This window comes from Lolium perenne, chromosome 4 (assembly GCF_019359855.2).
Source record: "Lolium perenne isolate Kyuss_39 chromosome 4, Kyuss_2.0, whole genome shotgun sequence".
Lineage (NCBI taxonomy): Eukaryota > Viridiplantae > Streptophyta > Magnoliopsida > Poales > Poaceae > Lolium > Lolium perenne.
This window is the reverse complement of record NC_067247.2, coordinates 54,328,166-54,400,254: the sequence shown is the minus strand read 5'-3', so window position 1 is coordinate 54,400,254 and position 72,089 is coordinate 54,328,166. Positions and strand designations below refer to the sequence as shown.

General features: G+C 45.6%; 2 protein-coding genes, 2 long non-coding RNA genes and 1 pseudogene across 4 annotated transcripts; 2 read left to right on the top strand and 3 right to left on the bottom strand.

Moving 5' to 3' along the window:
- The first annotated feature begins 32,242 nt into the window (after positions 1 to 32,242).
- On the top strand, positions 32,243 to 32,871 carry LOC139830844 (uncharacterized). Its single transcript, XR_011744334.1, has 3 exons — positions 32,243 to 32,337; positions 32,411 to 32,509; positions 32,631 to 32,871. It is a non-coding gene; the product is annotated as an uncharacterized lncRNA (long non-coding RNA).
- Positions 32,872 to 34,377: 1,506 nt separating this feature from the next.
- On the bottom strand, positions 34,378 to 35,930 carry LOC139830843 (uncharacterized). The gene is made up of 4 exons (XR_011744333.1): positions 35,670 to 35,930; positions 34,858 to 35,574; positions 34,683 to 34,758; positions 34,378 to 34,611 (listed from the first exon to the last, which is right to left on the bottom strand). It is a non-coding gene; the product is annotated as an uncharacterized lncRNA (long non-coding RNA).
- Positions 35,931 to 36,940: 1,010 nt separating this feature from the next.
- On the bottom strand, positions 36,941 to 38,831 carry LOC127348374 (uncharacterized). The gene is made up of 4 exons (XM_071828966.1): positions 38,661 to 38,831; positions 38,356 to 38,555; positions 38,164 to 38,174; positions 36,941 to 37,853 (listed from the first exon to the last, which is right to left on the bottom strand). The coding sequence occupies exons 1-4, from the start codon at positions 38,829 to 38,831 to the stop codon at positions 37,192 to 37,194; spliced, it is 1,044 nt and encodes a 347-aa protein (XP_071685067.1). The 3' UTR covers positions 36,941 to 37,191.
- A 1,648-nt stretch (positions 38,832 to 40,479) lies between these two features.
- On the top strand, positions 40,480 to 41,085 carry LOC139838950 (uncharacterized). The gene has a single exon (XM_071828965.1). The coding sequence runs from the start codon at positions 40,480 to 40,482 to the stop codon at positions 41,083 to 41,085; it is 606 nt and encodes a 201-aa protein (XP_071685066.1).
- Positions 41,086 to 48,065: 6,980 nt separating this feature from the next.
- On the bottom strand, positions 48,066 to 62,467 carry LOC139838949 (protein ALP1-like; annotated as a pseudogene).
- Between the last annotated feature and the right edge of the window lie 9,622 nt (positions 62,468 to 72,089).

Genomic DNA, 72,089 nt, shown 5'->3' with positions numbered 1-72,089 from the left:
TTATTTCGCTAACGAGTAGCTCGGAATGAGTGGCCTCAGAAAAATATCTACCATGACATGGTTAATCGGCACCACAAAGTTGTGTTACTTCACTCTAGAGTGCCTCTTTTGGGATGAAGAGAAGTTTTTCTCTTCAACCTTTCTCCTCTATTGTGGCCTTTTTCTTACCGCGGAAGGGTTGTGCGTCCAATGTTCTATGCGTGATGCACTGCATCCTTTGGATCCATCTCACGGATGGTAGGCTTGCATCGTCGCACAGGTGCGTGCAGGGTGAAACTGTCGTACATGTAGCAGCTCTTGACTCCTATCTGGCAGGGGGTCCCACCACTTGACGTATCTCTATCTCTACTACTATTAAAAGAGCGAGAGCGGCAGATCCAAACGATCTTGACCATCTAATCACTAAAACCAGCGGCTCAGATTAACGCTAAAACAGTGTTAGACGCTATAATCGCACGTCTAAGAGCATGTCTAATGGAACCCTTAAACCCTTATAGCTATAAGGGTCAAGAATTGGCAAAATTGGAGGGGTTGGAGGTGTGAAAAACATGAGGCATTTAGTGGAACCCTTAAACCCTTAAATTTTGAGGGTTGAGGCAAATAGTGGAACCCTCAAACCCTCAAACTCTCATCACAATATCATTGCACATAAACACAAATATCATCACAATTCATCACAATTGTCTTCCAAACAAACTAGGAAATGAAGATTATAGATGCATGGTTTAATAGTTTACATCACAAAATCATCATCTCCCCCCTCTCATCGGCACCATCACCAAAAAAATGCAACACGGCGCCATCTCCTCCTCTTCCACCATGGCGCCATCAAGCACCTTCATAGGCGCCGGTGGTGGAGACCTCCACACCGGCCGCCATCACCACAACCACTCATCGGAGTGTCACCTCGAAGAGAAGAGGAGGCAATACGGAACATCCTCTTCCTCGCCGCGATGTCCTCCTTGTAGTCCTTCCACCACCTCAATTGGTCTTCATCCATGTCCTTTTTGGACATCATCATGTGCTCCTTCTCTTCCAACATGAGTTCTTTCCATGCCTTTGCTTCTTTCATTGCAAGCATCCTCTCCTCCAAGTCGGCCTTGCGAGCCCTTTCTTCGGCCTTGCGCTTGGCTTCTTCACACCTTGCTTCAACTTGTGCAAGCTTCACCTCTTTCTTCTTGTCGGTGATAAGAAGCTTTGTCTCCAATGTCTTCAATGTCAATGTCTCCCTTGTCTTCATCATAGTCTCCATCTTGTCCCTAATGCTTGACACATCTCCTTCCATCTTCTTCCTAAGCTTTGCCTTCTTGGTTCCCTCGGGCTTGTCGGCGTTCCTTTCTTCCTCAGCACTATCATCCATACTCTCCATTGCCGCCTTTTTGGGTGCGGTCTCTTGATCCCTCAACTTCCACTTATCAAAATCCTTAAGATGCTTCCAAACATGCTTCCAAGGAAATTGCTTGCCCTTGGAACCGGCCATTTGCATGTACCTCTTCTCGGCAATGTCCTCCTACAAAGACACAAATGGCATAATAAACACACATATAGCATTGTAGGTGCATGGCAAAGTAGATGTAAAAACATGCATATATACTCACATAGTCACTCTCCACGGTACCACTAGGGGGTGCATCAATCACATTTGACATTGCCGCACTCCAACGAGCACATGAGGGCTTCATCAACTCCCACCGGCCTTGAAGCGACCGGAATGTACGAGGAGCGAACCCACCGGTCTTCGGCTTCATCTTGCAATAGGCGTCCTCTATACGTTGCCAATACCTTTTGCCGGTTTGGTCGGTACCGGTGCAAGCATCCATCCCCACCGAGGCCCAAGCCCGAACCAAGATGATATCCTCGGCCTCAGTATAGTTTGATGCCTTGCGACAGCCGCCGGCGGCGAAGGCCTCCACACCAATCTCGGTCAACTCGTCCTCCTCTTCTTCTCCTTCTCCCACCTCCTCCTCCTCACCATGCAAGTCATCACCAAACTCAAAGGGGTCGAGAGGAGGAGCCCCAATGTCTACCTCGGCATCTTGGAGAAGATCCATGTATAACGTCCCTTCGGGGATTTTCTCAAACACGTCGTGCACGACGGGCTCGGAGATTGGAGGCGTCGGCGCGGCCTTCTTCCGGGAGACCACCTTCTTCCCGGACGTGGGTGGAGCCAACGCGCGCTTCGCGGCCGCGGCGTTCTTCGGCCCGCCCACCGGCTTCTTAGAGCGACCACGGGGCGCCGCGACGGGGGCCGGGCCAGGTGCGGCGACGGGCGCGGGTGAGGGAGCGACGACGGCGGGGGTGGGAGCGACGAGGTGCTGCCCCGCGCGCTTCCGCTTCACGCCGACGTGGGTGGCCGCCACCTGCGCCGTGCTCGGGATGGCCGCGGGAGCGAGGCGGGGGAGCTCGAGGTGGAGCGGGCGGAGGAGGGGGCAGGCGCGGAGGTGGGCGCGCTTGACGTGGCGGCGAGGAGCCGCCGAACGCCGCGGAGGTGGGGGCCGACGCGGGGCGGGCTCCATGGCAGCGGAGGTGGGGCGGGGGCGGGGAGGTCGAGGGGGTGGCCGCGGGGGTGGGGGCGGGGGCGGGGAGCTCGAGGAGGCCGCGACGGCGCGCCGGCGGCGAGGGAGGGCGCGGGCGGCGCGGGTCGCGCGGGTGGGGAGGGCGCGGGCCGGAGGAGGAGGTGGGAGATGGGGAAGATTTTTCGCGCGCTCGCGCGGAACGTGTACAGGTTGTGGTAGGGGTTGGCCCCTCCAACCCTTACCTGTACAGGTCGGAGCACGGGTTGGGGCCTCGACCTCTAATTTTTTTTACAGATTTAGGAGTTTAGGGGTTCCACTAAATGGCATTTGAACCCTTAAATCCGTAAAAAAACGGTTGTATACAGATTTAAGGGTTCCATTAGACATGCTCTAAGGGTCGAGGATTTAAGGGTTCCACTAAATGCCTCCTGTTTTTCACACCTCCAACCCCTCCAATTTTACCAATTCTCGACCCTTATAGCTATAAGGGTTTAAGGGTTCCATTAGACATGCTCTAATAAAATTAAACCGCTTTTTCGCTGATCAAACCTCCCGTCGCCCTGGTTCCTTTTCCGCGAACCAACACCACCACGCCCACGTCGTATTCCCCCTGTCACACCACCACGATGCCCGCTGCCGCCGCCGCCCTGCAAGCGAGGCGAGGCCTGCTCGCAGCCGCCCTACCCGCCGCTACGGCCCTGCACGCGAGGCGAGGTTTGCCCGGAGCCGCCCTGCACGGGAGCACATCTGGGGAGCCGCGACATCGACGAATCTCCATCGAGCACTGCAGGCCCTCCGCACACGGCGACGCAGCGCAGCCGCGCCAACCTGCACATGCTGCCCCAACGCCTACCGCGCACGCCGCGTTGCACCGCCCCCCACAATCTCCCTATCGGACGTGATTTAGTGAGATTTTGATTAAATCTGCAGTGTATGGTAGTGTCGGCTTATCTTTCTGTTTCTTCATGATTTACTTGCTCGGTCATACTGCTCAGACATAAGAGACACATTGCCAATAGTCGGCTGTATATGAATGAACAATGGCCCGAGCCTACAATCTGCAAGCTTATGGTTTGCATTTCCCTTATGTATTTGCTTAATTTATTTGAATCACTGCAAGCTCATACATTTGTTTACTTCATTGCTCAAGACTGCATCTGATACCTCGCCTGATGACCACCACCGATGTTGACTGTTGTTGCTCAGGGACTCTGCTTAGTACCCCAGACCACCACGCTGAAGGTTTCAATATTACTTTCTGATCTACCATGCTACTGTTTTATGCAATGCATAATTAAGTTGAATCATCTCATTACAAATTGATTTACCGTTCTTATTTTGTTAATATACTGAGAGTTCTTCCAAAATTAATTTTAATATGGTGTAAAACTTCCAGGTAAAAATTCCATTCTTATTTTATTAATAAACTTGTAACATGGCTGAAGTAGATTTTTCTTTACATAAATTTATTTTGAACATGGCGTTAAACATTGCATTTGATGTTAGGTACGATCATTTTTGGGTAAAAATAATTGTCTGGGGATAAACAAAAGATATCGTAAATTCAAGAGTTTTTAGTGTTGTAGTCGTACTTGAATAAAAATACCAAAATAACTAGCCTTCTTTCCTTACTATTTCTAGCAGTCAAGATTATTTGGAGTTAGTTATATACCACTCTTTCTAAATGTGTTTGTTGGTCCTAGATTAGTTTTTTAGTTGAATCAATTGAAAGAAAATATAGAAATGTGTTTGGGAGCTTGAACTTATAGACAATTAGACATATATGAACTCTAAAGAAGGTGCATGTATCAACGTGCGTGGAGACCATGGGACGTCAGTACGGCATACTACACCTATCTCCAGTAGCGTCAGGGGAGACATGGGAGAGTTTAACACTTGGCACTTAACATATCTTTCTTTTATCTTTCAGACATATATCTATATGATGATGCAATTAGAAGCTGAGATCTCAATAAGGATATTGTTGCTCTGCTGCAGTTTTTTAGTCACCTATTTCCGTGTAATTATGTATAGAAGATGTTATTTCCATTTACTCATGTTGCTCAGTTTGGTTATTTTCTTGCAATATTATGTGGTGCTAATGCTTCAAGACTACTTCATGTTTACTCGCAATGCAGAGATGTAAGGAGCCATTTTGCTTCTAGAGGGATTAGCAGCAGTACTGCATTTCATTGGTACAAAAAATAAACTTACTAGCATGGATAGTGTAAGCTGTAACTGCTTACACATCTGCATATATACGTGCATAAATGACCTATTGGGCCTTTGCTTGCACATCTCAGTTGCTATCTATATTCGAACGAGCTAACTTGATATACACCAATGGATTTCCTTTCTATTGTACAATCAATTTGTTGAATGTAGGGTAAAATTTTCTGGTACATGATGGCTTTAACTCTTTGGATGAGGAGACAATAGAGTGTCCTTTTTTTTTAAAGAGACAAGCTTTGCCAGTTTCATCGGTATTGTGAGATTTTGATTTGGTGCTTGATCAGTTTAGTTATCTGGTTGATAAATTGTTTGCTCGGTGCTTTAAAAGTGTCAATTTCTATAAGACTACTGCATGATTCCTAAGCTGTCATGATTTGAAATTTAGTGTACTTTGATTTTACTTAAATTGCTACAGCCGTGTCTGGTAATTGAAGAGAGATAGCACGAACCTGTTTTTATATCTTGATATAGCATCCTCTGTTGGAAGATAGACAAACTGTAACATCCCAAAAATTCAAAACAAAACAAATGAATTTCCCTAGTTCCAAATTTTGGAACCAACAAAAACTTTTATTAAATTAAGTATGATACATAGTGATCTTGCTTAATTCTTGTGCTATTTGCCATGTTTGCTTGTAATAGTAGTTTTGAAATGATCTTAAACCCTAAACCTCACCCCTCTTTTCACCACCCAAGTTAAAATAAAATAAAAGGAAATTAAATAAGAAAAAAGAGCATATGTGCCTATGGCTATTTTTGTAAATCTTTACCCTAGGCCTTTCTACTTTGTTTAGAGGTTTGGAAAACCTTCATAGACCTTACCTAGTACTTAGCAAAACAAATCCAAGTTGAATCCAAAGAAAATAACAAGAAACTAAAAATGCCATAGAGGCATATGAGAGTAAAATGCAAATTTATGAATTTAAGAATTTTGACCCTAAGACTTGTTGTGAATGGTGGGATCACTCCTATATACAATTTCAACACTCAACAACACCATTTGGGTCAAGCCAAGTCAAATTCAAACTCAAATGCAACATATGCATAGAGGCATATGTGACACATAGCCATTTCACCAAATTTTGCCCTATAACTTTAAACCTTGACCAAATGATGGGAAACCATCTCCAAACCTAATATAACACTAAATTGACCCTAACCCATGCCCAAGTAAGGCAAGGGGAACAATTTACAAAAATAATGAATTTTGACACATCACCTCTTATGTGTTATGGCCATTTTTGCAAATCTTTGAGCTAGACCTTTTGGAATGGTTTCAATGGTTTGGAAATGTTCCTAAACTAATAAGAATCACTTTTGAGTCAAGAAAAGTCAAATCAAATAGAGAGAAATCAAATGGTGAGAAAATTCCATTTTTGCCTCACATACACTTTGGCCAATTTTGCAAATCTTCACCAAAGGCCACCATTGCTTGATCTATTGCTTGTAGAATACTTATATATGATAAACAAACACAATTTCATCAAAGAAACAAGAATCAAATCGAAGCAAATCTCAAAACCAACATACATGTGATAATGGTCAAAATTGAGTTTTATAAAATGTTCCTCACTTTACCCCCTGGTTTTGACTTTTCTTCAAACCAAACTTGACCAACTATTGCCACGTCATCCAAGACCTTGTCAAGGTGAACAACTTTCATGTTGACCACACATGCTAACTTTGACCAGGTTGACCAGTAGGGATTTGGCAAGTGGAGACTTTGAAATTATGAGAAGATCATACCAAATTTGAAACTTTGCAACTCAACTCCAAAATGAACACCACCACCACCAATGTTTCACTTTAATTATATGATTGAGCTCCACCAAAAAGAATTGCAAGATTCAAACATTTTCTTCATGCGGCCATTTCATCAAACATGTTGTGTGCATCAATCTGAGTTTGCAACACACCCTATTATCCTCTGGTTCTTAGCCTAAACCCCTTTCCAATAGTGATCATCAACCTACTGGTACCCTCTCTGCACCAAAGCAGGCCTTGCACTGATGATTAAAGGGGAGACATGATCACAAGAACACCCATGCCGGCCATGAGAGACATCACCATGCCACCCTACCTCAACACCTCTCTCTGGTCCATCCAACCTTGTCAAATAGACTCACCAGGAGGTACTGAGCATGCTAGACACGATGCCCAAACAAACCATGCACGACAAAGCTCTAGACCCAGCGTGATCACCACGCCCAGGCCACGTCAGTGCGTGCACCGGCACCATTCTGGACGCCGCAGTACACTGCCTCGACCGCACGCCCTCGTCCTTCCCTTCCCATCCACTTGCGCGTGCACACTCCACACCCTTCCAGTACCTCGCCAGACACCGCCATTGGCCGTCGCCTGCGCCGTAGACGAAGACATGATCAAAGTTCTGCCGCGCCCGTACTGAGAGCACTCGAGCGTTGCCAGCACGCTCCCGTCCTCCCTCTGTTGTCCCTTCCAGCGCGTTAGCTCCGCCTAGCCGTCTCCTACCTCGCGCGCCCCCTAGCTTGCCCCTTCGATCGCTGGAGACGCCGCGCCATGCCTGCCCCTTCGCAGCACCCACGGCACCCTCGCCCTCCTATAAAAGGAGCACTCCCTCGACCCCATCTCTCACACCACCTTGCTCCCCTCTCACCACTGAGTCTTCCCACACCACTAGCTCATCCAATTAACGCCGGAGCCGCCCCAATTTCAAGATCGGAGCCGCCAGTACCCGGAGCTCGCCGTCGACGATTGCCGCCACCCCACGCCTCGCCGACGGTACCAGGAGCTTCCTCGTCCTCGACAACGACGCGCAGCACCCAGCAGAGCCCCGCGGGAACCTCGGTACGCCCTCCGACCCCCTAGTCACGCCGCGAGCTCGTCGGAATCCCGCCGGAGACGACGACCTCTATGAGCCGTTGATCTCCCCTCTGATCTAACGGATCACAGCGCCCATACCGTTTCGCCCTTTTAATGGTCACTGACGGGTGGAGCCCGCACCGTCAGGCGGCCCGCGTGTGCGAGTCACACTGCTGGGCCGGCCCAGTTTGTTTAAATCTGTTTAGCCCGTTTAGTTTTCCCGCGCGGCCCAAAATTTCAAATATGGTTTAATCCTTTTAGTTCCAAATTTCAATACTGTTGCCAACTTAAAATTTAAATAGTTTAAAATCTACTGAACCAAATTTAGCCAATTTTATATATTCGGAAAGCTCAAGAAATTATCTAAACAATGCCACTGGCCTCATGTCCAAATTAGTAATTAAATTCAAATGATAAAAATAACAAGGCAGGGCCTTTTCTAACTTCAAATAAATATTAAAAATTATCTATAAATGATTTTGAGTTGATTCCAACTCTAATAAATCACATTTGACATAATCTAATTGTTTATGCACAAATATAGCATAGTTGTTTTGCATGATCATGGACTAGGTCCAAATAATGGCTATGGAGCCATTTCTAGTCCATTTAACACATACACATAAACTTAATTAAATAGTATGAGAGCTCCTCTCTCATTTAAATTGTGATCCTAAGTAATTCAAATAGAGGTACTGACCTTGGTCTAATAAGCCTCATGCTTGGTTACTTAGAGACATTAAATTATTTCCATACTAGTATTAAGATGCATGAGGTGTAGCACCTCATTTAAATTATTACTCCCTCATAATAGATATGAAAGGTTGACCTTGGTCAACTTATATTTCATACCTTATTATTATTTGTGGAGATTAAATCTTGATAGGATTTAATGAGAGGAAATTATTTTCTCCAAAGACTTAAATAGCAAATCAAATAAATGCTTATAATGAGAGGAAATTATTTTTCTCTTAAATAAGAACAAACCAAGTAATTCACCATACCATGCTTGAAGTGATGTTAGAATAAGTTGTGTAAACCCTTTGGTGTGTCTTAGTCGAGCATGTAAGTATTTTTTGGTGATTGTGTACCTCGTATTCATTTATAGATGCTAGTACCGGAGACTATCAAGAGGAAGAGGTCTTCTACCAAGAGGAAGAGCAAGAGAACTTTGATCACATCACCAATCAAGGCAAGCTAGACTAATGCAAGCTATTTTGTTTGCAAGCTAATATTCTTGCAAAGTGCAAAGCTCTACAAGAGCAAGGCATCCCCACCTTTTATTTTTGCTCATATCCCCAGTTTTTACTTTACAAGCTTTACTAAATTTTGTTTATCAAAGTACTTTTTGATTCATGATTCACTTAGTTTAGTTATGGAGTAGTGCAAGAGTATCAAACTTAGCCTAGAGCAATCCAAGTTACTTAGCACCCCTTATGCCTAGTTGCTAGTGCTAAACTAAAATTGACTAGTATAGATGGGAACTTGTGAAAACCAATGACTTTGAAAACCTTGGAATGATGAGTCATTCTATTGAAAGATTTTGAAGGTGAATATGGCTTGTGAATGACTTGGTGAATTTTACCAAAACTGATGGTTGGGTTCGGATGCGATACCATTCCAATTTTACAAGTACCCCCACAATACCTGAATCTGGGTAAGGCTTAGCTGGAAATTTATGTGTCTTAGTATGGGTTCCCTCTAAAACAAGCGTCATTGGGGTTATGCCGGAGGCTGCCTCTACAACAAAGGAGGTAATGTGATATGACGCGAAATGAGGTGAATGTCAGGCCCAAGCCCTGTGCAGTTCCCAGGCTGACCGTTTGTCTTCACTGGGAGGCCAAGCTCATGGGGAGAGGTGCCTATACTAGGGCGTGTAAATGAAAGGTTAGGATTGGTAGTTCGCGTACTGCGTACGATAAATCAGGGCCAGTTACCCCTGACGAACTATTGCAATTGTTGTGGCACAAGTGTACAACCTCTGCAGAGTGTAAACCTATTCGAATAGCCGCGTCCGCGGTCATGGACAGTTGGAAAGGCCATACTGTTCCGTCATCAGAACTTTTCTAAAAATATGAATGGTGACTTGTGAATTGAATTGAAAGGTGACTTTGATTTTGAATCACAACTGCGTTGTGGGAATGACACTAATGTTCCCACTTGAGTTGAGTTAGGCAAATGAGGAGTTTTGTTTATTAAAGTGCTTATGAAATAAAACTGGCTTTCTGCAAATGAAACTAGAGCTTAGAACCCCTTCACTATAGTTGATAGTATTTACATTAGTATTAGTTTGCGAGTACTTTAAAGTACTCATGGCTGTGTCCCTGGCTATTCAAATGGCCAGACTATGAAGACGAGTACCATAACCCGGAAGAAGGACAGCAGGACGTCTACGACAACTAGGATCACTCCTGACGTCAACAGTTGCCTGTGGAATAGATGGACTACTACTACGCTATTTCGCTTCCGCTATGTGTTATGTAATGGATCAATAGAACTTCTATTATTGTAATGAGACTGGATCATGTGACCCTTTATTTGTAAGACGATTATGTGTTGTAATGAATGATGTGTTGTGATATCAATCTATTATGTCTCGCAAAAACAATATTCCTGGGATTGCGAGGAATGGCATAATAGGCATCTGGACTTAAAAATCCGGGTGTTGACAAGTTGGTATCAGAGCCATTGTTTGACCTTAGGAGACCCTAGTTAGAATAGACGTCTGAAAAACTTAGTTTCAAAAACCAATGAAGTGAATATTTGTGAAAACTTGTTCTTACTCTTATCCTTGAGATCTTTTTCAAAAATGAGAAATCTATACTCTACTTTCGTTGCAAGCCTACCTAAAATTTTGCACACTTGACTATTTCTTTAACTTACTTATCCTAATTGCTCACAGATGGAGTACCAATGGGAGTTCTATCAGCTTGGTCCCGGAGGCGACCTAAGGTTCGAAAAAGATTTGAAGCAACTAGTGGAATATCTAGGACACCCGTATCCCGAGTTCTTCGGAATACCCCTCAACAACCACTCCGGAGAACCACCGCGGTGGGAAGTTTCTACTGATCTATGAAGAAAGCTTGGAGCCCCGGTATGGGAAACCATCTGGTTTTCTGTAACGGGCAACACCTGGAAGGAAGGTGTTGGGGGGATAACCCCCGGTATGCCAAAGGCATGCCAAACCGGATGGTTTAAGCCATCAAGATACCGGTTTAATGTTCTTACCGGAAGCCTAGTAGGAATCCGGGAGAGCAAGGCTAAGCCGGTATCCCCAAAGGGGTATGCCGGAACCCGGTATAGAAGATACCGGAAAGGAGAGCCTGTCGGCAGGACTGGTCAAAGATTCTCTTCAGAGCAAGAAGACAAGGATGAGCTAAGCAAAGTAACTTTATTCAGAGCCCTGGCGCCAAAGAGAGAGGTGACGTCCAAAGAAGCCGGAGGACATCAGCAGCCCTGATTAAAGAGGACTCCGGCGTCACTCATGATTAAAGTAGCTTTGTACAGTAACTCTGTAAAGTAGTTTGTCCAGTCAAAGATGCCATTAGGGTTTCTTGCAATGTAAGCCACCCTCTCCCCTATATAAGGAGAGGGGGCAGCCCATCTTCACGGGCAAGTATGTACGCGTGTATGTAGGAAGGCAGAGCACAGAACTTGTGTGAATCTATGAACATGGTGATCTAGAGGGAGTTCTTCCTTGTGTCTTTCTTCTTCAACCTCTGGCCTTGGCCAAGTTCTTGAGGAAACCATCCGGAATCTCTTCCCACCTGATCGCAAACCCTCCCCCGAATCCTCTTGCGTCCATTCGGCCCCAATCTAAGCCATCCTATGGCATCTGCTCGTTCACCACGACGACAGTTGGCGCCCACCGTGGGGCATGAAGTGGCGCTTGATGGAGTTCACATTCGGGCGGGCGTCCTCGAGGTCTCCGGCGAGCGTACGGTGTCCGCGTTGGTGCAGAGCATCTACGCCATGGACTTCATCAACGACAACGCGGGCTGCTTCGCCAACGGCGGCGTCTTCCCCAAGAACGGCCGCATCATCGAGTTCGGCAGCCACCGCGTCTACTTCGGCACCGTCCCCGTGCGCCAGCGCCTCTCGCCGGTGCTGGTGGCACCGGACCCGCCAAGATGGCTCTGTGCTGGCCGCGCCGCCGGCAGCGTCGAGGTAATGATGACCGGTGTGGCTGGTGCAGGAAAGGAGGTTGCGGCTGAAGGTGCCGGTCGCGCGGTTTCGACCCGTGCGGCTAAGCCACCGCTGGAGCGTGGCGCAGCGGGAGCATCATCCGCGCCACCGGAGACACCGCTCCAGGCAGCGATGAACGTCCTCGCCACCCCCATCGCGCAGAACATCGACCCAGCAGCGGCTCAAGCGGAGCTGGAGGCGCAGCGCCAGAAGATGCTGGAGAGCGGCAAGGACATCGTCAGGGCGCAGCGCGAGCTGAACCTAACCGTACGTGAGTATAACGCTGCCCATGGCTTTGCTTCTGTTAGCGCGCATGCTGCTAGGATGCCGGAAAACCGGCTAAAAGCTCGCAACCTAGATCAAGATTTGCGCAAAGAGATTCTTACCGGCAAGAGCGCCTCTGCATCTGTTAGCATCGTGGAAAAGCCTAAGTATAGCAGCCCGGATAAAACTATAAAAGCTGCTAAGGCCGCTGTAGAGCTGTGCGAGTCGCTTTCCGGAGAGGCTTTGGTAAAGCAGCAAGAGCGTGTTAGAGAGCTGCTGGAAACCATTGAGCAGCAAAATGCTGAGCAGCTGGCTAAGCTGAACAAGGCAGCGGCCTCAAAATCCGCGCGTTCAACAAAGAATGCCGGTAGCAAATCCCATGGGCAGGCATCGTCCCCCCATCCGGATAGAAGGAGAGAAAAAGATGTGAATGCGCAGCAGATGACTGTGTACGATCCGGTTCTTGCCGGAAAGCAACAAGCCGGGCAACACGATGCCGGTAGAAAAAGCCAAGGGGCAGAGCGAGGCTACGCCAGAGGCTATGCCGGAAACAATCATGCCGGTAGATATGAGACCGGGCAAAACTATCGAGCTGCAAGAGCAGCGTACGAGGAGGAGGAAATAGATCCCCCAAGGTACCGGCAGGCAAGGGCCGCGGTACCGGAATGTTACGATGAAGCCGATTCCACGAGACCGGCAGCATACCGAAACCCATTGGGAGAACGCCTGGGAGAGAGATACTTACCGGAACGGGATGCGAGGCACCGTCTGGATAGAGTATACTTGTCGGAAATGGTCGAGGAGGAAGGTCCTCCGGGTCCGAAGTGCTTTGGCCCAAGGATCATGAAAGAAAAACCACCAGTTCGCAACTTTATGTTGCCCCGTGACACAAAAACATATGATGGCACCACAAAGCCGGAAGATTGGCTCGCGGATTACGTGACCGCGGTATACGTTGCAGGCGGTGGAGGAACCGTAGCAGGAGGAGGAAACCGGCGTTGGGCCGTGAGGATCATACCATCGTTTTTGGTTGGACCGGCAAGAATCTGGCTAAACAACTTGCCGGCAGGAAGCATAAATGGCTGGTTGGATTTTGAGGAGGCCTTTGTGAGCAATTTCAGCAGCACCTATCAGAGGCCAAACAGGCCGCAGCAACTTGCTCTGTGTGTGCAGCGCCCGAAAGAAACAGACCGGGATTATCTAGCCCGGTGGAACACCACAAGGAACTCCTGTGAGGGGGTGATCGAGGCACAAGCCATTGCTTGGTTTAGCAGTGGATGCAGAAGAGGTTCACCGTTGTGGCAAAAGTTGCAGCGCAACATGCCGACAACGTTGGCAGAGATGATACGTGTGGCGGATAGCTATGCGTTGGGAGACCCAACGCAACCGGCAGTGCAACCGGAGCCGGAACAGCTGCGCCACGAACAGCACCGGGACAACCGGAATAACAAAAGAAGAGAAGATTTTCCGGATCGAAGGTACGGTCCGCAGCAAGTTGCTGCTGTGCAGGAAAACTTTGAGGCCAGCGACAGCCAGAGGCAAAAAACCGGATCGCAGCCATGGGCGGGTCCTAAGAAACAATGGGTGGAAAAGAAACCTTGGGTCCAGAAGAAGAATTGGCAAGAACCCGCAAAATACACCATGGAAGCTGCCATGGATCAACCTTGCCGGTGGCACACGCCGAATCCGGCACATCCGTCAAACCATCTGACGAAGGATTGTACCTGGACCAAGTACTTGATGCAAAAAGGAACAGTGAAAGATGCGCGGCCACCGCAAGACATGCCGCAGCAGCAACAACAGCTACCGCCACCACCACCACTTACCGGGGCAAACGCCTTACCGGTGCAGCCAAACCGGCAGCAGTACCAGCAAGTTAACCGGGTGGAGCAAAATGATAACCAGCCACCTCCACCGGCACCTTTAGGCCGGAATGTTTACGAAGATCCGCATCTGTGCTGTGTTGTCTTTGTCACTGAGCCAACAGACCGGCAAAGTGTGCACCGGCGCTCCATGGAGGTCAATGCTGTGATGCCGGCAGTTCCCAAGTACATGATGTGGTCCAATCAGGAAATTACCTGGTCATCCAAGGATCACCCAAAGATCATGCCGAATCCGGGTGGATATGCTCTTGTTGTGGACCCGATCATGAAAGGGCCGCAAACTCGAGTGAAGTTCAGCAAGGTGCTGATAGACAATGGCAGTAGCATCAACATCATGTACAAGCACACCATGCAAACGCTGGGCATAACAGAAAACATGCTTCAGCCAACGCGCACAACGTTCCATGGGATCGTTCCTGGCTTGTCCTGTGCCCCGATAGGAAAAGTTCGGGTGGACGTGGCATTTGGAGGACGTGACAATTGCCGGGTGGAAAATCTGGAGTTTGAGGTGGTGGATCTGGACAGTCCCTACCATGCATTCTTTGGGGAGACCGGCGTTGGCTGCTTTCATGGCCACCACTCATACGGCTTACCTCAAGATGAAGATGCCGGCACCTCGTGGGCCATTGACTGTGGTGGGAAACTATAAGATCTCACTGGAAACTGCATCTGCCGGATCAAACCTAGCAGAATCGCTGGTGATCGCGGAGGAAAAGAAAAGAATGCAGACAGCTGTTGCGCTGGCTCAATCCTCACAAATGAGCTTAGCGGCAATGAGTGAAAACATGGGCACACCGGCATTCAAGCCAACCAATGAAACAAAGAACATTGTGCTGGATCCGGCTTACCCAGAGCGCACCGTTCGTATCGGTGCCGGCCTTGACCAAGCATAGGAAAGCGCGCTCGTCAGCTTCCTCCGTGAGAATCGGAATATCTTTGCCTGGTCAACCGATGATTTGGTAGGTGTTCCGAGGGAGCTGGCTGAGCACTCTCTAAACGTCCGGAAAGATGCCAAGCCGGTGCGGCAACCACTGCGCCGGTTCGCTGAAGACAGAAGAAAGATCATAGGAGAAGAAGTAACCAAGCTGCTTGTTGCCGGGTTCATTGTGGAGGTCACGCACACAGAGTGGCTGGCCAATCCGGTAATGGTTGAAAAGAAAAAAGATGAGAACCTGGAGGCAAAAGCTCCGAAGGTGTGGCGCATGTGCATCGACTACACCAACCTGAACAAGGCTTGCCCAAGAGATCCTTTTCCTTTGCCACGAATCGATCAAGTGATTGATTCAACTGCTGGGTGCGAGTTGTTGTCCTTCCTGGATGCCTATTCCGGTTTCCACCAAATTCCCTTAAAAAAGGAAGATCAAATAAAAACTGCGTTCATTACCCCGCACGGGGCTTATTGCTATGTCACTATGCCTTTTGGGTTGCGCAACGCTGGTGCAACGTACCCATTTGTATGCAAAAATGCTTGTTTGATCAAATTGGAAAAAATGTGCAAGTCTATGTGGATGACATCGTGATAAAAACTAAGGTAAAAAACACTTTAATCGATGACATCCGGCAAACATTCGATAACCTAAGGCGGTTCCGGATGAAACTCAATCCGGCAAAATGTACCTTTGGTGTCCCCGCCGGCAAGCTGCTCGGTTTCCTGGTTTCAAGCCGGGGCATAGAGGTTAATCCGGTAAAGATCCGGGCAATAGAAAGAATGGCTATCCCTCGAGAGTTAAAAGATGTGCAGAAGTTTACCGGAAGCTTGGCATCGCTAAGCCGGTTTGTAAGCAGGTTGGGAGAAAAAGCTCTGCCACTCTATGCTCTCATGAAGAAATCTGACACGTTCGTCTGGACCCCTCGAAATGGACGCAGCGTTTAAGGAGCTAAAAACGATGCTAGCCACAGCACCCATACTGGCTTCACCTCTAGAAAGGGAGCCTATGCTGTTATACATAGCAGCAACAAACCGGGTTGTGAGTGTAGTGGTTGTGGTTGAAAGAGAAGAGGAAGAAAAACCGTCCGCAGGCCGGTATACTACTTGAGCGAGGTGCTCTCCCTCTCAAAACAAAACTACCCTCACTTCCAGAAAATGACTTATGGCGTGTACATGGCCGCCACAAAACTCAAGCACTACTTTGAGGAGCACCCCATGAAGGTGGTGAGTGAAGCACCAATTTCCGACATCATGTGCAACAAAGATGCCAGCGGCCGGATTGCAAAATGGGCGATCCAGATATCACCGTACGTCTTAGGTATATGAAAGAAGAGATGCCATAAAATCACAGGCTTTGGCTGATTTCCTTGTTGATTGGGCGGAGATGCAATACAAACCGCCAGATCAGAGGATAGAATACTGGAAGATGCACTTTGATGGATCTAAGCTCAAGGAAGGTCTAGGTGCCGGTGTGGTGCTTACTTCACCAAAAGGAGACCACCTCCGGTATGTTTTGCAAGTACATTTCAGGGCATCGAACAATGTCGCTGAATATGAGGCTTTGATCCATGGGCTTAAGGTCGCAAAAGAAATCGGTGCACACCGGATCATTTGCTATGGCGATTCAGACCTTGTGGTACAGCAGTGCTCAGGAGATTGGGATGCAAAAGATGCCAACATGGCCTCGTACCGGTTTCACGTGCAAAAGATTGCCGGATTCTTCGAAGGATGTGAGTTTCACCATGTGCCGCGAGCAGAAAATGAAGCCGCGGATGCTTTGTCCAAGTTGGGCTCATCTAGGCAAGAAATTCCTCCCGGAATAGCTTTGGCTCACCTAAGAGTGCCATCGATCAAACCGAGCCCGGAGTCAGAATCAATTTTTGTACCAGAGTCACACGTAGTACCCATGGATATCGATGAAGGGAACCCGGGGACTGCTCCGGCAAGCTCGGGGACTGCTCCGGCAAGCTCGGGGACTGCTGTACCCATACCGGAAGAAATGATGCTGGTGGATAGCATGGAAATAGATGCACCGGTGTTTCTGGTTCGAGAGATACCGTCATGGGTTAAACCTATTAAGGAATTCCTGATCAATCAACGGCACCTTGCCTACCGACGAAAATGAATCAAGGAGGATACAAAGAAGGTCCAAAGCTTACACGTTCATCAATGGTGAGGTGTACAAGAGAAGCGTTACCGGTGTCCTTCAAAGATGTGTGGAACCGGAGGAAGGAAAAGAAATGCTTGAGGAAATTCACCAAGGAGAATGTGGGCATCACGCTTCATCAAGGGCGCTGGTAGCAAAAGTTTTCCGGCATGGGTTCTATTGGCCCACTACTTTGGAGAACGCTGAGGATTTGGTAAGAAAATGCAACGGCTGCCAGAGGTACGCCAAGCAAAACCATACCCCAGCATCCGGTTTAAAAACAATACCGCTAACATGGCCATTGGCTGTTTGGTGCCTGGACATGGATGGGCCATTAAAAACTGCAAGAAGCAGCAGTACTCACATCTTGGTCATGGTTGATAAGTTCACCAAATGGCTAGAAGTAAAACCTATCGCAAAGTGTGATGGGCATACAGCGGTGAAATTCCTAAAAGATGTCATTTTGCGGTATGGATACCCGCACATCATCAGCGATAATGGAACCAACTTTGCTCAAGGTGAGTTCAAAAGGTTACGTGAAGACAACAACATCCGGCTGGATTTGTGCTCGATGGCACACCCACAAGGAAATGGCCAAGTGGAAAGAATGAATGCTTTGGTGCTTTCCGGTATCAAGCCCAGACTCATTGATGCGGTGGAAAAGTCACCGGGATGTTGGCTCGATGAGCTACCATCAGTACTGTGGAGTATAAGAACAACCCCAAACCGGTCTACCGGATACACTCCTTTCTTCATGGTTTATGGAGCAGAAGCGGTGATACCAACCGATATCATCCATGATTCACCAAGGGTACAGCTCTATACTGAGCAGGAGGTCAAAGAGGCCAGAGAAAACGATGTGGACTTGCTAGAAGAAGCAAGAGAGCTGGCTTTGGCAAGAACAGCCATTTACCAAAGAAACCTAAGACGCTATCATAACCGGAAGGTTAACCCGAGAGTTTTCCGGGAAGGAGATCTTGTACTTCGCCTGGTGCAGCAGATGAAGGCCGGCATAAGCTCTTGCCACCATGGGAAGGTCCCTTCATTGTAAGCAAGGTGCTTCACAATGATGCATACTACTTGATCGATGCACAGGAGTGGAAGAAAGGAAAGGCGGACAGGTCCGGAGAGGAGAGCAAGCGTCCATGGAACGTAGCTCTGTTGCGCCCTTTCTACTCTTGAAGTGGTGGTGTAAGAAGTTCCTTTTTGTACCTTATATGCTATGAATAAAAGATGCCGGAACCTTGAATGAATCTCGGGGACTACCCCAACTTAAGTTGCATGTAACTTGTCTATTTTTTCAGTTTACCGGTTGCTTATTGAATGTTTTTCTTTCCGGTTTAGTAGTGTGCTAAATCCTACCGGAGTCTTCGACTCTGCTGCTGTCCGCAAATCGGCTTCATGGCAAGCAAGATAAACCGGTAGGGGATAAGCACATGAACTGCGAGAAGGGAGAGCAGGAAAGAACAATCCGGAAAGTTTAACTAACCCCGGGGACACCGGATTTTTGCAAAAGTTCATTGTGATGTCTAAGTTCAAGAAGATGCTTGTTTGGTGAAAGAACCTTGTGCTCATACGCCAAAGAACGCCCAGAGAAGGCAGGCAGAGCCAAGGCAAAAGAACCAAGTATGCATCAAATTGGATGCGGAAACAATTGAGGAATCTTTGCAGTGCAGGATAAAGTTAAAACCAAAAGCAAATGTGCTAAAGCAAATTTAGAAATACTTAGCTACCGGTATAACTTACCGGCAGGAAATGTTGTAGCACAACCACAGGCAAACTTAAAGTCTTACATCATAGACCCCGGCATTCCGGGGCAGAATTTAACGAACATTGTTTCAAAGATAAGCAGGACCAACAAACAGATAGCAGGCAAACACTTCAAAGAGAGTAATCACGCAGCAGGGGCTTCCGGAGGAGCAGCACCGGCATCAGCATCGTCCAGGACCTCTTCTTCAGCTTCACCCTCCTCCTCGTCGAGATAGTCCGTGACGCCAGGAGGGGGAGGGATGAAGGTGCGCATGTCGGCATACTCCGCGATCCGGTACGCGCGATCCTGCCGCTTAGCGGTAAGGATCGGGTCCAGATCCGTTTCTGCGCCTTCGCGCACGCCAGTAAGCGCATCCAGGTTGAGCTCCGGGTACCAGGAGCAGGCGACGCGGAGGGCGGAGTCCGCTCCAGCGCGGGCAGCAGAGCACTGCCACTCGCGGATCCTCTTGCCGGCACCCTTGAGGCGGTCGCTGATAAGGGTGAAGGTGTCCGGCACCTCCTCGCCAGGCCATAAAGTCCTGTATAGCTGGGTAGCTACATCAGGGATGTCCGAAAGATTGCGGTCTATGCAGCGCATATGGGACACCCGCGCGTTAAGCGCGACCAGATGGTCCTTGGGCGTCCATGGCACGGTAAGATCCGCTTGGCCTTTGTCCTTGCGCTGCGCGTCGACCTTCTTGACGGCATACCTCTGCGAGTCCGGAAAGAGGCCTGTGCAAAGAAAGAAAAAGCTTAAGGAAAAGAGTCCGGAAGAAAAAGAGACCGGAAGAAAAAGAGACCGGAGAGAAAAGAATCCGGAAGAAGAGAGACCGGACGGAAAGATAGCGGAAAGAAAATGGGATCGAAGGAAGAAAGGCTTGTGTGCAGTAATCAAAGTGTAAAAGAAAAGAACTTACGGAGGGCGAGTGTGTCGGTCTGCAGGATCAGCTGATCGCACTCCTTATGCTCCTCCTCCAGCCGCGCGGCCTTCTCCTCGGCACCCTTCCGGGCCTTGGCCATCTCCTCCAGCTCTGCCCGCAACACCACAGTGGCATTGCAAGCATCCTCCAGAGCCTCGTCCAACTTGGCCGCTGCGGTCACTTCAGCGGCTTTGAGGACCTTGGCGTGGTCAAGCCCCAGCTGAATCAGCTGAGACTTGAGCTCCTGGTAGCTGGTCTTGAGGGCGTTCAGCTCCTCCTGGTGCTGCCGGCTGAGCTCATCCTTCTCCCCTGTAACCGAAAAAATGAGTGTTAGCAAGGTTACACTAGTAAAACTGAAAAGAAACCAAGTTCAAAGGAGAAAGGAAAAAATAGTACGTTGGGCCGTGGCGAGCTGCTCCTTGAGAGCATCGATGGAAGCTTCCGGGATCACTGTTGAACAGAAATTGTAAGTGTCACAGGGAAAAAAGGTTTCCGGTAGCAAAGATGCCGGTAGAATAAAAAACTCACCTTGGCACTTGTCGTGTGCCTCAGCGAGCTCCCGGTGCTCCCATAAAAGCTCCTCGAAGAGGGCCTTCCGGGTGTCAGCGGTGACCTGTTCAAGAAAAAGAAAAAATGAGTTAAGTTTTGCGCTAAGAACAAAGTTCTTAACCCGAAACTCGGGGACTGGCAGTGCCGGTTTTGCGCATTTTTAAGATAAGTTTTGCGCTAAGAACAAAGTTCTTAACCCGAAACTCGGGGACTGGCAGTGCCGGTTTTGCGCATTTTTAAGTTAAGTTTTGCGCTAAGAACAAAGTTCTTAACCCGAAACTCGGGGACTGGCAGTGCCGGTTTTGCGCGTTTTTAAGATAAAGTTTTGCGCTAAGAACAAAGTTCTTAACCCGAAACTCGGGGACTGGCAGTGCCGGTTTTGCGCGTTTCTAAAGTAAATTATGTGTTAAGGAGAAGATGTTTAACCCGAAACTCGGGGACTGGCAGTGCCGGTTTCACGCTAAAAACTTAAGTTAAGTTTTGCGCTAAGAGCTGCGCTCTCACCACAAAACTCGGGGACTGGGAAGATAGACAAGAGAGAAACCGGCATGAAACTAAGGAAAAGATAAAGCACAACCGGAAACAAAGAAACCGGCAAAGGTTGAAAGTTAGTAGAACATACCGTCAGATTGTTCGTGGAGTCATACCACGCGCTGTCAAGCTCTTTTACGGCAGCCCGGAGCCGCATGAAGTGCTCCTCAGAGCACCGATCCCCGACAGGATCAGGTGCCGGCAGCCGATCCTTGCCCATGCCGCGGGTCGCCGGAGTGATGTCCGCGGCGTTCCACTTTTGGGCATACGGCAGGAGGTGCCCCAGGTCCCGGCCTTGGCGCTGGAACTCCGTAATGCGGCCGAGGAGGCCGGTGGCCTTCATGCTGGCGCTTTTGGCAGCCTTGGAGACGTGCAGCACCAAGGGCTGCTGGCCGCCCGAAGGGGCGCTGGAGGCCGTCGCCTTCCCCTTGATGAGCTTGGAGGGCTTGGGCGGCGGCGCGGTAGAAGAGGCCCCGGAAGTCTTAGCCGGCGGCGCGCCGGGAGAGCGGCCTTGGAGGGCTGGGCGCGAGGAGCCTCAGGCGGAGGCATGAGGATGGTGCGTGGAGAAGGGGGAGCGCTAGGAGCGTCACCCGTCTTGGAGCCTTCCGGCGCGGAAGATTCCGGCGCGGAAGTTGTCTTTTCGAGGACGGGAGGAGCAAAAGGCTCCGCCCGCCCGGCAGCTTCTTCTTCTCCGGCGCCGGTGTTGCTGGCGCCGGTGTCTTGGTGTTCCGGGAGGGAGGAATGATCCTCCTCCGGGCGGTGATCGACGGTGAAGGGGCCGCACGCCCGAATTTGTTGTGCCCCCGAAAGGGAGGCAGAGGTGTTGCCGGCACCGGATGGTGCCGGCTTGAACGAGGAGGAGGGGTTGAGGTCCTTGCGGATCCCTCAGAGCCCGATGGCCTTGGGCCAAGCTTGAGAGCGGGGCTGAGAAAAAGAGAAAAGACAAGTGGTTGAGAAAAAGCAACCGGAAAAGGAACTTAGCAAAAAAGGAGGCAAGCCGGAAAATGAAATTACCCGGAAGCGGTTGGCATCGCTTTGCGCCCGTAGCGGCGCACGCCCACTTCTTTCTCCCCCACGGGCTCCGTCCGGAAGCGCTTGGAGGGAGGAGCAGGGCGGGCGCCGGCAGTCGATGCCGGCTGCTTGTTCTTCTGGCCCTGGGCCATGAGTTTGTCCACAAACTCAGTGCCGGCCTCGGCGCGCAGGGGCGGCACGCGCTCGTGGATCTGTGAGTTGGATATGGCTAAGAAGCAATTCGCAAGAAAGCGATAATGGCAAAGTATAAGAAGCCGGAAAAGAAAATACCTCGAGCACAACCAGCTCCTCGGGGTTTCCGGTGGGCTCCGGCGGGTCCCGGCCAAGGCGCGCAGCCGGGGTCTTCCCCATCTTCAGATCCTTCCAAAAGATGTAGGGATCCGGGTCGAAGGAGTCAAAGGCACGCTTCCGGAGAGGTCCTCGCGGCTCTGCCTGGATAGAGGGGAAGCGGTCCCTGGCCTGAAACAAGGTAAAAAAGAAGGTTAGCAAAAGCAGAAACTTACCGGCAAAGACAACCCCAAGTTGCGCAATCTCTTACTTCTTGGGTCGGACGGTTAGAGGAACTGAGGGGAAGGAGGCCCCATTCCCAAGTAAAAGGCATAGCAGTTTGACAAATCTGCTTAGCCTTGAGAACAACATCTTTCTTGCTGAGAGCACGGCCTGTGATCTTGGTAGGATCGCCTGGGCCATACATCTCGCTCATCCTATGTGCGCGGCGCTTAAGAGGAAGCACCCGGCGCGATATGAAAGTCCGGATGACATCGTCGGGACAGATGTTGGTCTCCTTCTTCAAAGAGGCCAAGAAGCGCACTACCCGATTGGTTTCGGCATGTTCTGTCCTCGGGTTGTAGCTCCAGTTGGCTCTGCTGGGGGGCCCCTCTTGGTATGGAGGAAGATTGATGCGATCGGCGCGGCCGGTGTTCTTCACGTAGAAGAAAGTTCCTTGCCAGGCGCGGCAAGACTCGAGGCCGGTAAACTTAAGAAAGGTGCTCCCCTGGCGGGAGCCGACGATGCAAGAGCCGCACTGCACGGGCGGCTTGGGCTTAGGAATATCCTTGCCCTGGACGGAGTTGATCCGCAAGTTAAAGAAACGGGCAAACGTCTCACGAGTGGGACGAATGCCGATGTAAGCCTCCATGAAGGTGGCATAACAAGAGAGATAGAAAATGGCGTTGCCAGGAAGGTGGTGAGGTTGGAGTTCGTAGAAATCTAGGAACTCCCGGAAAAAAGTAGAGGCAGGAAGGCCGAAGCCACGCTCAAAGTGAGCAAGAAAAACAACAAACTCGTCGTCTTCCGGATCCGGTTCGATCTCGTCATCCGGAATCCGACAGGAGACTCCTTCCGGAATCCTTCGAGACCGGTACAGCCAATCAATCTCGAACTCAGTAACGTTGGAGCCCATCCAGGCTCCGCGAGTGGGTGGGGAAGGCTCCTCGCCGGAAGATTGGCTGGAGCTGCTAGAGGCTTGGCCAGAGCTGCTGGCCTCTTGGCTACCGGAAGCTTGGCTAAAGCTACCGGATTCTAGGTTGCCGCTGGACTCTTGGGGGTTACCGGATTCCTGCTGGTTGCCGGAATCGGTTTCCATTGGATCTGAGGCCGTAGATTCACCGGGAGAAGGTCTACGGCGCTTAAGAGAAAGGGAAGAAGAGGATGCGGAGGAGGATTCCTCGTCGGACATCGCGAGGGTAGGTGGAGAAACAGAAATCCCAGACTCGAACCCCGCGTGAAGATCTACGAGTAAGAGGAAAACCAAAGAAAAAGGAGCAAATAAGAACACCAAAGGCTCAAGATCTGGAAAGCAAGCGAACGGCGAGTAAAGTGAAATTAGTACCAACCTTGAGCAGCGCGGTCGCTGGGGAAAGAGTTTGCTGGCGGAGAAGCGGGTCTGCAGCCGCCGGCGAGCACCGTCGACGGCGAGGCGGAGAAGCTCGCGAAGAAGCACAAATGCGGCGGACGCGAAGAAGTTGCTGCCGAAGATCTCCGCACAGCGAAGTCCGGCGGCGGCACGGCGTGAGTTCGCCGGGCACCGGAGCTTGAACGGGCGACGGCGGACGGAGAGCGGCGGAGGCGCAGAGGCGTGGAGCTCTGTGCGCGAAGGAGAAGAATGCGAAGAAGATGAAGAGGAACGGGCAGTTGCGTTTATATAAGAGAGAGAAAGTGGGCGTGGAACCGCTGGGCCGCGGCGGTTCGCCTCGTGGCCCGCGACGGTTCACACCTTGGGCCACCACGTGGCGGAGGGATACACGCGCGAAAACGGAGGCCACACGGAGGCGCACGCGGGATCCCGAAGAGGTAGTGGGATCCGCTGCGATGCATTAAATGCGTGCGCGGGAGTCGAAACGATGTGACAGCGGACACTGGCGCGTCAGTTACAGTGCGCATGTCACTGACAGGCGCGGGGCCCGATATATTCTCGACTTCGCCGAGGAAGTAGTAAAGACACATGGTGCCGGAAAAAAGAGGTGCCGGAACAAGCCTTGCAAAGAGAAGAAAAGGAACAAGGGTAAAGGTGCCGGAACCAAGCTCAAGACATGAGTAATTAAACCGGTATCTTAAAAAAGATGAAAACCTGGCATGGTCTGTAGGATAGAATCCTCCAGGCTATACCAGCTTCGGGGACTAATGTTGGGGGGATAACCCCCGGTATGCCAAAGGCATGCCAAACCGGATGGTTTAAGCCATCAAGATACCGGTTTAATGTTCTTACCGGAAGCCTAGTAGGAATCCGGGAGAGCAAGGCTAAGCCGGTATCCCCAAAGGGGTATGCCGGAACCCGGTATAGAAGATACCGGAAAGGAGAGCCTGTCGGCAGGACTGGTCAAAGATTCTCTTCAGAGCAAGAAGACAAGGATGAGCTAAGCAAAGTAACTTTATTCAGAGCCCTGGCGCCAAAGAGAGAGGTGACGTCCAAAGAAGCCGGAGGACATCAGCAGCCCTGATTAAAGAGGACTCCGGCGTCACTCATGATTAAAGTAGCTTTGTACAGTAACTCTGTAAAGTAGTTTGTCCAGTCAAAGATGCCATTAGGGTTTCTTGCAATGTAAGCCACCCTCTCCCCTATATAAGGAGAGGGGGCAGCCCATCTTCACGGGCAAGTATGTACGCGTGTATGTAGGAAGGCAGAGCCTGTAACTTGTGTGAATCTATGAACATGGTGATCTAGAGGGAGTTCTTCCTTGTGTCTTTCTTCTTCAACCTCTGGCCTTGGCCAAGTTCTTGAGGAAACCATCCGGAATCTCTTCCCACCTGATCGCAAACCCTCCCCCGAATCCTCTTGCGTCCATTCGGCCCCAATCTAAGCCATCCTATGGCATCTGCTCGTTCACCACGACGACAGAAGGACTAGTCAGAGCTATGCAAGAAGCAATTTTCCGTCTGTGTGGACAAAATGAGAACAAGATCAAGAACACTCGCTTCATCTACTACCCAAGACATGACTCCATGGGAAGATCGATGACCATGCCACCACACACGGAGATGAACCACTATGTAGCACACCAGGACTTCAGGCTGTACAAAACCCGCAGGGATTTGGACAACGCCCTCGCCGCTCACCAAACATATTACCCGTGAAGACGAAGAATTCCACCATGAAGAGTAGTACTACTAAGTCACTTGAGTAGGTGTGAGTTTGTATCAGGATCCCCTTGTATCATAGAGCGAATGAATGGTTCTTCAAACCAACGGTGTGTTAGCTTTGTAATATGTGATGTTTGGTATGAATGAAAAAGTGTTGTTGGTTTTTACCCCCGCAACACTACTCAAGTTTTCAATTTATGAACTTTTTAAACTGTAACAAAACAAACCGTAGAAATTTCCCTCTTATCTTATCATCTACCTCAATGTTCAGATGGCCCCACCAACCCGCAACGCCACCCAGGATGCCATGATGCAACTGCTGCAGACGATGATGGCAGATCGAGAAGCCGAAAGAGCTGAACGCCAAGCAAACCTTGCCGCACTGCAACAGATAGCCCAGAACAATCAAGGCCATGGAAACCAAGACCACCCCGGATCGAAGCTGAAGAATTTTCAGAACACCAACCCTCCAATGTTCAACAAGACTGAAGAGCCACTTGACGCTGATGACTGGCTCCAGACAATGGAGAACAACCTCGAAGTTGCAGGCGTTGAAGCCACCGAGAAAGTACTGTTCGCCACCCACTACCTGTCAGGACCTGCCAGAGCCTGGTGGACAAGTGCCCGTGCAATGAATGCGGGACAAATGATGACCTGGGAAGACTTCAAGCTGAAGTTTAGCAAATACCATGTGCCCCAAGGATTGATCAAAAAGATGAGAGACGAGTTCCGTGAACTCAAGCAAGGAAGAATGTCCGTGGTGGAATACCGTGACAGGTTTCTTACTCTATCAAGGTACGCCCCGGATGAGACCGACACCAATGAGAAAAGGAAGTAGAGATTTCTAAACGGATTGCACGAGAAGATGCAAATTGTGCTAGTGAATATTCCGTTCGCTGACTTGGAAGCCCTCGTGGGCTCAGCCATACAGATGGAAGGAAAGCTGCATCAGGCCAATGAGAACCGCAAGCGCGGGATGATGAACCAGAATGGACCCCACCATACCCAGAAGTACCGCAACAACTCCTCTGGAGGGTTCACCCCAAGACACAACAAGCCCCCTGCTCAGAGTTATCGCCCCAACTACACCAACAACAACGGAGGACCCCCGAAGCCCGGAGGTAACAACATCAACAGCCACCACAACAACAATAACCCCAACAGCAACAGCAACAATGGGAACAACAACAACACCAACACTGGGCCAAGGACGGGAAGCAATGCCATCCCCGTCACTCCGAAGGACAAGTCCACTGTAAACTGCTATGAATGTGGAGTTGTGGGTCACTACTCCAATGAGTGCCCCAAGAAGCTTGCCAAGATCGCCGCCAACACCGCTGCACCTGCCCAGCAACAGCGCCGCTTCGCAGGTAGAAGGAACCAGAACAACAACAACGGCCGCCTCTACCACATGACCGCCACTGAAGCTCAGGAAGCACCCCAGACCATGCCAAGTATGTCTTCCTGTTAATAAAATGCTCAATCTCTCTTAGGAACCTAACTTTTCTTAAAATCTCTGGACGAGATTTGTTTAAGGGGGAAGGGTTTGTAACATCCCAAAAATTCAAAACAAAACAAATGAATTTCTCTAGTTCCAAATTTTGGAACCAACAAAAACTTTTATTAAATTAAGTATGATACATAGTGATCTTGCTTAATTCTTGTGCTATTGCCATGTTTGCTAAACCTCACCCCTCTTTTCACCACCCAAGTTAAAATAAAATAAAAGGAAATTAAATAAGAAAAAAGAGCATATGTGCCTATGGCTATTTTTGTAAATCTTTACCCTAGGCCTTTCTACTTTGTTTAGAGGTTTGGAAAACCTTCATAAACCTTACCTAGTACTTAGCAAAACAAATCCAAGTTGAATCCAAAGAAAATAACAAGAAACTAAAAATGCCATAGAGGCATATGAGAGTAAAATGCAAATTTATGAATTTAAGAATTTTGACCCTAAGACTTGTTGTGAATGGTGGGATCACTCCTATATACCATTTCAACACTCAACAACACCATTTGGGTCAAGCCAAGTCAAATTCAAACTCAAATGCAACATATGCATAGAGGCATATGTGACACATAGCCATTTCACCAAATTTTACCCTATGACTTTAATATGATTTTATTTTGTGCTGTTGGATGGATGGAACCTTTTTTTCATGCACTTCACTGGAATTTTATCTACTGCATTTAATGATATTGCCAGGAATTGATTGTGTGTTAGAATTTTGAAATTTGAATTTGGCCAGTAGCCCAGCTGGTGACCGGCCGTCTATAAGTTGCCCAAGCCAGGGCAGTATCTCAGCCACACCAAGCTAAGGAGAAATGGACTCCATGCATCAGGTAGCTGCACCTCTGGGCGTTTCAGCTGAGGTTCAGTTGCCGGCGATGGCGGAAGCTAGGAGTGTGATCGTGCGTGCCCGTTCCAATGAGGTAAATGTTCGTAGCTTTCACTTGAGCTGTGGGCAGAATACGCAGACGAGCCATTTCTGAACTGATAGTTAGACACATGCAGAGTCTGGATTCGGTGGTAGGGAAGATATCATATGGAAGCAGCGAGGCGTGGGATGATGACCTAGAGGTTTGTTTCTCAACAAGGAGAAAAAGAAATTCGTTCGAATCTTTACTTATGCAATGTTGGAATACCCGTCGGCTAAATCTTTTGGCCATCTGTGATCTTTTTTTGAATCTCGGAACAGGATTCTGCTGATTGAAAAACCATGGTTGTTCGTGTTCTGGACGGGAATGTGGTTGTCATCGCCAAGCTCGTCAAGGTTAGCAAAAAAGTTCCTCTAAAAAGGGCTGGTTTTATTTATACTCATATCGTCTTGTTCCATATAACGAAGATTGTTTCACTTACAGAGGAACCTGATACTAGAATTCGAGGCGGAGGCAATGAGCGAGGCTGCAGCACCGGCATGCTCATCAACTGCTTCAAGCGAGGACTCCAGCTGCTACAACAACCTCGCAGATTCGGGAGGGGAAGCAACAAGCCGGGCATCAAAGCGGATGAAAATGTAGCCATGATCATGATCATATTCAGTAGTTTCGTCAGCTGGTAGAAACTAATGTAACTGAATCTAAAATCTATATATGAGGCTGCACGATGCAACCAGCTCGGTTGCTTGAATAAATAAAAAAATATGTTTTATATACATATAGTACCAATTGCATTGCATTGGGAATGAAAGAGCAGTTGGCGTGCTGGCTGGCGTGTGCAACAGTTCGCAGCTGCCCATCTCGGCCCGCTCGGTACAGTCGGCCTGTACGGCAAAGAAGTGTAGTCAGTTTGCAGACCAGTTGGGCCTCACGGTGCAAATGCAACACAAAAATGCAAAAGTCGCGGTGTGTGTGCGCGTTGTCAGAATTTGGCACGCTGCATTGAACGAGCCTTGCTTGATAAGCATTGCTTTGTGTGAGATAAAATTAAAGAAAAATACTTGTATTCTGATAAGAAGTGAACCAGGAGGTACAAATGGTCAGTACTTATTACCATTTTGCTAACACTTGCTAGTTGCACGCAAGGAGTAGACTGAATCTAGCTCCCTGGCCGGTGAGTTGACGCATACGCAGAGCGTTGATGGTGGGAAAATTAATTCGGCCCTTACTTACCCCCTCTCCCTCTGCAGGCCAGTTTGTATTCAGAGAGGAAGGAAGAGGAAGGAGACCTTCCGAGGCGTCAGAGTGAAGAGTGGAGCTGGTCATCCCTTCGTCGAGCCGTGCCTGCTGAAGAACGGCGCCTTGAGCTGCATCTCGGTCGAGGGTGTGAAGCCTGGTCCAGCTTGCTTCCCTGCAGGAGGTTAGTAAGCGAAGCTTCTCCAATCTGGTGGTCGCATTTTCTTGCAGCCTTTTCTGATTTCCTTGCATTTTCTGGCCATTGCCTGTATTCTGGTACATCAAGTGCCCACTCCCATCCCCTGTCTGTGTTCTTACACATGAACCCGGTTCTGTTGTAGATGCAAGGGGCCTGGCCAGTTAGTGGTGGTCTCAGCGGGCGATCGTCTGGTTCGGCTAGCGGTGTAGTCGATGGGGATGTGTTCACCTTGCCGGCCGACATCGGCAGGATGCCGAAGTGCGGCCGCAGCACCTTGAACAGCGCCTTCTCGGCGAAGGACATGGCCTTTGCAGCTGAGGAGATGAGTGCTAGAGAGCTTGGGTGGGTATTTGACATTGGGCTGGCAGGGGTTGCTAAGGTTGACATGTTCACGCATTTTAACCGAGACCACTCGTTTTTCTTGCTGCAATGTGTCGACTCCAACAATGGTAAGCTAGTGCTGGGTCATGGTAGATCTGTTCCTGTAAATGGATCGAACATGAGCTCCATCCTTGGCCTGAAGGAGGGTGGATCTGTAGAACTAGAGCACGTAGACGGTCCTCCAGAGGCAGAGGAGGTGTATGATGCAAGGTTGATGCTAGGGCTGAGTCTGGGCAACACTGAGATTGACACGGTTGCTCTGGTCAGTATTGTGAAAGAAGAACACCCAGCTGAACCAGATGAGTATCATGTGAACAGATTCAAGCTAGCGTATGCGATGCTAGCTGTTTCTATTTTCTTCAGGCCAGTTGGTAAGAGGTGGCAGGTGCCTCGTGATGCATATCTCCTTGCGGCCATGATTCCAGACCTTGGAAACATAAACTGGGGTAATTATGTTGCTCGTGGCATCATCGATGGTTCTTTCCAAGTTCAGAAGGAGTTGGCTAACCGGAGTAGGGGTCACAGTGTGTATGGATGCCTTTATGCTTTAGAGGTATAACCCAAACCACATTACATTTGTTCTTTATGATGTTTTTTTCCATGTGTGCAGTTGAATAGTTTTTGTGTGATCATTTTTCTAATCCGAGTGCACTTGTGTCGATTCCAGGTGCTCTACTTCGACCATGTTGCTGGTGGAGCTTATGCAGTTAACCCAGGGCTCCTTCCAAGAGTGATGCAGTATGGCGCGGCGAGTATATCAACGCTGATAAGGCAAGACACACTTAACCTTGCTACCGAGAAAGTGTATGGCATGTTCATGGTAAATTTCCCCTGACACCTCCGTCTTTCGTGTCCATGTCCATTTTTCCACAGCGGAACTTCAGTGTCGCCCCGCTCATCCAGTCACGGGGCACAAGAATAGGGCTGGGGAGTGTGGCTCCGTCGGTGGGACGTATGGGCATTGGCATCCATGGGGTCGGGGACTGTGGTAGTGTAGCAAGCGGGACAATCCCGGCAGTGGCAGCACCAACCAGTGAGCATCGGAATGTACAGGTTCTGCAGGTTAGCATCGAAGACGTGCCGAAGCTAGTTAGATCGGTAAGTAGTTCGGTGTCATTGACTCTGCATAAAAAAGTATGTTTCATTGGCTCAATGTAATGGTTGATCATGTGTGTTGCTACAGGCAGAGGATTGGCTCAGGGATGCAATGGCATCGGAAGAAGTAAGGAGCAAGGAGCGGACATCAAAGTTCTATGATGCTTTATCGGATGACATCCAGATGAATGATCCCCATGTGATCGACAAGGTAGATGCCCACGAAAAGAAGGAGGAGTGGTTAACGTTATTCCATCTCAAGAAGATGCTTGAGCACCTGGTTGAAAGAGGCGTCGGCCAGTATGTACCTGGTCTCCTAGATAAGTTGGCGAAGATAAACAGTTCTGTTGACGGTGAGTAATAAATACATGGTCGCCTACCTAGGTAAAGATTGGCATAAGCACAGACAGATGTTGACTGGTGAAAATAATCCATTTTCGCGCAGGTACAACTGCAGGAGTGGTATCTGCATGTGTCTGTAGCGGTCTACCTATATGTGATATGCCAGGAGCAGTCATGCAAGGTGGGTTTGCTATGTTGTATACAAATCATTTGTGGTTTCTATCTAGGTTTATTTTTCCGTCAATTAATATGTTGATTAAACTCACAGGGACTCCCGTGGCTCGCGGTGTGCATGGGAGGGGCCAGGTCGGTGCTAGCTGTGGTGTGTTTGCGGCACACCAGGGGGTGCATACAGTTGCTGGCTCGTGTTGTGGTGTGCATGTCACTCATGGTAGTGGTAGCACAAGTTCTGGGGTTCAGGTGAGTGAATGCCATGTGGTGTCTGGACCGACACTGAATGCAACACCACTGCGGGCAGTCCCGATTAGGAGTGCAGGTTCAGAGCTATTTGACAGAGTTTCCAGCCAGTTGGGCAAGGCGCCAGCTGTGTACGGTGGGCCGTCGCCAATGGGCGGTATGTTTCTATATCGGTGATTTCATTTCGAAGGAGTAAACTGCATTCTGCCAGTATAATAACTTGGTTGCTGGAGTAAAGTATACACAGAAATGCACTTGCTGTATTATATGCACTTGTTTGACGCATCAGGTGGAATTGCAGGCACACCTGATAATATGTTGCCACCTAAGAAAAGATCAACTAGCGATGCAATGTACGATCCAGACACTAAAGAGTTGATAGTGTACACAGCAACGAAGTGTAAGTACGGGTGTTCTTGTGGTTGTGGCAGTTCTATGCGTGTTGTTTGGCTATTCTAAGGGGTCGTCTATCTAATTTATTGTTTTGTTGACAGGCAAGAGGGCAAGGGCCGAGATTAATTATGTCATTTGCGGGAGAAAGAAGGTGAATGTTTGTGAAAGGACAAAGTGCCCTTTCTCGCTTGAGGTTGGTTTCAGAGCACCGACAGATAAGGTTGCTGAGTTGGGGTACCGCAACATGATATTTGCGAAGCAGGCTGATATGAAGAAGTAAGCCACTTCATTGTTGTTTATAATCGACAATAGTATCTTCCATCCATGTGTCGGAGGTTATTGATTAACAAAAAAATCTACTTTCCAGGCTCTGGGTTATACACCTGACACCAACACTTCTTAAGATGTCTGGATTTGACATGCTGACGGAGTTCCATAGGTTACATTGCTGTGACTAGAATGTTGGCAGATGGGGAGAATACATGGCATAGTGAGGGAGACCTGACGAGGTGGAGGCATCCGATGCCTCTCGAATGGGCAGTAAGTTCAGACTTCATTGTCAGTAAGTTATACATAGCAAGTGGCGTGTCGATGTCTAACTTACTGTTAACAGGAGGAAGTGATAGGTGGCTGTGATTGTCTTGAAGACAGAAGGATGAGGGACATGTTTGTTGGGGCAGCTATAAGATATAACGTCGAGACGTGCCAAATGGTGAGTACATTTCTGGTTATTTGAAGTGGAGAAAAAAATATGCACCTGATACAAAAAGGATACTTTTTTTTTGCGGGGATACAAAAAGGATACTTGTAGTAACCTTCACTACGACATGCAGGTTTGGGTACCCAGGATGACAAGCAGCGGGTTCATGGTTCTGTACGGGTTTGACTTCGAGTGTGAGACCCTGCATGTGTTTGATCCGAAGAGGTGCACAGGTGGGAGGGAGCTTCTTGAATCCACCCACTTTGATATATGTGACAAGTTGCTTCAGGGCATGGCTGATTGCATAGAATCTTGCTTCGATGGTTGGGAAGTGGATCAATCGAAGTGGAAGTTTGTTTGCCATGAATATCTAAACGAGCCCATCACAAGGTACCATATCCCTGTTCTAGCACATGTCACCTCAATTAGAACCTACAAACAAAAATTGTTATATGAAGCACCGGATTGACATGTTCATTTTGCAGTGCCGACGCAGTGTTGTATGTGATACACTACATTATGTACTTCGATGGTGTGTGCGTTCGAAGGCCACTGCGGAATGTAAGTTTACATATTTTCTAATTGTATAGTGTGTATGTGTTTCTAGACCGGTTTGCTAACATGTGTGTCCTTGGGTTGTAGGCTGACCTGTATGGCATGAAGCTGCGGTTGGCTAACATGGTGTTGAACATGCCTGGCAATGTTGGGCACCCTCCTGAGAATGTGAAAAATCCAGAGGTCGAGGATATGGCGACTATGAGCCCGGGTGCAGAGCCGTTTGCAGCTTGAAGAAACTGAACTCCAGTAGTCATGTTACTTGAACCAGCAGCTGGTTTGCTATATTTGAATTCCATAAATAATCGCACTCTCTGTTCTACCAGTACATCTGTAATATGACCTATCATTTGGTTGTGACAATATCTATCGACTTATATTATGTGTTGGTGGTGTCTGCTGGTTGTTTTCCGAGACGGTCTAAATGTTTGTTTTTTCAAGTAGCTATGAAGGGTACTTTGCAAATGCAGTTTGGTCTATGTGGCATGTTGTAATGCAAGGTTTGCGAAAAGATGCACCTGCACGGTGGGAGGGCTCGAAGCAACGGTCCGTGTGGTTCATATCTAACTCGATACTTTGTGTACGGTGGTCGGTTAGATTTTCATGTTATGCTCATTTGGAAAAGCGGAAAGTACAATAAGAATTTTTTGTGCAGGTACAAGTTCTGTGTTAGGACCCATCTAAGTTGGCTGAGTGCATTGGAATGTATATATCAAATATATTGTGATATACAACATAACTTCTGAATTGGCGGCACCGTTAGTTGTGTAATTTGCGGGTTAATTTGTAAAGTTTCGCACGTCGAACGATTGCCGCAGTGAATGGAAATACTTTAGTCATTTGACATTCACCAAAAATCTAAATATGGCGTCTATTTTTACTTGTTGAGAATACAAAATGAGACAGGTCTTGTCATTTTTTAACAGGTTAAGGTGCACCCCAAATGAGAATTGTTGATTTTCTGACCAAAAGCCCCAAATTTCCTAGGTGATCTGCTGTTAAACCCTGTCTGATTTTTTGCATAACTTCTTCGACTGTTTTGTATGTGTTCAGTCGGCCAGACGATTTTGCTTACACCGTAGCTCCCAAGGTGGCTTCGGTTTTAGTAAATACAATTTGGGGATGAATTTTTTCAAGTTCGAAACGAAGACATTTGCTGCAGCAAGAAAATTTGTGTGGGTTCGGGTTGACATGCACATAATTGCTAAACGATATCCACATTATCTATTGGCAAGTAAACTGGAGTAAGATTCACCCTTCTGAACAAAAATTGTGCTTGTTTCGACGGTTCGCAGTACCTCTTCGGTGGAAACAAATTAGTGCACATCTAAAAAAGAACAATCACAACTTCAGTGTGTTATTTTCTGATAGTAACTTATAACATCCACTGGGGGCAGGTCAACAACTCATATCTGACTACTACACTTATGAATGCTGGTGCCGTGTGGTCGCTATGGAGACGATATGATGGACTTGATTCCAGTTGGGACCTCTATAAGGTTGCCATCAAGCTTCATCAGCTGGTGGAGGAATAATCCCTTCTCGCGGATGATCGAATCCTGATATATGGATGTAGGTTATTTGATAGTTTTAAGCAAACTGTATGAAGGGGTTGGGGTTGTTAGCTCACATTTGTCAGCTGCTGCTCAAGCGAAGAACCGTTGAAATGCCTGGCAAAATGAAGGATGCAGATCCCACTCTCCGATCTGTCATTAGATTACGGAAAAAACAATCCAACTCTGCTCAGTTAGTTGCTGGTTTCAATCGACTGTGTCGGGGCTCGAAATCAGGGAGCGCGTGCTTACTTGCTAAATATGGATGAGGTAACAACTAGGAATTGCTTTGCCCAGTTGGTACAGCCGACGTGCCAGTTGTCAAAAAACTTCAGAAAGCACGTGAACAATGCTATGTGGATCTTATCCGCGATGGCTTCATGGATTTGTACATAATCGGCGGGTAGTGTCCGTGCCACCGGGTCAAATATATGTATGATTTTTTTTTGCATGTCCCACGAGTAAATACACCATCCGCTCGCTAGAACTACTGGGACGTGGAACTGGATATGCAAGTATATGTTATAAGATTGTTCAAAATAGAGATTCAATTATAATGTCTGTTATGATGGGCGTACCATGCGGCATAGTGCAATGTTATACGGAACCCCAGCGCCGAGAAACTGGTCCTGCACAGATTTAATGTCCCACGCCTTGTCGCCTGCTAGGATGGTTGTCTGAAAGAAATTGAGTACACGTGTGTAACTGAGCTCGATGTTGGTCAGATGTGACAGGTTATATGATATGAAAAATGGAGTGAGTAGATGACTTGCCGAAAAATCAACTTCGAACCAGTGGCGCCATGCTCCCTCGGTGGTAGTATAGAAAACTGTCGTGTCAACCTGTCGTAGACGGCGGATAATGAGGCAGCAAAGCTCGTGTTCAAGACATGTGTGTCCAACCAGTTGGTCCGTGATGGATTTTATCGTCATTGAGATGAACCTGGGGTGTGGGTGACACATGAACAGCCTAAGCAGGAGGCACGAAAAAGGTATTGTCAGTTCTTGGTATGGTCGCAACAATCTGACATCTGGGATGCAACAAATGTACACAAGCACACATACCTTGGACAGTCTGTTGTCGGGATTGACATGACCAGAAAGGACAACTTGTCTTGCTGTGCTATTGTTTGGTACTCGACATCGGCCAATGCACTCCAGTGATCAATCGTGTAATGCGTGTGTTCAACACACGCCTTGGTAGGAGGTTCTGCAGTCTGGCCTATCAAAACTGCATCTCGAGGTGTGCTTGTGTCGTCATTATACATCAGGATTGAGTCGCTCACAGCGCTAGCCCAGTTTTTAATCTTGTCATCCCTTGTACTCTTGTGGCGAACGATCTTGTCATTTGGTGTGAGGTATGATGAATCAGACTCTGCCAGCTCTGTACGTGTGGGAAAATGGATCAGTACTAATTAAGCGGTGGTTTTTAATCCAAAGATTACGTGTATGAAAAAATAAATGTTCCTTGCATCAGCAATCCCTGGAGCCTAAGCCAGAGTGTCCTTGCCTGTTTGCATTTTTTGTTTATCTTTCTGTGGCGCGGTGTCAGCAGGTCCTGTGTGCTTGCACCTCTTTGTGCTCCTTGTCGATGAGCTATCGGCTGTGAACAAAAGTATGAGGCTTTGATAAAATGTGTGCTAGACAAATTGTTAGGAAAAAAATTGTTGTAGTACCATCAGAATCAGCTTGGTCGAGCCTGCGTCTGAACAAATTGCTCGCTGAGGAGTTTGAGTGGGAATCTTGAGGTCTCTGCTGCACTAAGCAGGGCAGGGAGCGGAGGCTGCAGCAAATGCATGTAGCTAACAGTACTTCAACCAATTTGTCAAGGAAGCGTGTGCTCTCGTTTATGCTGTTGTTCCTGGCGGCATTTGCTTCCTGGACACCGAGAGCATTGTGCTGCTTCAGAATGATACCCAGCTCACTCGATGCCTGCGGATTAGGAACATGCACATATTTTACAGTTAAAGATACAGGCAGTTGTTTGATGTGGTAAGTGGTATGCAATGCATTCTTACCAGGAGTGGGTATGTAGCTTTCATGTAGTTGGCGTAGTCCGAAGCTGTTAGCAGATGCGTGCTTGGAATTGTCGGGGATGGCTTGGTTTGTGCCGAACAAGTTTGAGATCTGTGCTCTCCGGTTAGTGTTGCTGTAGGGTGAGGGAACACAGGCGGCCTGCTTCTGGAAATGGTAGGAGTGATCTGGTCTAGAGGGGAATCAAATATGGCCCTCGTATAGCATATTTGTGATGCATCCCGGACCTGTTATGTGAGTCTGTTATTCCATTACATATGGGAAAGGTTAGGTTTGCGAATATTTAACTTGAACTTACGGTTGCACAACTCCATTGCTCCACACCGTTTATTGTCGTTGAGCACTGCAGTATCATTCGCCTCATCTGTGTGTCGTCGAATGCAGCTACACGGGGCATGACTGAATGTCGGAGGTTAAAAATTCCTAGTTCAAGGTTGTCGAGGTAGAAAACCTGTGCCCACAGATGGCAGCCGTATAGGTGGGTACTGGTGCGGTTTTTCGCAATGTCATCCTTGACGGTTCTGACGGCGGCGAACAAATCTTGCAGGACATACTAACACCAGTTGAAATCTTGGATGTTGTCTGTATTGGCTAGTGCACCCCAGAAGTCTATTGATCTGTTGTCGTGCTTGGTGGATGGTGCAAGCAAGTGTCCCATCAAAAAAATGACAAATGCGATTTTAAAACAGTCTTTCTCTAGGTTGCTGGATGTGTGCTCGTCCAGCGGCCTAGCTATAACACTTTCAGAGACCTTCAGAATCTGGTTACCCTTGTCATTCATCCCAAGAGCAGTTCTAATGAATTTAATAGTGTTGGGAGAGCATTGTGATTCAGGTGCATGGATATCGCGTGGTCCACATGGTATACCAAAAACCTTGTGGACATCAGCGGCGAAGAACCTTATCTGCCTAGGTGGATTTTCACCAAAAACTATTGATCTGTTGCCTACATCTATTTTCTGCAGGAGCCATTTGCTAAATCTAAGGTTCAGCCTAGTAATCTGTGGCAACTTTAGTATGCCAGCAAACCCAGTCTGTTCAACAAGAAATTTCTTATACTCAGTAAACTGGGATATAACTGGCAAAACCTTCTGAACAGAGGTGCGCGAAGTTGGTGAAGGGCCAGATCCATCTGTCTGGTATGCAGGCGCATAGAAAGCCGCATCGTCGTTGAGTTCGTCAGTTGCGTCCATTCCTGTGTGGAGAGCAGCCGTCACTGAAAAACACATATACATATATAAGGGTTAAAGTGATCTGAGCACGGCTGCAATGGTAAGGTATGCATCTGGTGGTGCAGAGGTCAGCAAAGATGAGGAAGCTGAGATGAACTCAGATTTACCTCGGTGTCCCAGCCCGACTCTGGGAGATGAGGACCGAGATGTGGATTGGCTTGAAGCTGGGAAGGGGGGCAATGAGTGAGTGTGGGGGGTGAGCACAGGGTGGAGTGTAAAGGAACGCTTTGTATTAATACAATGGAGTTGTGAGAAAAAAGTAGATAACAATTTTATTTATTTCATAAAGGTTACAGCTGTCCAGACTACAGTAAGTTGAACACTGTCATGCTAATTAGTACCTAACAGCTTGCTAGATGGTGAACACTTGCATCCACTAAGGGGAGTTTACTTCCCGATTACATTGGGAATTAGATTAAAGGGTTGCTAACTAAACTCGGTAATGGTTGGCTAATCCACACACGGGTATGCTGGTACCACTAGTACTTGGCCGCTAGGAGGACGACGACCACAACCATCCATCCCATGAGCATCCACTTGATGTTCTTGATATCGCTCTGGTTCTGTATTAGTGTGGCCTTTAGCTCGTCGAAGCCGGCGTGCGGAGGAGCCGGCGAGAAGATGTGTCCCCAACGTGCGATGATGTATTCGATGTACTTGTCCTCCCACCTCCAGAAGTTGCATGTCTGATACCAAGAAGCATTGCTTAGGAAAAAAATGCTGGAGAAAAAATCATGTTTGTGCAATCTAATAAAAGATGCAGAGGGATCTATATCTATAAAGATACATACCCCATGGTACTCGCACTTGTAGAAATGCCTGCCTGGGTTCTTTGCAGTGCCTGATATGAACCAGACAGTGACGCCTCGATTGCATCTAGGGCAGCGGATGAGAGGGAGGGGGGCGATGCCATCCTGGTGGGCGCCGCCTGCTGGGGCAGCGGAGGAGGACGACGACGCCATCGTTCGGGTGCGAGATCGAACAGCCCAGGACAGCTGCGTGTTGGAGCTAGAGCTTGGGACGAGATCGGCAATGGGGGCAGGGGTGTGGAGAGGGGAAGAGTGCAGAGGAAGACGGAAGCACAATAAAAAATCAAACCGGCATACACATATTGATGAGGGGTGGTGCGGAATTTCAACGCTGACGTCAGTCTATGTAGGTCCGTGCAATAAATGTGTTCTTCTATACGGTGGGAATACGATACATACAGAATAAACAAGTATCTGTATACAAACCGGGTACATATAACGTAGGGTGTGATGCTGCGGTCTGGACGGACGGATACGGGTGGGCGGAGTCCCTGTGAGCTCCATCGCAATTCTCATCGAGTCCATCGCTATTTTCTTTCCGTCTGATTCCCTCCGTCGTGGTGCATCGGTTTCCCTCGTGGCCTTTGGCCCTTCTCCAAAAAAATTTCGAGCGGAAGAGTATGTAGTGGAGATGTGCACTGATGGGGCCCCCTCCAGGCGGTGGCCCATGGGCGTTGCCCATGGTCGCCTATGGCCAAAGCCGGCCCTGACTAAGGAGCTCTAGAATCCAACGTGTTTCATTTGTTAAATATAATTATGATGTATGCTAAGGTAAGTGATAATGGAAATCAATACTATTTGCATTGTATATGCATGTTATTGTTGTATGTAAGTGGGAACCTATTGGCTTAAGAGTAGAGACCTGGAGCTAGACCAGCTGCTACAGACGCGAAGCCATAACACCATTTTTTCCAGCACGTAAATATTTGTTTAGTTTATTTAAAAATAGAAAAATACAAAATAAATGCTGAAATAAAAAGAGAAATAGAAACCAAAGAATGGAAATAGAAGGAAAAAAGGGATAGATAAAATAGAAACATAAAACAGATAAAAGGAACAAAAAAGTAAAAAAAAAACATAAAAGCATAAAAACTGAGTACTCTTTAGGCCTTAATTTTCAGTAGTGGGGATTACTGAGGATAATTCCCACCAGAATTCAAATCCCCGCACGTTTGGTGCTAGAGAACGAGTTTAATTCATGCTTATTTTTTTTTCTCAATTTTAGTGTATTTTTCTTGATCCCAACCCCTACCTAGTAAATTAGGGATGAGATTTTGTAGGAATTAGAAGGCTCAGCAGAGGTTTCAACTAATACTCTATAGTATTTATTCCTACTAATCAGGAATTTCGTACAAGGTCTTATTAGGCGACTCTCTCGCACAAAGCGGGGAATAGGGATTGCCTGCTAGCAAAGCGGGGAATAGGGAGTAGGCCGTATGTGAATCAACATGGGCTAGATAGGAGTGCGGCTACTTTTGCTTCCTCTTCATCATCCATGGACGAGCATAGAGGATGGATGGCTCTCTAGGCCGGTATGGTCCCGGGCAAGGTGAAAATCCACATGTGGAGGTTGATAAAAAATGGACTTGCTGTTGGGGAGGAGATGCAACGGCGGCACATCAAGGAAGGAGTCAGATGCTTAGTGTGTAACCGAGTTGAGTCGCTGATGCATCGTTTCTGGGAGTGTCCTCATTCCATATGTGCGTGGGAAGCTCTAAGAACTTTGACGGGTTTTGCTTTTGTCTCTCCGGTGGAAAACTCTGTCAGGCCGAGAGAATTGCAAGGCTGGCTTCTTGACTGGATGGGACAACTCTCAGAGAAGGAACTGGCATTCGGCCTCATGTTCATTTACCAGCTGTGGCTTGCTCGGAATGAGGCGCGAGATCAGGACCAGATTGAGGATATGCATGCAATTGTTAGAAGATCAGTGGGTTTAGTGGAAGAATGGTGGGTGAGCAGGCCATCGGGAACCCCTCACATGCCCAAGGTCGTGGAGCAGTGGTGTCCGCCTGATGAAGGAGTGATCAAAGCTAATGCTGATGGAGCTTTCTTGCCGGTGTCGGGGAGTGGCAATATCGGTGTAGTTCTGCGGAATCACCACGGCGGTTTCCTCAGGGGAGCTAGCTGTTTTTTGGCTGCCGCGACGGACCCGGAGAGAGCGGAAATCTTGGCCTGCAGGAGGGCGCTGCTGCCAGCTGCGGACGCGGGAGTTGAACGGGTGTGTCTTGAAACGGACTGCTTGGCGGCGGTGGCTAAGCTGACAAGTGGAGAGATGGATAGATCGTCTCATGGACCACTGGTAGAAGAAGTCAAGGACTTGCTGAAAGGTTTTGCCGATTCGACGGTGAAGCACGTGCGACGCTCTGGTAACAGAATTCCGCATGTTTTACTAGGGAAGGCTGCTTGAATAATTGTAATAGGACCTGGTAGAAGAACCACCGAACTTGATTGTAGAATTGTTGGCATCCGAGTGTGCCCGTGAGTAATGAAATGGCATCCTAATTCTCAAAAAAAAAAAGTTGGAAGCATGGCGAAGGAATAGTTTGCAAATAGGGGGAAAATCGAATACTCTGATTGGGACTTCGAGGACTAAGGAGCTCTAGAATCCAACGTGTTTCATTTGTTAAATATAATTATGATGTATGCTAAGGTAAGTGATAATGGAAATCAGTACTATTTGCATTGTATATGCATGCTATTGTTGTATGTAAGTGGGAACCTATTGGCTTAAGAGTAGAGACCTGGAGCTAGACCAGCTGCTACAGACGCGAAGCCATAACACCATTTTTCCAGCACGTAAATATTTGTTTAGTTTATTTAAAAAAAGAAAAATACAAAATGAATGCTGAAATAAAAAGAGAAACAGAAACCGAAGAAGGGAAATAGAAGGAAAAAAAGGGATAGATAAAATAGAAACATAAAACAGATAAAAGGAACAAAAAAGTAAAAAAACATAAAAGCATAAAAAAAAACTGAGTACTCTTTAGGCCTTGATTTTCAGTAGTGGGGATTACTGAGGATAATTCCCACAAAAATTCAAATCCCCACACGTTTGGTGCTAGAGTATGAACGAGTTTAATCCATGCTTATCCTCTTTTTCTTTCTCAATTTTAGTGTATTTTTCTCGATCTCAACCCCTACCTAGTGAATTGGGGATAAAATTTTGTAGGAATTAGAAGGCAGCAGAGGTTTCAACTAATATTCTATAGTATTATCCCTAAACCCTAAACAAAAAAAAAAAATCTTAGTCTGGGTCGGAGTAGGCCGTATGTGAATCAACATGGGCCTAGGGAGCCTAGGTTCGGATTGGGCTTGTACGCAGTAGGGGCCATAGGCTTTGGTATAAAAGTAGCCCGATTCCGTGTCTTGTGGCCTGATTCATTTGGGACTCTTTTTCCTATCGGAGCCGACACCGAGACCCGAGACCGAGACCGAGACGCCTAGGGTTCCTCTTTATAGATCGAGATCGACACCGTAGCGCCCCGCGTATCCAGATTCCAGAATCCATCCCATCCAACTCCGACCATGGCCTGCGCCAAGCACATGACGGCGGCGGCCACCGGCGAGGACGGCCCGTGGTGCTGGGGCAGGTGCGGCAGCGAGCGGGTGGCGGTGGAGGAGAAGGTAACCGCCGTGGAGGGTCCGTGGTGCTGGGGGCGGTTCGGCAGCGAGCGGCTCCCCGCCATAAGCAAGGTGAATGAGGCGGAGCCATCGGAAGACCCATTGGCGTTTCTTCCTCCTCAGGGCAAGGAGGTGTCAGACGAATCGGCTGAGCAGGAGGTGCAGAGGATTCTTCTGGAGCAGCCAGTCAAGGAGGAGCAAGTGCAGGGAATTCATCTGGAGCAGGCCAAGTGCACTGATGCACCTCCGCCCGAGCGTCGGATATCCCCGGACCTTGTCAATTTCCTCCTGTCGCTGAAGAGGGAAGTCCCCACCATCGACCACCTTGACGAACTCACCGGCATATTCCCGCCCGAGTGGATCGAGAAGAGAAGGCAGGAACACAAGGAGAGGGTGGCACTCTACAACCAGATTGACGACGACATGGAACTATACCAGGCCAGGCTCCGCAAGGAACTGAAGGACAACGGCTACATCAAGGCCAAGGAGGTTGATGCTGACTCGGTGGCCAGATTTACCAAGTTGCAAGCATGGGGCAGAGAACAATTTGCAAAGAGCGAGAAAATCGTATACGATGAATCTGAATGGGAGGACTAAGGAGCTCATAGAATCCAACTGGAACACGATTCAGTTGGTCCATCTGTGTTATTATTCCATCTCTGTCTAATCTATCCGTTATGTAGTTTCATTTGCTTCAAAACTTAATCTGTTATGTAGTTTCATTTGGTGCAACATCTATATATCTATCGGTACCAACTCTGCTCTGTTTGCTGCTGACTTGCAGCAAAGTTTGTTGTGCCCCTATTATGTGTCCATCTATCTGTTGTATTGGCATTGCCTGAAGCTATTTTGTGATGAACACCAAGTATAAACTGTAGTATATGCTTGTTGTTTTAATAATTACAATGTAGCTGCTGTTGTGCTAGTCTTACTGTCTTGGAATTGCTGTTGCTGTGTTACTTCTGCAGTTAGCACGTCTTTTTTTTTTAGTTATGTATCTCCCTGTTTGTTATGTTTATCGTTTCTGCCTGCCAATTGTATGTCTACATTTTGTCATCCGCCGTCTTGTGTTTCATAACCATGTTGTGGACACCAAAGGTTTGGTACAGTTGGACACTATGGTAGCGGGCGTATTTTCTAATTCACGCCATGTTCCTATGTTCTTGAGACATGTTATTATAGAAGAACTTATCATGAACAAATTGTAAAGAGACAATGAAATTTGAACTGTGTTAGTCCAGGATCACGCATTATATACTATTCTAGTCTAATTATACAACGAAATGAGGAATCTGAACAATAGGTTTCTTATTTAGGTCTCATCTGACAAAGCACTAATTATCGGTGTTATGCCCTATATTCAGTTGTTTTTGCATGAATTTCTCTATGCTTAGAGAATATGTATCTCCATTCTTATTGCACGGTAGCTGGCATTTTTACATCATGTAGGGTAGGAAGTAATACACAATGTGGTAATGGAGGCTCTTCCTCTTTTTTGGCAAACAAACTCCCTGCATTTTAATTATAACATCTGGTACAAGAGGGACTCGAAGTCCCTAATACAAACCATAGAGCAAGATACAACAGTTTTGAGCTACATGGCGCAAAATCATGAAGAAGAAACTGAAGATTGTATATGGAGCCAAGCAGGCATCGACCGTCCGATGACGCAAACTCGAAGAATCTGCATCTACAATCTTCAAGGGCCTCCATTGTGTTGCATACCAGTTGATGGCCCTCCTGTGGCTCATCCGGCGACGACCTGTCGTTTGCACTTAAGGATGAGATGAGCTGAGTTGTAGATCTTGTAGTTGCATCACCGAGCTCAAACTCCAGATGTCTCCGCTGTTAAACCTGGGGAGCAGCAACAGAAGCGTAGCCATCCACCTCCTGCGAATACATCCGAACAGGCGAACGGCCAAGAGACAGCACCTTCATCCTGAACACCATGAAGCAAAGAAACCATTGCGCAACCATAGTTCGTAGGATCTTTCCAGCAGGGACACATAGCAATGAAATTTGAACGGTGTTATTCCAGGATCAGGCTTTATATACTATTCTCTGTTGTTTAATATACAAGGAAATGAAAAATATGAACTAAAGTCTATGCTACTAGGCATCTTGAAGGTATGTTTGCTTGAGACAGCAGGTTTCTTATTTAGGTTTGACAAAGCATTAATTGTCGGTGTTATGCCCTATGTTCAGTTGTTTTCGCATGAATTTCGCTATGCAAGCTAGAGATCAAACAATACTCCATTCATATTGCACGGTAGCTGGAGTTTGTACATCATGTAGGTTAGGAAGGAATAAACCAATGAGGTAATGGAGGTTCTTCCTAATACCCTTCCTCATCCAATCTTCTCTTTTCTGATTAATAAAAAAAAATAGTCATGGTGTAGGCAGAACACAACGGAGTGTGGTGTTGTGCGTGTCGGAGGTAGAGCTCAGACAGGCACAAGGAAGAGCCAAGGGCGTGGTGTAGGCAGAGTACGACCTGCCTTTTAAAGGTGCGGTGCTTGAGAATTCAGTTATTCTCTAGATCAGCCACAAATGATGCATATAAATTTTTTTTTTTGGGAAATTGGCGCTTTATTGATTAAAACACATCATTACGGAGTACTCCACGGATATAATCCGGGACAACATCAAAGGAAATATTACAAATATCACACTCACTACGCCTAGCCAATAGATGCGCCGCGCCATTTAACTCGCGTCATATGCTTGTCTCCTAAAATTACTTAATACTAATGATTTCAGGATCAGAAACATCTTCAAAGATTGAATAAAGAGCAGATATAGGAATGGACTGTTCTTGCTTGTCATGGATTAGCTCGGGGGAGCAATCTGAGATAATTTTGGTTGATGCTCTTGGTTCAGTTGTTTCTGGCTCTCGCTGTTCCTGTTCAAGAGTGCTCTCAGGATAGCTCAGCAACATGTGAATAGGTTCTTTTCCTTGCTTTGCTTCCTCTAACAGTGCACTAAAGATAGCTCTACAACATGTGAACAGTCCTCTCGGGGTAGTGCAGTTTATTGGAAATTTTGAAATAAAGATTTTTCAATTGTTGAAGGGTCTGTTGTAATTTTGTGGAATCATAGTCTCATGGAATCTAAGATTACGGCATACCAAAAACTCGGGGCACACGGGCCCTGTGTAGCACCCCAAATTTTGGCCTTCTCAAATTTTTCCAAACAAAACATTTTTTACACTATTTAAAATTTGCATTTGCCTTTTTCTATGCCTCTTTTAATTCTCGAACTTTTACAAAGCATGAGAGTCTTTGCTTTTGGCCCCCTACACTACTTGACGTTATGATATTTGGTGATCCATTCCATATTTTTCCAACCTTAAAATCTTGCAAAACGATTTTCTATATTTAATTATAAAAACCCTATTTCTCGCTTTACAATGGAACTCTACTTTTTATGCTTCTGAAAAATCTCCAAAAATTAGGAGATGATCCCTATGTCTCATAAACACCATTTCCGCAAAATTTTCCCGTGGTTACTTTCAACCAACACCAAAATGTCTCAACATTCTGTTTCTGCACACCTCTTATTCGTTTTCAAAATACATTGCAAAATGTCTTTCTTTGTTGAACGAAATCCCAAACTAGGTGCTAATATAGTGCACCAACATCCTGTCAAAATGTTGGATCGTGATCAGATCATTAACCTTACCAAAAGCTTCCAAAACAGTTTCTGCTGTTCTGAACTTTTGAAAATTTTCAATTACAAAGTTCCGAAATTGACAAAACAGTAGTTACAAAAGCTGTAGAGTTTTCAATTTGGCGCACATCTATCGATACGGCACCTCAAACCAAGGACCATAGCCTCCTCACGAGCCCAATGCCGATGTCGGCATGACCAAGACGGCGCTGAACGCAGCGCTACGCTCGGCCAAGAGCGCCACCCCTTTTTTTGGTCGCCCTACACGCCGCCCCGTGTCCAACGTATAAGGCCGTCTCCCCTGCACCTCCACGTACGCCACCGACTCCTCTACCCGAGGGGCCGCTTCTGTCGCGCCCACCTTTCTGCGCCTCCACTGCCGCTGCGAGACCCCTCGTTCATGAGCGAGGCGCCGTTTTGCGCCCATCGTTGCGCCCACGGACACATGGAGCCTACCCTACGGCACGTGAGCGGATAGAGACGGTACACAGCCTTTCTCCTATCCACTCACTCCGGTGTTGATGTCGATAGAGACCCTCGCTGATTCACCTATAAAACGAGCCACTGCCTCCTCACCCCCACCCACCCCCCTCGTATTACACAGTCTGGTTCACGGGAACGTCGAGGACGACGACCTCCTCCCGAGACCGCTGCTATCGGAGAAGCACGCCATCAGCCACCAAAGCCTCGCTGGAGTTTCTGTCCTAACTCGTTTGACACGTCGTTCAACGCTTGTTCGAACTAGACCCTCTCCAGCCCCTCTCCCCCACCCAAGCCTCGTCGGAGCATCGCCGGAGGTAAGCCGGGAAAATCTAGTTTTGATTTTAAAACATACAGTATCGGTTTTAAATGAAGTGGGATCCTCCTATCAAACTTTTAGTACACCTTAATTTTCTGTTTGCTAAGAAAATACATATTTCCAAGTGCTAAATTTTTTTGACAAAAATATTTTCATGTACACCTCCATAATACCATAATATATGTCTATTCGTCAAGTTTCACGAAAAAATGATATTTTTTGTAGTCTAAGCGAAAAAGAGAAAATTTATCTTGTGACAAGTCTTTGTTTCAGCACCGAATTTTGTCTTTTTTACACACGCCACATGACATGTCGATTTTTCATGAAACGACTTTGTGAGCGCGTAGCACATGAAGATGTACGTGCGAAATTTTTGTTTCAATTTTTTTGACATTTTAAAATGTGTCTAACATGTATTTAAAAATAAAGGGAGCATATGCTCCCATGTGCCAAAACATCACTCCCCCTTTAAGGACAAATCTAAAAACTGTGCTTTCTTTTCGAGAACCCGCAAGAGAGCTGCACGCCATTATATTAAGCTTAGAATAGAAAACTTATCCAGTCTATAAGGTAATCCGGACCCAAAACCCTTACACATGAAGCCTTCCGACGAACAACATCTAGAAAATGTGGTGACATTGAAAGATTCCCGTTTTCAAACCCTAACTCATTTTTAGTTGATACGGTTGTTGGAGATAGTGCACTAGAGGCAAATAATAAAAAAGTATTTATTATTATATCTCAATAGTTCATAATAAGTTTTATGTCATGCTATAATTGTACTAATCGGAAACATTGGGCGTGTTTGGTAGCCTGGGCCTGATTCGTGGCTCACTGACGCAGCGGTGCAAGCACACTTGCGCGTCCAGAACGAGCCGCGGGCCAAAATTGGCCTGTTGTTTGGTAGGTCGGTCTACATCGGTTGGGCTAAAAAAGACTTTCTGTTTGTTTGCCTGCAGCTAAGCCCAAATCTCGATGGAGATAATATTAGGCCTGTTTGGTACCATTCAGGCATGCCTAAGTTACCTCTTCTCTACGACGGGTAGACTTACCATGCTCTCACCTCCCATCACATATAATCACAGTTCAGGATAGTTGCAAACTTACGAAGCATAGTAGTTCACGAATTTATCCCTAGCTACTACGAATGGTAGTTCATAACACGATGCTCCCTAGCTACTATGAATTGCAGTTTATCATAACGGGGTCGTTCAACATACGGGGATCGAAAAGGGGTTCGAGAAACAGGGAATCATAGGGGGTTCTTCTTCTTCACTTCTTCACTTCTTCACTTCTTCTCAGATGGTGGTGTTGCCGCTGGCTTCCCACATTGCGTCTGCCCACTCTTGCCTCTTCACCTTCCAGGCATCATTGCCGCATGCGTCCACGCCATGGCCGGTCTCTACTTCATCAAAAGTGACAACCTCTTCGAAGAACTCATTCTTGCCCCAACCTAGAATCCAGTTGTGAAGAATGCAGCAAGTAAGGACAAGCTTTACCTGAGTGTCAAACGTGTAGAACGGTTTCTGGTCAAGGACCTTGAACCTGTTCTTAAATGCACCAAAGGCCTCTCAATGGTGACTCTAAGGCTTGAGTGTTTGAGATTGAACAACTCTCTCGCATTCAGAGGTCGATGCTTCGCAGAGAACTGATACGTCTCCGACGTATCGATAATTTCTTGTGTTCCATGCCACATTATTGATGATATCTACATGTTTTATGCACACTTTATGTCATATTCGTGCATTTTCTGGAACTAACCTATTAACAAGATGCCGAAGTGCAAGTTCTTGTTTTCTGCTGTTTTTGGTTTCAGAAATCCTAGTAACGAAATATTCTCGGAATCGGACGAAATCAACGCCCAGGTTCCTATTTTCCCCGGAACCATCCAGAACACCCGAGAGCCGCCAGAGGGGAGCCCTGGGGGCCCCACACCACACCCTGGCTCGACCAGAGGGGGGGCCACGCCGCCCTATGGTGTGGGCCCCCCAGAAGCCCTCCTGCGCCGCCTCTTCGCCTATATAAAGCCCCTGACCTAAAAACCTCGAGGCGTTCGATGAAAACCACAGAAACCTTCCAGAGCCGCCGCCATCGCGAAGCCAAGATCTGGGGGACAGGAGTCTCTGTTCCGGCACGCTGCCGGAGCGGGGAAGTGCCCCCGGAAGGCTTCTCCATCGACACCGCTGCCATCTCCACCGCCATCTTCATCACCGCTGCTGCTCCCATGAGGAGGGAGTAGTTCTCCATCGAGGCTCGGGGCTGTACCGGTAGCTATGTGGTTAATCTCTCTACTATGTACTTCAATACAATGATCTCATGAGCTGCTTTACATGATTGAGATTCATATGAGTTTTGTATCACTACTATCTATGTGCTACTCTAGCAAAGTTATTAAAGTAGTTCTATTCCTCCTGCACGTGTGTAAAGGTGACAGTGTGTGCACCGTGTTAGTACTTGGTTTATGCTATGATCATGATCTCTTGTAGATTGCGAAGTTAACTATTGCTATGATAATATTGATGTGATCTATTCCTCCTACATATGCATGAAGGTGACAGTGTGCATGCTATGCTAGTACTTGGTTTAGTCTTTTGATCTATCTTACACTAAAGGTTACTAAAATATGAGCATTATTGTGGAGCTTGTTAACTCCGGCATTGAGGGTTCGTGTAATCCTACGCAATGTGTTCATCATCCAACAAAAGTGTAGAGTATGCATTTATCTATTCTGTTATGTGATCAATGTTGAGAGTGTCCACTAGTGAAAGTGTAATCCCTAGGCCTTGTTCCTAAATACTGCTATCGCTGCTTGTTTACTGTTTTATCAAGCGTTACTACTGCTGCAATACTACCACCATCAACTACACGCCAGCAAGCTATTTTCTGGCACCGTTGCTACTACTCATACTTATTCATACCACCTGTATTTCACTATCTCTTCGCCGAACTAGTGCACCTATTAGGTGTGTTGGGGACACAAGAGACTTCTTGCTTTGTGGTTGCAGGGTTGCATGAGAGGGATATCTTTGACCTCTTCCTCCCTGAGTTCGATAAACCTTGGGTGATCCACTTAAGGGAAAACTTGCTGCTGTTCTACAAACCTCTGCTCTTGGAGGCCCAACACTGTCTACAGGAAAGGAGGGGGAAAGTAGACATCAAGCACTTTTCTGGCGCCGTTGCCGGGGAGGGAAGGTAAACGGCACTCACACATTGGCAAGCCCGGCAACTAAGCACTTTTCCTCCCTCGTCAACTACGCGCCAAGCACTTTTCTGGCGCCGTTGCCGGGGAGGAAAGGTAAAAGGCACTCATACTCCGGTTCCAGGTAAAGTACTTTTCTGGCACCATTGTGTTTGTGCTCGAAGCTATTTCCTTTAGATCCTGCAATTGCAACTTTTTGTTTCTTGTTTACACTAGTAAGGCATAATGGAAAACATCTGTGAGCTTTTTATTCTATTTCCTGAGTCAAGACATGAATGGTTTAATGCGAAAATTAAAAAACCTATGGAATCTTATTTGCATGCTAGTAGCAATGATATTAGTATGAATGCTTTGAACACCATTGTTGCTAATGATATGGAAAATTCTAAGCTTGGGGAAGCTGGTTTTGATGAGCATGATCTTTTTAGTCCCCCAAGAATTGAGGAGGAAATTTACTTTGATGATTCTTTACCTCCTATTTATGATGATTATAATGATAGTGGTCTTTTGGTGCCACCTACTATGGAGAGTAAATTTTGTTGTGATTATACTATACCTCCTACACTTGATGAGAATAATAATGATAGCTACTTCGTTGAATTTGCTCCTACTACAATTAATAAGAATAACTATGCTTTTGTTGGGAGTAGTACTAATTTTATGCATGAGACTCATGATAAGAATGTTTCATTTGATAGTTATATTGTTGAGTTTGCTCATGATGCTACTGAACGTTATTATGAGAGAGGAAAATATGGTTGTAGAAATTTTCATGTTACTAAAATACCTCTCTATGTGCTGAAATTTTTGAAGCTATACTTGTTTTATCTTCCTATGCTTGTTACTTTGCTCTTCATGAACTTGTTTATTTACAAGATTCCTATGCATAGGAAGCATGTTAGACTTAAATGTGTTTTGAATTTGCCTCTTGATGCTCTCTTTTGCTTCAAATATTATTTCTTGCGAGTGCATCATTAAAACTGCTGAGCCCATCTTAATGGCTATAAAGAAAGAACTTCTTGGGAGATAACCCATGTGCTATTTTGCTACTGTACTTTGTTTTATATTTGTGTCTTGGAAGTTGTTTACTACTGTAGCAACCTCTCCTTATCTTATTTTTGTGTTTTGTTGTGCCAAGTAAAGTCGTTGATAGAAAAGTGAATACTAGATTTGGATTACTGCGCAGAAACAGATTTCTTTGCTGTCACGAATCTGGGCAAAATTCTCTGTAGGTAACTTAGAAAATTATGCCAATTTACATGAGTGATCCTCAGATATGTACGCAACTTTCATTCAATTTGGGCATTTTCATTTGAGCAAGTCTGGTGTCATTTTAAAATTCGTCTTTACGGACTGTTCTGTTTTGACAGATTCTGCCTTTTATTTCGCATTGCTTCTTTCGCTGTGTTGGGTGGATTTCTTTGTTCCATTACCTTCCAGTAGCTTTGGGCAATGTCCAGAAGTGTTAAGAATGATTGTGTCACCTCTGAACATGTGAGTTTTTGATTATGCACTAACCCTCTAATGAGTTTGTTTCGAGTTTGGTGTGGAGGAAGTTTTCTAGGGTCAAGAGAGGAGGATGATATACTATGATCAAGAAGAGTGAAGAGTCTAAGCTTGGGGATGCCCCCGTGGTTCATCCCTGCATATTTCAAGAAGACTCAAGCGTCTAAGCTTGGGGATGCCCAAGGCATCCCCTTCTTCATCGACAACATTATCAGGTTCCTCCCTTGAAACTATATTTTTATTCGGTCACATCTTATGTACTTTACTTGGAGCGTCTGTGTGCTTTTGTTTTTGTTTGTGTTTGAATAAATTGGATTACATCATGCTTGTGTGGGAGAGACACACGCTCCGCTGGTTCATATGAACACATGTGTTCTTAGCTCATAATATTCATGGCGAAGTTTCCTCTTCGTTAAATTGTTATATGGTTGGAATTGGAAAATGCTATATGTAGTAATTGCTATAATGTCTTGGGTAATGTGATACTTGGCAATTGTTGTGCTCATGTTTAAGCTCTTGCATCATATACTTTGTACCCATTAATGAAGAAATACATAGAGCATGCTAAAATTTGGTTTGCATAATTGGTCTCTCTAAGGTCTAGATAATTTCTAGTAAGGTGTTTGAACAACAAGGAAGACGATGTATAGTCTTATAATGCTTGTAATATGTCTTTTATGTGAGTTTTGCTGTACTAGTTCATATTTGTGTTTGTTTCAAACAACCTTGCTAGCCTAAACCTTGTATCGAGAGGGAATACTTCTCATGCATCCAAAATACTTGAGCCAACCACTATGCCATTTGTGTCCACCATACCTACCTACTACATGGTATTTTCTGCCATTCCAAAGTAAATTGCTTGAGTGCTACCTTTAAACAATTCAAAATTTATCACCTCTGATTTGTGTCAATGTTTTATAGCTCATGAGGAAGTATGTGGTGTTTATCTTTCAATCTTGTTAGGCAACTTTCACCAATGGACTAGTGGCTTCATCCGCTTATCCAATAATTTTGCAAAAAGAGCTGGCAATGGGATTCCCAGTCCCAAATTAATTAACAAAAATAGACACTCCTCCATGGTATGTGATTGTTGGACGGCACCCGAAGGATTCGGTTAGCCATGGCTTGTGTAAGCAAAGGTTGGGAGGAGTGTCATCACAATAAAACTAAAATAAAACGGCACTCCTTCATGGTATGAGATTGTTGGCAGGCACCCGAGGATTCGGTTAGCCATGGTTTGTGAAAGAAAGGTTGGAAGGAGTGCCATCCAAAAATAAAATAAAATGGGAGCCGCTCTTTGAAGGTTTGTCTGGCAAGGGGGTTAGAGTACCCGCTACCATTCGTTGACAACAACATACACCTCTCAAAACTTTATTTTTATGCTCTCTTTATGTTTTCAAAATCAAAGCTCTAGCACAAATATAGCAATCGATGCTTTCCTCTTTGAAGGACCATTCTTTTACTTTTATTGTTGAGTCAGTTCACCTATTTCTCTCCACCTCAAGAAGCAAACACTTGTGTGAACTTTGCATTGATTCTTACATATTTGCATATTGCATTTGTTATATTACTTTACATTGACATCTATCCATGAGATATACATGTTATAAGTTGAAAGCAACCGCTGAAACTTCATCTTCCTTTTTGTTGCTTCAATGCCTCTACTTTGAATTATTGCTTTATGAGTTAACTCTTATGCAAGACTTATTGATGCTTGTCTTTAAGTACTATTCATGAAAAGTCTTTGCTTTATGATTCAGTTGTTTACTCATGTCATTACCATTGTCTTGGATTGCTGCATTCACTACATATGCTTTACAAATAGTATGATCAAGGTTATGATGGCATGTCACTTCAGAAATTATCTTTGTTATCGTTTTACCTGCTCGGGACGAGCAGAACTAAGCTTGGGGATGCTGATACGTCTCCGACGTATCGATAATTTCTTGTGTTCCATGCCACATTATTTGATGATATCTACATGTTTTATGCACACTTTATGTCATATTCGTGCATTTTCTGGAACTAACCTATTAACAAGATGCCGAAGTGCCAGTTCCTGTTTTCTGCTGTTTTTGGTTTCAGAAATCCTAGTAACGAAATATTCTCGGAATCGGACGAAATCAACGCCCAGGTTCCTATTTTTCCCGGAACCATCCAGAACACCCGAGAGCCACCAGAGGGGAGCCCTGGGGGCCCCACACCACACCCTGGCGCGGCCAGAGGGGGGCCGCGCCGCCCTATGGTGTGGGCCCCCCAGAAGCCCTCCTGCGCCGCCTCTTCGCCTATATAAAGCCCCTGACCTAAAAACCTCGAGGCGTTCGACGAAAACCATAGAAACCTTCCAGAGCCGCCGCCGTCGCGAAGCCAAGATCTGGGGGACAGGAGTCTCTGTTCCGGCACGCTGCCGGAGCGGGGAAGTGCCCCCGGAAGGCTTCTCCATCGACACCGCTGCCATCTCCACCGCCATCTTCATCACCGCTGCTGCTCCCATGAGGAGGGAGTAGTTCTCCATCGAGGCTCGGGGCTGTACCGGTAGCTATGTGGTTAATCTCTCTACTATGTACTTCAATACAATGATCTCATGAGCTGCTTTACATGATTGAGATTCATATGAGTTTTGTATCACTACTATCTATGTGCTACTCTAGCAAAGTTATTAAAGTAGTTCTATTCCTCCTGCACGTGTGTAAAGGTGACAGTGTGTGCACCGTGTTAGTACTTGGTTTATGCTATGATCATGATCTCTTGTAGATTGCGAAGTTAACTATTGCTATGATAATATTGATGTGATCTATTCCTCCTACATATGCATGAAGGTGACAGTGTGCATGCTATGCTAGTACTTGGTTTAGTCTTTTGATCTATCTTACACTAAAGGTTACTAAAATATGAGCATTATTGTGGAGCTTGTTAACTCCGGCATTGAGGGTTCATGTAATCCTACGCAATGTGTTCATCATCCAACAAAAGTGTAGAGTATGCATTTATCTATTCTGTTATGTGATCAATGTTGAGAGTGTCCACTAGTGAAAGTGTAATCCCTAGGCCTTGTTCCTAAATACTGCTATCGCTGCTTGTTTCTTGTTTCTTTGCGTTACTACTGCTGCAATACTACCACCATCAACTACACGCCAGCAAGCTATTTTCTGGCACCGTTGCTACTACTCATACTTATTCATACCACCTGTATTTCACTATCTCTTCGCCGAACTAGTGCACCTATTAGGTGTGTTGGGGACACAAGAGACTTCTTGCTTTGTGGTTGCAGGGTTGCATGAGAGGGATATCTTTGACCTCTTCCTCCCTGAGTTCGATAAACCTTGGGTGATCCACTTAAGGGAAAACTTGCTGCTGTTCTACAAACCTCTGCTCTTGGAGGCCCAACACTGTCTACAGGAAAGGAGGGGGAAAGTAGACATCAAGAACTCATTGAGGTGGTACCTTGTTTTCTTGAAGGGAGGTAGAATTCCAGGTCGGCATGCATATCCAGCATCTCCAAGGTAGAACTTACCGTCAGGGATTTGGAACCCATCAGCCCTTGACAAGCTGTCGGCCAGGATGCTCGCATCATGAGCTGAACCCTCCCACCCAGCAAGCACGTAGGTGAACCTCATATCAAAATCCACAGCTGGTAGCACGTTCTGGCTGGTGTAGTGTTTCCTCCCGCGGAATGCTGCAGACATTGATCTCGGTACATTTGCAGTGACATGAGTACCATCAATAGCCCTAATGCAATCTGATGTCTACGCACGCTTCTTTTCCTGTAGACAGTGTTGGGCCTCCAAGAGCAGAGGTTTGTAGAACAGCAGCAAGTTTTCCCTTAAGTGGATCACCCAAGGTTTATCGAACTCAGGGAGGAAGAGGTCAAAGATATCCCTCTCATGCAACCCTGCAACCACAAAGCAAGAAGTCTCTTGTGTCCCCAACACACCTAATAGGTGCACTAGTTCGGCGAAGAGATAGTGAAATACAGGTGGTATGAATAAGTATGAGCAGTAGCAATGGCACCAGAAAAGTGCTTTGCCCAGGACGGTAAACAAGCAGTAGTAACGCAGTAAAAAAGTAAACAAGCAGCGATAGCAGTATTTAGGAACAAGGCCTAGGGATCATACTTTCACTAGTGGACACTCTCAACATTGATCGCATAATAAATAACTCTTTCTCATATGTGCTACATACACTCTTTTGTTGGATGATGAACACATTGCGTAGGATTACACGAACCCTCAATGCCGGAGTTAACAAGCTCCACAATAATGTTCATATTTAAATAACCTTAGAGCATAATAGATCATTGCAAAATAAACCAAGAACTAACATAGTGCACACACTGTCCACATTACACTATGAAGGAGGAATAGATCACATCAATACTATCATAATGATAATTAACTCCACAATCTACAAGAGATCATGATCATAGCCTACGACAAGAACCACATGGTGCACACACTAGTCACCTTTACACCATGCAGGAGGAATAGACTACTTTAATAACATCACATGAGTAGCACACAACTAGTAGCGATACAAAGCTTATATGAATCTCAATCATGTAAAGCAGCTCATGAGATCATTGTATTGAAGTACAGAGAGAGAGATTAACCACATAGCTACAGTAGAGCCCTCAGCCCCGGGGGTGGATTACTCCCTCCTCATCATGGAGTTAGCGATGGCGGTGAAGATGGCGGTGAAGACGGCGGTGGAGATGGCTCCGGGGGCAATCCCCGTCCCGGCAGGGTGCCGGAACAGAGTTCTGTCCCCCGAATTGGAGTTTCGCGACGGTGGCGGCGCCCCTGGAGTCTTTCTGGAGTTTCGTCAATTGGTACTGCATTTTTAGGTCGAAAGGGGTTATATAGGCGAAGAGGCGGCGCAGGAGGGCTGATAGGGTGGCCTCACCCTAGGCCGGCGCGGCCAGGGTCTGGCCCGCGCGACCCTATGGTGTGGGGCCCCCCTGGCTCCTCTCCGACTCTTCTTCGGTGTTCTGGAGCCTTCCGGGAAAAATAGGAGGTTTGGCGTTGATTTCATCCAATTCCGAGAATATTGTCCGAGCGGCCTTTCTGGAACCAAAAACAGCAGAAAACAGCAACTGGCCTTTCGACATCTCGTCAACAGGTTAGTTCCAGAAAATGCACGAATATGACATAAAGTGTGCATAAAACATGTAGATAACATCAATAATGTGGCATGGAACATAAGAAATTATCGATACGTCGGAGACGTATCAGCATCCCCAAGCTTAGTTCTGCTCGTCTCAAGCAGGTAAAACGATAACAAAGATAATTTCTGGAGTGACATGCCATCATAACCTTGATCATACTATTTGTAAAGCATATGTAGTGAATGCAGCGATCAAAATAATGTATATGACATGAGTAAACAAGTGAATCATAAAGCAAAGACTTTTCATGAATAGCACTTCAAGACAAGCATCAATAAGTCTTGCATAAGAGTTAACTCATAAAGCAATAATTCAAAGTAAAGGCATTGAAGCAACACAAAGGAAGATTAAGTTTCAGCGGTTGCTTTCAACTTATAACATGTATATCTCATGGGTATTGTCAACATAGAGTAATATAACAAGTGCAATATGCAAGTATGTAGGAATCAATGCACAGTTCACACAAGAGTTTGCTTCTTGAGGTGGAGAGAAATAGGTGAACTGACTCAACAATGAAAGTAAAAGAATGGTCCTCCATAGAGGAAAAGCATCGATTGCTATATTTGTGCTAGAGCTTTGATTTTGAAAATATGAAACAATTTTGTCAACGGTAGTAATAAAGCATATGTATCATGTAAATTATATCTTACAAGTTGCAAGCCTCATGCATAGTATACTAATAGTGCCCGCACCTTGTCCTAATTAGCTTGGACTACCGGATCATCGCAATGCACATGTTTTAACCAAGTGTCACAAAGGGGTACCTCTATGCCGCCTGTACAAAGGTCTAAGGAGAAAGCTCGCATTGGATTTCTCGCTATTGATTATTCTCAACTTAGACATCCATACCGGGACAACATAGACAATAGGTAATGGACTCCTCTTTTATGCATAAGCATGTAACAACAATTAATTTTCTCATTTGAGATTGAGGATATTGTCCAAAACTGAAACTTCCACCATGGATCATGGCTTTAGTTAGCGGCCCAATGTTCTTCTCTAACAATATGCATGCTTAACCATAAGGTGGTAGATCTCTCTTACTTCAGACAAGATGAACATGCATAGCAACTCACATGATATTCAACAAAGAATAGTTGATGGCGTCCCCAGAAACATGGTTATCGCACAACAAGCAACTTAATAAGAGATAAAGTGCATAAGTACATATTCAATACCACAATAGTTTTTAAGCTATTTGTCCCATGAGCTATATATTGCAAAGGTGAATGATGGAATTTTAAAGGTAGCACTCAAGCAATTTACTTTGGAATGGCGGAGAAATACCATGTAATAGGTAGGTATGGTGGACACAAATGGCATAGTGGTTGGCTCAAGTATTTTGGATGCATGAGAAGTATTCCCTCTCGATACAAGGTTTAGGCTAGCAAGGTTATTTGAAACAAACACAAGGATAAACCGGTGCAGCAAAACTCACATAAAAGACATATTGTAAACATTATAAGAATCTACACCGTCTTCCTTGTTGTTCAATCTCAATACTAGAAATTATCTAGACCTTAGAGAAACCAAATATGCAAACCAAATTTTAGCATGCTATATGTATTTCTTCATTAATGGGTGCAAAGCATATGATGCAAGAGCTTAAACATGAGCACAACAATTGCCAAGTATCACATTATCCAAGACATTTATAGCAATTACTACATGTATCATTTTCCAATTCCAACCATATAGCAATTTAACGAAGAAGAAACTTCGCCATGAATACTATGAGTAGAAACTAAGGACATACTTGTCCATATGCTACAGCGGAGCGTGTCTCTCTCCCACAAAATGAATGCTAGGATCCATTTTATTCAAACAAAACAAAAAACAAAAACAAACCGACGCTCCAAGTAAAGTACATAAGATGTGACCGAATAAAAATATAGTTTCAAGAGAAGGAACCTGATAATTTGTCGATGAAAAAGGGGATGCCTTGGGCATCCCCAAGCTTAGATGCTTGAGTCTTCTTGAAATATGCAGGGATGAGCCACCGGGGCATCCCCAAGCTTAGACTTTTCACTCTTCTTGATCGTAGTATATCATCCTCCTCTCTTGACCCTTGAAAACTTCCTTCACACCAAACTCGAAACAAACTCATTAGAGGGTTAGTGCATAATCAAAAACTCACATGTTCAGAGGTGACACAATCATTCTTAAAACTTCTGGACATTGCACAAAGCTACTGGACATTAATGAAACAAAGAAATCCATCCAACATAGCAAAAGAGGCAATGCGAAATAAAAGGCAGAATCTGTCAAAACAGAACAGTCCGTAAAGACGAATTTTAAAATGGCACCAGACTTGCTCAGATGAAAATGCCCAAATTGAATGAAAGTTGCGTACATATCTGGGGATCACTCACGTAAATTGGCATAATTTTCTGAGTTACCTACAGAGAATTAGGCCCAGATTCGTGACAGCAAGAAATCTGTTTCTGCGCAGTAATCCAAATCTAGTATGAACTTTTCTATCAACGACTTTACTTGGCACAACAAAACACAAAACTAAGATAAGGAGAGGTTGCTACAGTAGTAAACAACTTCCAAGACACAAATATAAAACAAAGTACTGTAGCAAAATAATACATGGGTTATCTCCCAAGAAGTTCTTTCTTTATAGCCATTAAGATGGGCTCAGCAGTTTTGGTGATGCACTCGTAAGAAATAGTATTTGAAGCAAAAGAGAGCTTCAAGCGGCAAATTCGAAACACATTTAAGCCTAACATGCTTCCTATGCAGAGGAATCTTGTACACAAATGAATTCATGAAGAACAAAGTGACAAGCATAAGAGGATAAAACACGAGTAACTTCAAGATTCTCAACATAAAGAGGGGAAACTTAATATTATTGAAATGCATATAACCATATTTCCCTCTCTCATAATAACTTTCAGTAGCATCATTGATGAAATCCACAATATACCCATCACTTAAAACATTCTTATCATGGTTCATATGCATAGAAGTATCATTAATTTTGGCATAAGGAGAGTTCTTTTCATTAATAGTAATTGGAGCAGGATTATTATCAAGAATTTGAACATGGTAAACAAGTTGCATATTAAGGGAATTGTTTTTGGTAACCCAATCATGACTATGACAAGTTTCATATGGGTAGTTAGAACCTATATCATAGCATTCTTTATAATAATCTTTAGAGATCGGAGGCACAGTGTCATCATAAGAAATAGAATAGTTATCTTTCACAATCGGTTTATCTGTGTCCACACCATTATTATTATTAGAAGGAGATGTATCAAGAACATAATGACCAGTAGCTAAAGGATTTGCAAACACCTCTTCCCCAAGCTTAGAGCTTTCTATATCATTATGGGAGGAAGCATGGATAGTACTAACACTATGGCAATTATTAACATCATCATTTTCAGAATTAGTTTCCCAGAGATTTGCAATATCAAAAGTAGTGTGCTCATTCAAATCATGATTGCTAATGTATGTAAAGGGCATAGGAAGATCATCGTATTCAGATTCATTATCACAATAATCGTTAGGAGCAACATACTTACGGTTACCTATCGTTATCTCATATACGCGGGGATACGTCGTTACCTCTTTCTTTTTATTCTCCTTCTTCTTCTTCTTCTTCGTTCCTTTTTTCTTCTTCTTCTCTTCCTTCTCCTCGTTCCCTTCTTTAGGAGGAAGAGGCTTGAAGGGTGGCTTGTCCGCATAACCTGATTTACTTTCAGAAACAATAGAAGAAACTTGGGAGGATCCCTCCTTTTCATTAATTAGTTGAAAACACACAGCGGTCCTATCATATTTTGGCAAGGTGTCATCTTCTAAAATATTTTGTATGTAAGTATTTGTATGGCTACTATCAATGCAATAAGAAAAACACCCATGCAGGACATCATCAATATCAAGATCACTCATATGTAACAAAGAGATTTTTCTCGACAGTTCTTCACACCCCAAAAATAAAGTAAGTTCATCATGCTGATTAGGAGTAATTTCATCATCACAATACAAATTTGTAGCACTCATTGGGTTCAAATTATCATTGGAGGAGCATTGAAAATTAAAATGACCCACTTCATGGCAAACTTCACAAATAAAAGGATAGAGGGCACAAACTTTTTTACCAAGATCATCTAGAGCCCTAAACCACTTTCTAGTTTTTTCATTAGCATGATGGATACAATATTCATCTTTGATTTGATTAATTCCACAAGGTCTATGTATTCCACAAAAATTAACATGCTTATAGGAAATAGCATTCTTAGGAGTTTGAGCATGCTTATTGCAATAATTAACAACAATTTCATTATTCATGCAAGCCTCTTTAAAAGGTTCATGATATTTATCAAAATTCTTTTTAGGTAATTCAAAATGAGAAACAAAGGCTTTATAAAGATTTGCAGCAACTTGAGAGTCAAGACCATAAGTAGCACTCATATTTCGAAATTTATCGGTATCCATAAAAGCTTCAATGCATTCATAATCATAATTTATACCTGACTCTTTACCTTTGTCGTTCTCCCATCCTTCAGCGTTGTCCTCAATCCGATTAAGAAGATCCCACCTAGCTTCAACCTCCTTGCTTGTGAAAGATCCCTCCGAACATGCGTCCAGATAGTCCTTATGTTGTCCTGAAAGCCTCGCATAAAAATTGTTAACAATAACATTATGGGGGAGCTCATGAATGGGACATTTGAGCATTAGTGATTTCAATCTCCCCCACGCTTGAGAAATACTCTCTCCATCACGAGGATAAATGTTATAAATATAATTCCTATCAATATGCACTTCATGAGGAGGATAAAATTTAGAATAAAAGAGAGATGCAATTTCCTCCCAACCAAGAGAATGACTATTCTCCAACAATTTATACCAATGCGCCGCTTTACTGCAGGACAAATAAACAGAGAATAACTTCTTCCTCACTTCATCCATAGAGATACCTGCACACTTGAATAACCCGCATAATTCATGCAAAAACAGTAAATGATCTCTAGGGTGGACAGTTCCATCCCCTTTATAGTGGTTATCCATAACACGTTCAATAATTTTCATAGGTATTTTATACGGAATACTTTCAGCAGGTGGATTTAAAATATCACAAGCATCATTAGAGTTATTGCATATAGGAGATAAAGTATTATCAGAGCAAATTTTTTCCCCTAAAGATGGGAAGCTAAAAAGATCACAAAAACTAACTTCCCCAAGCTTAGACTTCTCCATAGCATTAGCAGTGATTGCATTCATACTAATAACATCGCTACTAGCATGCAAATAAGGTTCCATAGGTTTTTTAATTTTCGCATCATTGCCGCCTGCGTCCACGCCATGGCCGGTCTCTACTTCATCAAAAGTGACAACCTCTTCGAAGAACTCATTCTCGCCCCAACCTAGGATCCAGTTGTGAAGAATGCAGCAAGTAAGGACAAGCTTTACCTGAGTGTCAAACGTGTGGAACGGTTTCTGGTCAAGGACCTTGAACCTGTTCTTAAATGCACCAAAGGCCTCTCAATGGTGACTCTAAGGCTTGAGTGTTTGAGATTGAACAACTCTCTCGCATTCAGAGGTCGATGCTTCGCAGAGAACTCGTTGAGGTGGTACCTTGTTTTCCTGAAGGGAGGTAGAATTCCAGGTCGGCATGCATATCCAGCATCTCCAAGGTAGAACTTACCGTCAGGGATTTGGAACCCATCAGCCCTTGACAAGCTGTCGGCCAGGATGCTCGCATCATGAGCTGAACCCTCCCACCCAGCAAGCACGTAGGTGAACCTCATATCAAAATCCACAGCTGGTAGCACGTTCTGGCTGGTGTAGTGTTTCCTCCCGCGGAATGCTGCAGACATTGATCTCGGTACATTTGCAGTGACATGAGTACCATCAATAGCCCTAATGCAATCTGATGTCTACGCACGCTTCTTTTCCTGTAGACAGTGTTGGGCCTCCAAGAGCAGAGGTTTGTAGAACAGCAGCAAGTTTTCCCTTAAGTGGATCACCCAAGGTTTATCGAACTCAGGGAGGAAGAGGTCAAAGATATCCCTCTCATGCAACCCTGCAACCACAAAGCAAGAAGTCTCTTGTGTCCCCAACACACCTAATAGGTGCACTAGTTCGGCGAAGAGATAGTGAAATACAGGTGGTATGAATAAGTATGAGCAGTAGCAACGGCACCAGAAAAGTGCTTTGCCCAGGACGGTAAACAAGCAGTAGTAACGCAGCAGTAGTAACGCAGTAAAACAGTAAACAAGCAGCGATAGCAGTATTTAGGAACAAGGCCTAGGGATCATACTTTCACTAGTGGACACTCTCAACATTGATCGCATAATAAATAACTCTTTCTCATATGTGCTACATACACTCTTTTGTTGGATGATGAACACATTGCGTAGGATTACACGAACCCTCAATGCCGGAGTTAACAAGCTCCACAATAATGTTCATATTTAAATAACCTTAGAGCATAATAGATCATTGCAAAATAAACCAAGAACTAACATAGTGCACACACTGTCCACATTACACTATGAAGGAGGAATAGATCACATCAATACTATCATAATGATAATTAACTCCACAATCTACAAGAGATCATGATCATAGCCTACGACAAGAACCACATGGTGCACACACTAGTCACCTTTACACCATGCAGGAGGAATAGACTACTTTAATAACATCACATGAGTAGCACACAACTAGTAGCGATACAAAGCTCATATGAATCTCAATCATGTAAAGCAGCTCATGAGATCATTGTATTGAAGTACAGAGAGAGAGATTAACCACATAGCTACAATAGAGCCCTCAGCCCCGGGGGTGGATTACTCCCTCCTCATCATGGAGGCAGCGATGGCGGTGAAGATGGCGGTGAAGACGGCGGTGGAGATGGCTCCGGGGGCAATTCCCCGTCCCGGCAGGGTGCCGGAACAGAGTTCTGTCCCCCGAATTGGAGTTTCGCGACGGTGGCGGCGCCCCTGGAGTCTTTCTGGAGTTTCGTCAATTGGTACTGCGTTTTTAGGTCGAAAGGGGTTATATAGGCGAAGAGGCGGCGCAGGAGGGCTGATAGGGTGGCCTCACCCTAGGCCGGCGCGGCCAGGGTCTGGCCCGCGCGGCCCTATGGTGTGGGGCCCCCCTGGCTCATCTCCGACTCTTCTTCGGTGTTCTGGAGCCTTCCGGGAAAAATAGGAGGTTTGGCGTTGATTTCGTCCAATTCCGAGAATATTGCCCGAACAGCCTTTCTGGAACCAAAAACAGCAGAAAACAGCAACTGGCCTTTCGGCATCTCGTCAACAGGTTAGTTCCAGAAAATGCACGAATATGACATAAAGTGTGCATAAAACATGTAGATAACATCAATAATGTGGCATGGAACATAAGAAATTATCGATACGTCGGAGACGTATCACAATCCTGTAAAAAAAATTAGCACACGGTCATGTTTCTGACAGTACCACACATCTGATAGGTAGAAGGAACATGATTTTGTACTCACCCTGAAATAGGGGAATCACCTGTAGCTGTTCTTGATCTTGGTTGTTGTGTTCATTGATTCTGGCTTGATCATTTCACCTCTGAGCTCCCCAATTGCGTACAACACCTGCTGGAAGTACCGAGAGATAGTCTCCGTGCATCGCCTGAATGTGTTATAGATGACTCTGAACCTCTAGTTATGACCGACGACATGAAGAAACATTGCGACTTGTTCTTCCACAGTGGTGTGGATGTTATCAGTCAGCAGTCCTCTACCCCTGAACATTTTCACAAGTGCATAGAAAGGGGCTCTTCTCATCCGTAGCATCTGGATAACCTCCATGTCATTGCAGTTGTGTAGATGTTGTTTGGCAATCCTCTTCTGATCTCGTTGTAACATAGGGCCGTATCACACGAGAAAAAGCGGCATGCCTAACTGCTCTCTTGTGCACCATCAGGATCCACGCTTGTATGCAAATGATGAGTGTTGCGGCGTGATGCACAAGCTGGAGCCAGTCGGTCTACTCAAACAAGATCTATGCATTGCGTACGGTCTTATCGTACCCAACTAGTTCTACCAACACGAATCTAACACTACAGTAGAGCAGAGGAATTTCCCCTTACCTCCGTCATGGCGGACGAAGGACACGGCCGAAAGCCGCCGCAGATGTGCGTAGGCTCCACCGCGGCTGGAGAAGAGGACCCTGGTCCGGTGCCGGAGACCGAAGGGAGATGCACGCTGCCAGATCTGGGTCGCCGCCGCCGCCGGTGAGAAATTTGGGGGAAGAGAAAATTTGGGAGGGGGCTAATGGAGAGGTTCACCGAAGAGGGAGGTTACCCCTACCTTTGCCGTGCAACACCGCTGGGATTTCGGCTTCTCCCGCCATGCCGAGGCAGAGCTCCCGCGCGAACGGCGTTGTCGATTTTTGTCTCGCCGGGGCCTGGCCCTGGAAAAACTGACAAACTGGGCGTTCCTCCAAGGCCTGTCCCAGGGGTGCTTTAAAACCCGTGCTATGCAAGAACGTGAGTGAGACCAGGGAACCAAACGGCCCCAAAAATGTTGGGCCGATGCGAGCCAAGGGGCGCCCAGGCTACCAAACGCGCCCATTGTTACACGTGTGCCATGTGAACAAACCAGAGTCTCTAGCGAGTCTTTATGCAAACAAGCTCATTTTCATCCGATGCTGGAGGCTTCCGATCATATGGACATTTATATCAATTGACAATGGGATTATATCAATGGGTGAATGATACGATGATAATACCCAATATATGTATTGCAATACAATCAAGTCATAAAGTTCATTGTTGCAATAATTATGAAAGTGTAGTAACCTAATCCTTAAAACGTGGGATCATATTTAATCACGATCACCAAAGGCTACCTTAACTGCATCAATCGTCATATTCCAAAGGGATAGGTTGAGGCGTATGTATCAAGATCGGGATTTATCCATCCCCATGGCAGACAGATACTCAGGGAACCACTCGGTGAGATTACATCAATAAAATTGTGCAAGGTATGACTAGGTCATAGGGATGGAATATCACAGAAACGAGTATAGCCTTGTCGGTAACGAGATTGAACAAGGTATGATGATACCGATGATCAGATCTCGTACAAGTGTTGGTATCGCAGTAACAAAGGGGATAGGACTCAACGTATATGGTTCAACGATATGTATATTAGTGTAATCCACATAGGCCATTATTTGTTTGACTATCATGGATAAAAGAACCAGGAAGTTCATCGGCGTATTCCATTGATCAAATCCCTAGAAGATAAGACCCCGGCTATATTTCATATGTAGTGTTTTGGTAAATTTGATAGAATGTTGCATTTTCTTATGATCCGTATATTCTTTCCCTTTTTAAAATTTCCCTCAGGTATATATGAAGTGGTTCTTCCATTACCTCTACTCTATATATGTATGCACGCAACAGAAGCATGACCTAGTGCCCCTGAGTGCTGCCCGCGCCACCCGCAACCTCCGCTCGCAACGCCGGCAGCCGCCGCCGGGCCAGCAGGCCCATCGACCGCTGCTAGCGCGCAGGAAACCACCTCGCCCCGAGTCCAACGCTCTGCCGCCCAAGCGACGCCGAGCGGCCAGAGCACCCCACCCCGCCAGCGCAAAGCTGCCACCGCCGCCGCCGAGTGCCTCCACCACCAGCCCGGGGCGCGCTGCCACCCCGGCGTCAAGCTCCGCCGCGAGCTGCGACCAGAGGATCCCCGCCTCCCTTTGCGAGTGGGGCCCGCCGCCACCGCGGCAAGGGTCGGTGGCAGCGGAGGAAGGGAGGATCCGGCGAGGGCCAGCGGCTAGGGGTGCTAGGGTTTCTCCCCGACTCGCCAGAGAAGGGGCAGCGCAGGGGTTGGTTAAGCTGGTGTATTTTTCCTAACTTCATTGTTTGTAGTGATCTTGTGACTGGCAAAGGGTCATATGGAACAGTGAAAGTTTCTACAAGGCTAATAAGCTCCAGCAGACAAATGCAATAGTACTACGTGGAAGTTTCTGAACTCCTTAAGGCTGTGAAACTCTATAGCAGGAGTTACTACATTTTACTTCTTTTATGAAAGGGTGTTGTATTTTAGTTGTCAACACAAAATTGTTCTTTTCTAGCTGCTCATTATAGCAAGGGGGATTTGAACTAACAGAATTCAGAAATTTTAAGATCCTCCCAAATTGATATGAGCTACTAGCATGCGCTTTTCTCCTTTTCTGATTTTCTCATATTTGATTATGGCATTGACTTAGACCATCCATGAAATGTGTTGTCCTGATACATGATCACTTCGCTAGTTCTATAAGAAGCACATTTAGCTTTTGCCTTGTGACTATGAGGTTCCTGATTCTGGGAGGAAGTTACCTCGAAGTCGTGGTTATACTGATTATATGTATCTACTAAGTTTGCAAACTAACTATGAGTGTGATGGTCATATAAAAGGAAGAGGAAGATCAATTGCGTAAAATCTATTTTCTCTATACTGCTTTGACAGCTTGATTTACGAATAATCGAAGAGATGCAAATATGCTATATTTGGTCTTTATGGATTTTAGTGGGAAGATGCATTTGAAAACATGTAAACTAAAATTCTCTGAGGTGAATAAGTTCAATTGCAGATCTCTAAACTTCGGATTCTTATACTATGAAATGACAAAAATCGACCAGGAGGCACAGGCCAATATTTTTTAAAATAATTGGAGAGGGTGAACAAATAAATTGTCACAATTCACAAAAGTAATTTCTAAGCAGAAAACGTAGGAAGAATTAGAATAGCCGAGATAAATACATCGTCCTACAAAAACCACGTGCAACATGGAAAATAGGGAAACAACATTCAGATCTTTTTCTACCTAGTACCTACAGGCCCATGGGTATAATATTGACCTCAAATAAGATATGTAACAACAAACACTTGCTTTTATGTATTTATTATTAGTTTAACTTACAATTGAAGATAGTAAGATAACCAAACATTTTAATCTGCAACACAAGATCAAATATATAGCCAAGCAAATGCATAAACAAGAGGAGATCAATCATAACAGAACGAGCCAACAAAGAAAGGACAACAAAATTTGACATGTTATAGAAGTAAACGGAGATATACATCTATGATAGCTTGTTGCCCAATCAGTAAATAGGAACCTCAGTAAATGCATATGTACTTCTATTAACATGAGACTTCGAAGTCTGGAAAAGACCTAGTCTTAAATGATCACATCAACAAAACGTACATAACCTCCAAAAAAACTCAGCTACATACTAAAGGAAGAACACGATCCTTTATGTGTAACTTGGGTAGATAAATTGCATGAAGAAAAAATGACAAGGTTTGCATAGGCTAACCTGGGTAGATAAATTCAGCTCGACAAGGGTGTCAAGAAGAAAGAGAAGCTCTGAAAACTTGCGTATGGAGCAAAGAAACATCGGCAACAATTATACCTAGCTCTGATTATCCATAACTTTCTGAAATTAAATGGTACAAGAACTAATATGCGCTGTAGTAGAGCAAGAATAGATCAACGACAAAGAAAATTATGAACATATGAACCATTCAAACTTTAAAACAGATGCCAAGACGTGACCATCTATGTTTAAAAATTCGAGAAGAAAAAACACCATAAAGACAATGACAAAAAGCAGAAATGTAATAGTATTTGACTGGAGCAGAAACATACCTCATCTCTTGTAACCTCCTGCTGCAGAATTTTGTTGTTATCCATAAATCTAACACACATTAATTAAGCAATTCATCAAACACTTCATGAACATAGATGCAAAATGAATATATAGCTCAATAACTGCAAAAATTGATCGAATAGAGGGATCCTAGGATCCTAATTGCTGCCTTCCAATCGTCCTTGTTTGGGTCATGTCCTTTTCCTTCTTGCAGTACCCTAGCTCTGATTATCCATAACTCAAATTGATCAAATAAAGGGATCGTAGGATCATAATCGCTGCCATCCAATCGTTCTTGTTCGGATCTATTTTTTTTTTCGCGGAAACGCAAAAGCCTTACGTTTCGATGCATTGATAGATAAGAAGGTTATATTTACAAGTCCCGAAAGGACAGACACCCCGCCTTACAACTCGACCCAAGGAAAGAAAAACACTATTCTAGGGGAGTAGCTGGCGTACACCCCGGGCTCCCGCGTCCGCCCATTTCCGTGCCTCAGCCCTGATATCGTTGAACAGGGATGCCACTGAAGGTAGCGCATTGTCGAAGACCACCGCATTCCGGTGGCCCTGCAATGCTATTTGTTCCCACTTTCATAAAGATCTTAAAGCTTACATTAAGAAGACAAATGGGACGATACTGCTAAATCTGAACCACATCTTCTTTTTTTGGTAACAAAGTAATAACCCCAAAGTTTAATTTATAAAGTGGCAACTCTCCTTGTTGCAACTGTACAAACAAAGCCATGAGATCATTTTTAATAATACTCCAAAAGATAATTCGTCTGGGAACCCGTCTGGTCCCGATGCTTTGTTATGTTCCATTTGCGATATTGCCCCGAAAGCATCCTCCTCGGTGAAGTCACATGTGAGTATAATATTTTCTGCGCTAGAATTTGCGGTCACAGTGAAGTCACATGTGAGTCACAGTGAAGTCAAGTTCTTCCACTGGATCGCTAACATCGATCGATGCTGGACTGCTGATCGACTCGCCAGGCGAGGCCTACAGCACCATCCCAAATGTCTGCTCTGCGACCAAGAGGCCGAGACCATTCACCACCTCTTCATCGGTTTCCCTTTCTCACGACAGATTTGGCATGAGATACTATCCTGGCTTCGTATGTCCTGCAGGCCACCGTTGGACGACGCATCCCTAAACGCCTGGTGGACCGTGGCAAGGCAGCACACCCCCAAACCAATGCGCAAATGGCTCACAACTATAATCCTGATGGTGCCCTGGATGATCTGGAAACACCGTAACAGCTGCGTTTTCGATGGACAACAGCCCTCTATCCGCAGCCTGTGTTCTACCATCAAAGACGAAGCGGCGGCCTAGGCTCTAGCTGGTGCCAAGGGACTGAGAGACGTGCTACCAACAACCTGGGATGTGCATTTTTTTTGTAATAAACCCCTGTAATACCTCATAGGAGGCTTGTGAACAACTTCTACCTTTTGCGTTTTCTCGAAAAAAAATTGCGGTATATCGGATAAAGAACTTTCACACAAGGAGAATCCATTCTGAAGCGCTGCTCCGAATAGCTTCTTATAGTATTCCGATATAAAAAGTTTCAGATTGTCATCACCTACTATAGTCCCCTCGTCTTGTTCCAACCGAATTTTTTTCTTTCTCCTATGTTTCTCGTTTGCAATAAGGTGAAACTATTTCGTATTATTTCCAGCTTCTTGCACATGTTTCACTTTTGCTCTTTGGGCCCATTTAGATTCTTCTTACCTTCTTAGTTTTAACAGTTTATCATTTGCCTCTCTCAACTTTCCACTATCAGATGTGTTAAGAGGAGACGTTTCAGCCTTAATATCTAGTTCATCAATGATAGCAAGAAGACGTTCTTTTTCTTTTTTATATACACCACTTCTATTACGCGCCCATCCTCTAAGGAAGCGTCTCAAGTGATAAATGTTGTTTTGCCAGACTTCAATCGGGTTACTGCCTTTGGCAAACGAATTCTGTTCCCTTTTAATCATCTTGGCAAAGCCCTCCTCACGTAGCCAAGACAATGCGAAGGAGAACAAATTCTTATTTCCTAGGTGAGCTTGTTCACCTGAGTTAATAAGCAACAATGTATGGTCAGACCCGTTCTAGATAGTGCTCTCACTGTTACCAACGAAAACTTTTGCTCCCAATCCACACTTATTAGAATTCGATCTAGTTTTTCGTATGTCGGGTTTTGGCGATGGCTAACCCATGTGTACTGAGAGGACTATTTCTCTGAGGTTTAAGCTCTCAATTATAGCATTGAACACGAAAAACCAATGCACGTTAAGTTATTATTATTTTTCTCATGCGGACCTCTAATGATATTAAAGTCTCATCCTACCATCATAAGCACATTACTAATGTACTATCATCACATATGCGAACTAATTCAGCCAAGAAAGGTTGCTTATTAACCTCTTGCGCAGCCCCATACACAGCTACAAAATTCCATGCAAACCTATCTTTTGGTCGTAAATGAAATTTTATGCAAAAATCTCCCGTGTCAACTTGTTTGACACTGAGAGAATCCATATTAACTCCGACAAGAATGCCACCCGACCTCCCATGAGGGGGTAGGAAACACCAAGAGAAATCACGGCCAGCTGCTAGATTCCTAAGGAAAGGCATCGAGAAATTAGAGCGCCCTGTTTCTAACAAAGCTACAATGTGCAATTTCAGCTCTCAAATAGATTATTGAATAAAAAGATATTTCGCCGTATCTTTGAATCCTTGCTATTTCAAATCAACGCTTGCATTATTAGAGCTGCTTTTGATTCTTACGTATTCTTCTTGAGCTACGCCTAACTTGAATATATCTACATAAACTACTTTACGTCCACGTTTTGTAGTTGCTGGCTGGCTAGGCAGATCCGTATGATCTATCAAGCCAAGTTATCTTCATCAGTAAGATCTTCGCAAAGACAAGAGACCTTGGTTACAAATAAATTTTCGGATCATCATCCTCCATATTCAAATTTCTTTTCAGTATTAAAAAGGACCTATCTCGGGAAATCCAATTCGACTCACGGGTGCATATGAACTCGTTGTGTGAAAATACATTTTTAAGTGTCAAAGAATTCTAAAATAAATTTTTGCATGTACATCTACATTTTATATTTGTACACAAGTTTTCAGGAAAAAAGAAAAAAAATTGTGTCTCGTGTAGAAATGATAAATTTTAATGCTCCAACACGACTACGGACATGACATTTGTTTTGTCTTTTTTGTACATGCCACATAAAGTGTTGTTTTCCCACGAAAACTTGTGTGCGAACATAGAATGTTAGGATGTATACCAGAAATTTTATTTCATAATTTTTTGACATTTTAAAATTTGTTTTTAAATTATTTCGTATAATATGTGCCTATGCACCTATGACCCAAAACACCTATCTCATTCAACATATTTTAGAGACTTAACGGACAAAGCTATCTGGGAGGGTGATTTACCAAGTGAAATGCCTAACCTACTAGCCCCTTGAATAACCTGATTGCTTTCTACTCCACCATTTATTGCCTTAATTTCTTTCCCAGATTGCATATCATGTGACAGTAATCTGCAAGTTTCAGCGAGCAGACACGTTTTAGTAGTAACAAATACACTTGAAGAAACAATTCTCAGATTGCTTTACATGAACATGAACAATATGGAGTACTCCATCACATAAATATTGACATAAAAATATGGACAACTCCATCAGTACTGCTAATGTAATCTCAATGTGGAGTACTAGGAGTATTGCAAATGAATATTATTGAACTTGCTGCATGCTGCAAGTTTAGTACTTCTAATATATTGTAGGATTATTGGGCATTTATTCCTA

Excerpts from the sequence above, each read along its gene's own strand:
- LOC139838950 (XM_071828965.1), top strand. The coding sequence starts at position 40,480 with ATGGGACAACTCTCAGAGAAGGAACTGGCATTCGGCCTCATGTTCATT.
- LOC127348374 (XM_071828966.1), bottom strand. The coding sequence starts at position 38,831 with ATGGCGTCGTCGTCCTCCTCCGCTGCCCCAGCAGGCGGCGCCCACCAG. Across the intron at positions 38,556-38,660 it reads ACAAGTGCGAGTACCATGGG|ACATGCAACTTCTGGAGGTG; the intron begins GTATGTATCTTT and ends TCTTGGTATCAG.